The 51,269-nt window shown below is 52.3% G+C and overlaps 2 protein-coding genes and 2 long non-coding RNA genes across 12 annotated transcripts; 2 read left to right on the top strand and 2 right to left on the bottom strand.

The window, feature by feature from the left end:
- Nucleotides 1–2,481: 2,481 nt before the first annotated feature.
- Nucleotides 2,482–25,007, bottom strand: LOC126052254 (uncharacterized). 6 transcript variants are annotated; one of them, XR_007509989.1, is made up of 4 exons: nucleotides 24,649–25,007; nucleotides 9,586–9,837; nucleotides 4,316–4,558; nucleotides 2,482–3,417 (listed from the first exon to the last, which is right to left on the bottom strand). It is a non-coding gene; the product is annotated as an uncharacterized LOC126052254 (long non-coding RNA). The 6 variants fall into 6 exon arrangements; XR_007509987.1 differs by lacking the exon at nucleotides 24,649–25,007 and adding an exon at nucleotides 10,438–11,248; XR_007509988.1 differs by lacking the exon at nucleotides 24,649–25,007 and adding an exon at nucleotides 10,438–11,248 and having other exon boundaries at nucleotides 2,482–3,413.
- A 3,486-nt stretch (nucleotides 25,008–28,493) lies between these two features.
- Nucleotides 28,494–40,328, bottom strand: MTCH1 (mitochondrial carrier 1). Its single transcript, XM_049832662.1, has 12 exons — nucleotides 40,111–40,328; nucleotides 39,242–39,326; nucleotides 37,781–37,887; nucleotides 37,257–37,334; nucleotides 36,917–36,974; nucleotides 36,413–36,464; nucleotides 35,506–35,565; nucleotides 32,154–32,247; nucleotides 31,740–31,787; nucleotides 31,479–31,546; nucleotides 30,685–30,760; nucleotides 28,494–30,248 (listed from the first exon to the last, which is right to left on the bottom strand). The coding sequence occupies exons 1-12, from the start codon at nucleotides 40,324–40,326 to the stop codon at nucleotides 30,174–30,176; spliced, it is 1,017 nt and encodes a 338-aa protein (XP_049688619.1). The 5' UTR covers nucleotides 40,327–40,328; the 3' UTR covers nucleotides 28,494–30,173.
- On the top strand, nucleotides 35,198–38,074 carry LOC126052256 (uncharacterized). Its single transcript, XR_007509993.1, has 2 exons — nucleotides 35,198–35,253; nucleotides 36,300–38,074. It is a non-coding gene; the product is annotated as an uncharacterized LOC126052256 (long non-coding RNA).
- A 243-nt stretch (nucleotides 40,329–40,571) lies between the features above and the next one.
- Nucleotides 40,572–50,288, top strand: FGD2 (FYVE, RhoGEF and PH domain containing 2). Of its 4 annotated transcripts, none has more exons than XM_049832611.1 (17): nucleotides 40,573–40,838; nucleotides 41,019–41,290; nucleotides 43,387–43,663; nucleotides 44,328–44,408; nucleotides 44,916–45,064; nucleotides 45,475–45,631; nucleotides 45,761–45,899; nucleotides 46,464–46,522; nucleotides 46,917–47,063; nucleotides 47,473–47,514; nucleotides 47,871–47,950; nucleotides 48,029–48,059; nucleotides 48,170–48,262; nucleotides 48,495–48,620; nucleotides 48,822–48,968; nucleotides 49,385–49,528; nucleotides 49,613–50,288. In XM_049832611.1, the coding sequence occupies exons 1-17, from the start codon at nucleotides 40,737–40,739 to the stop codon at nucleotides 49,841–49,843; spliced, it is 2,277 nt and encodes a 758-aa protein (XP_049688568.1). In that variant the 5' UTR covers nucleotides 40,573–40,736; the 3' UTR covers nucleotides 49,844–50,288. The 4 variants fall into 4 exon arrangements, with proteins under 4 accessions (XP_049688569.1, XP_049688568.1, XP_049688570.1 ...); XM_049832610.1 differs by having other exon boundaries at nucleotides 40,574–40,838; nucleotides 47,473–47,565; XM_049832612.1 differs by lacking the exon at nucleotides 49,385–49,528 and having other exon boundaries at nucleotides 40,572–40,838; nucleotides 47,473–47,565.
- Nucleotides 50,289–51,269: the final 981 nt, after the last annotated feature.

Below are 51,269 nucleotides of genomic sequence, written 5' to 3'. Positions count from 1 at the left end.
CCCCCCAAACACACACTTTTTCATCTTTGCAGCAAAGAAGTTAAATACAAGACCGTGCACCCAGATCCCATGTTTTTGCAGCATTTTCACTGCAGAACATCACCCAGCTGCGAGCAGCATGTGGGGAAAGGGCCTCACAAGGCATAAACTCACAGCACAGGAGCAATGCTGGGATCAGACCTTTGCTTTTTCCTTTTCCTCATCCTTCTGCCCCTGCTTTGCTTGGCGAGGCTGCGAGGCTGCTCTGCGTTTCCCTTCTCCCTGAAATCCTGCAGCAAGAGCCCAGCAGGACCAGCTCTCTTACAGGAAACCAGCTGCCTGTGGGGTTTTTTTAGGTCACGATCCCCACTAGCCCTGCTAAATGGTGACCGGCAGATGGCAGTGGGAGAGACACCGCAGAGAACTGGGCAGCTCTGAACTCGCTACGCAGAACCCTACAGAGAGTTCAGTGCTTTATTTAATCACAAGCATCAGATGTAGTTAAGAATCAGATTAAAAATAACCTCCCGCCCAGGTGCTGCGGCTGCTGTACGCTCTCATTGCAGGCTGAGCTCCTGCTGCCGAGTTGTTTTCAGGGAAAAAAAGCCAGCCTTGGGTTAGGGACAGATGATTGAAATAGAGCCGGAGCGGCTGGTGTTCGGCTGTTGTAAGGGGTGAGTGTTCAGGCAGGGATGGAGCTGGGAAAGCATTTCAGGACCGCGACTGTTTTTGCATCTGGGTGAAGGAGAATGTAGCATTCATTCCCTATAAACAATAAAACGAGCGGAAAAGCATTTCTCCTCCCAGCAAAATCAGAGCATTTGGTTAACACCTGATTTTTTGCAATGCTGGATCCTTCACTCTGCTGAGAGCCATCATGGAGCTGGGAGAAACAGTGCTGCTGATTAACAGCATTAGCAGAAGCCCATCAAAATAATTCTAGGATTTAAATATTTTATTGTGGTTTGGGGGCTAGCGAACCCTGTAAAAACTGTTGACTTTTGTTTTCCTTAAGGTTTTGACTTCTGGAGACACGCAGTTGTCCAAGGACCTATTTATAGAGTTCCTTGTAACGAAAATTCAAAACCAGAAAGCAAATCCCCTTTCCTCTTGCCCCTGCTCCTAGGCCAGCGTGGCTGAGCCCTGCCATCATGGGCATTTGGGTTGGTTTGGTTTAATCCTAAATTAGGGGGATTAGGGAAGGAGAGAAGGTGACCACATGGCAAGGGCAGGCTATGGTGTGGTGCACAGGGGAGGACACAAAACAATCAAGGGAGATTTTTGCAACATTTCCATTCCATTTCTGGGGTTAGCATGAAGGATGCTCTGGCATTGAGTTGACACAGCAGGCAACTCCTAGGGGGCAAAGGAGCCAAGACCCTGGCAAAGATATTGCTGAGTCCTGGCAGCCCCATAGCTGTGTGTGGTGGGAGGAGGAGGAGGCATTTAACCATAAACTGTAGTCAGTTGGATTAAAATCATGGGGTTTTGTGGTGTTTATGAGGCTTGGCTGTTGCATCAACCCCACCTGCTTAGTTCCCTCTCACAACCCAGGGTCATCTTTCCTAGCAGGGAGAGGGATGTGCCTGCTGCAGGTTGAGTGAGGGGTCACTTAGCTTCATGTTCCTGAAGCTCCCCTGAACATGGTGAGTCAGAAGGGTTGGGGCAAGGATGTACACCATCCTGGGGGATTTGCAACTGGGGCTGTGATGCTGGCAGGTCCACCTCGCTGCCAAATATTCCCTCTGAGTAATTGGGCTGAAAGCATTCTCACCCGCAATGTCCCTGGGGGTGCCACTGGGGACCCACCTTTCTTCTTGTTTCTTGGCTGCTTTTTGCTAAAAGAAGGTGCCTGCCCCCCTTGCCATTGCAGCCAGTGATGGTATTGCTGCCATGGTGTGGCTGCCCTGCTAAGATGTGCCTGGGCATCCTGGCCAGCAAGTTAGCTGGGTGTCCCAAATAGCCATAGTTAAGACGCTCGGACAGCCTGCTAACTCTCCTCCTGGGCAGAGGCTGCCCTTTCCCATATACCAGGAGGTATTACGGAAAGTAAATATTGTCTTGGCAGGTTTCTGAGCCCTAGTTGTGATATATTGGAGACAAGATGATGGGTTAGTGGAGCCTGGAAGTCCTTGTGCTCTCCCATTGCTGGTATCAGAGTTATAAACATACTTATAGTGAGGACTATCCAAGGCAGAGAGAAGCCCAACCTGCAGCCCTTGAGCTGACTGAGGGTGAGGAAGTAGGTTAGGGCTTCACAATAGGATTCGGGTTGGCCCAGGAAAGCACCTACTGACAGCCAAAATGGATGGTCTCAGCTGCTCAGCCAACCAAATCTGCCCCACATCCTCATCATGTCCTGGCTGTGGCTTCCCTTTCATGCTCAGGATTCTGGTCAAATGGAGAATTTGGTCAGTGACACATAGTCAGGAATGCTGGCCACCCCTCTAGAGATCCCAATTCACCAGCCAAGCTCACTTCAAGGCAGTAAAAAATACACTCTTTTAAAAAAAGTCAAAACAAGTTTATTTTCACAAGAGAGTATCTCCAGTAATATTTTATTCATGGCTTCCAGCTCACACAATTTCACTGCTTGAGATTTTCTGCATTAACATCAATGCAATGGAGGGGGACTGAACTGATTTCATTTGGGACACGCAGGATTAGTTCTTTTCTAGGGGATACCTCTTAAATATGAAGTGGATGTGCCGCTCTGTTCCCATGCTCATGGTGCTATTTTGGTACCTTCCAAGCAATTTGCGGGTAGGAGCCCTGCCCCTCAGCAAGCAGCTAGAGGATAATAATGCATCTAAGAGGACCAAGCTGTAGTTTTGCACAGCAAGTCACCAGGACTGCTGAAGAGCCAGATTTATGGAGAGAGGATTGCATTCCTTCGCCACTAGACACTGCGGCATCCCCACCCACCAGCTGTTGCCCAGCCTGAGGAAGTCACGTCCCAGCCTTGCTGCAGCTACACCCCATGCCGAGAAGCAGAGGAGCCTTAAACAAGCTGCTTCATTTTGAGAAGTCCCATGGCCCAAGCAGTCAGGTCTGGGTCTCCCTGTGCATTTGCTCAGGGTGAAATTTGAGGGCTCCAATTTCTTTTTGCAGCTCTCTTTCTCCCAATTCATCTGAGAAGGTGTCCTCTGCTTGCCCTCGCTCCCCGATGTCTCGGATCTCACGCGTTTCCCTGACAGTGAGATGGCAGTGATAATGGCCTGAGATGTCCTTCAGTCTTGAAGACCTGATGCAGCCCTGATCGTGTTACAGCTCCACTCACGTTCTTGATCCTACTTACTTTGGAATATGGCAGAGATATAGTCCCATCTGCTCCTAAGAAAGAGAAGAAACAACGATTCCCTGTCCCTTGTCGAGTGCCAGAGCTCTGAAGCATGCTGTCTTCTCATATGTCTGTTGTCAGATGACAGTGCTACCTGCCTGGGAGAACCCAGAAAGATTAGGACTTGCTCACATCTCTTCCTTACCTGTCTCCCCTGTAGGACTGGCTGTTAGTCTAAATCATCGGCTGATTCTATGTATAAATACACAGGACCCCTAGTCTCCTCACCAGAGTTTGCATATAAGTGAGTTAGTTTGATATGGATTATCAAATCAGAAAGAACCACCCTCTAACTCTATACTGTGGGAGAGCTGGGAACTTGTCCAAAACAGAATGCAATTCCTGAGCAGGGGCCAACCAGCCAAATCTGATCAACTCCCAGGGCTTTGAGTCCACAGACTAAGCTTGCTCTTGGATCTAGTTCTTAACCCAAACTTCAGAACCCAAACCCAGAACTGGGCGCAACAAACTTAAATCGCAAGCTCAGATCTATCCTCTGTGTACCAAAGTATCTACTCCCTTCCAGACTTGAGGACAGAGCAGAAACGAACAGCACATTTAAAGCCTTTACAACTTGAGCCCATCACCTGCAAAAAAAGAATAGAATTGAACACCAAGAGCTGATGCACTAACTCATTTCATTGTTTCTCTTGCACCAATGTAAGAGAGGTAGATTTTCTGTAAGTAGGTGGCTCCATGCTCGTATGACTGAAGAACAGAGCAGTCCCTGGAAGAATGCAATCCTGAATGCTATAAGAAAAGACCCACTGAGTTGTTCAACAATGCCATTGCTGTGTTTTGGGATCCTCAACAGAAAGAAGTGATGCCTCAGGAGCTCTGTGGCTGAGCCAGTCCTCCAGTGGTTTTGCTACTCTTTAAGGAAGGCAATAGACTGTATAGTTATCACCTGAAATGGGATAAAATCCCTCCCACCAAACTATACAACCTACTACCTCACCTCCACAGAGCAGTACAGAGGTCTAGACTGATTCATACCCGTATTGCTGGCTTTGCATTACTTGCACCACCTGCCTCCATGCTTGCAGTAGAAGTAGATGAAGAGAACTGAAGACCTGACTGTCTCCTTAGGAAAGACAGTAGATTGTATAGTTAGCTCAAAGGGAGGATAGGACTCCACAACTATTCAATCTACTACCTCAGCCTCAAGGACAGCTTGCGACCATGGCAGTCTAAGGCGATGAGATGATCCTTATCCCGGCATCAGCTGCTCTGTGCCTCCTGTGAAGAGAAATGCATGAAAATTCATCAGACTTCATGATGTTAGGGAAAAGGAGTCTCATACCCAACCTTGTCCTGGAGCATCCTTTCCTTCTTTACACCTCCTTCAGTCCACTTGGACTATACTTAATCCTTGGTAATCATGCCATCTGCAAACTTTATGCACCCAAGGGCTTACAGAAGCAGCAGCCCTCCCCTTTGAACCCAGGGCCATACATGCAGATAGCATGGCTCTCATGAAACTGCAATAATGCCGAGTAACATGCAGCCAGGCTGACATCACCTCTTGAACACACAGCATATCTAGAACAAACCTGCCAGACCAGATAAGAGAATCCATCAATTTAGCTGCTATGCACTCCAGGGAATTGAGCAGATTAGAAATAACTGAGTACAAGGAAGCTTTTAGGCTGCAAATGTAATGGTATCGAGTACATCAAGGCAGATCTCATTTCCTAAACAAATGAGTGCAACATGCAGGCTTGGTGTCCCTTTAATGCTATAGCACAGCCAGGCAATATTAGCATGGATCTGAGACAGACTGGCTTCCCCCCAAGCCCTTGGCTCACCTTCTGAGAATTTTTCATTCTCTGTACACCCAAATACAGATGCAAGGTATTAAGTTGGTAGTTTAAAAGAAACGTGTGAGGTTCTTTTGCAATGAGAAAGAATTCCCCTTGAAGATTAAAGAAAGCCGTAACAAAAAGGGAGCCACCAGTAGCACATTAAGCGGGCTGCGTGTGCAGCACAGCAGAGACCCAAAGGAGGACTTCCCATGAGAGCTCAGCAGGAGGTGTCCCCAGCCTCCCCAGACATCTGCTGAGCATTATGGTGGGAGAAGCAGCGGCTAAGGCAGAAGTCCCCAAAGGGACAAAGGCTGCCTAATGTTTTATGCTTCCACAGCTAACAGGCAATAGCCTAAATAAGTGAGATTCCCAAAGGTCTGGTGAACTATTGTAGCTGGGATCCTTGAGGTGAGAGTTTAGGATGGCCTGGGGTACAAGGATATCTTTGCAACAAGGTTTAGAAAGTGTCCCTGTTCCTTTGCAGAGCTGTCCAGAAGTCCTTCTCACTGGCATTCAACACAGACCAGGCAATTCTCTTAATTTCCTTTGACAAACTCAGCCTTCACAAGGGATGACCTACTGTGCCAGACCATCTGGCCCAGGCCTCTCCTAGTGTGACAGGGTATAAACAATGTCAAAAAATCAATGTTGCAGGACTGATTTCTATAGCACTTAAGTACCCAGCCTATCCACAGTGCCAAGCACCTTGCATCCCAAACAGCCTTCTGATGGGAAATATTATTCTTCCTCTTTTATCGGCATAGAAAGTGATGCACAGAGGTTGCACATCCCTCCTTAGCACATGCAACACCAGCCAGAGCTTCACCGAGGTTACAATCAGGCGCAAAGGTCCATCCAGTCTGTCACAGGTCACTCTGCCTCCTCAGAGACAGAAGTATTATTTTAAACTAAAATGTTTCAGCTTCCCAAAAATTAAGATAGTGCCACAGGCATCAACCAGAAGGGATCACGGTGGCAAGAAAGCCAGCAGTCGCTGCAATGGTAAGGGACTGGGGAAGTGGGTGGCCCAGATGATCACATCAGGTGATACCTATAGCAGAGGACGCTCATCTTCTGTGAAGAGACTCCTGGCAACTGACCTAGAGGAACAATTTTTCCTGTTTCCCAGTCTTATGGCTTATATGATTTTAAGCATATAAGCAAGGTATATTTAAGAGGTATTTAAAAGGTCACTCTTGATACCATTGCAGAGAATAGGCATTTGGGCCAATATCAAACTGTGGGTGGGAAATTACATTAAATAACTCCTAGTTCAGAGAGATCTAATTATACAGGGAGAGAAAAAAAAAATCCCTTCTGACTTCTATAAGTAATCCTGAAAACAGGAGATTTAATTATAATAATTGTCTTAATGAGTATAGGTTTTGGGAATACCCAGCTGCTGACTCTGCAACCCCAATCTTGCCAGGATCCATGAAGAAAGGAGTCAAACAGAAGTATTTAGGAATACTGCGCCCGGTAAGGATCACTATGACCATCCTACCCTTAGTATCACTGTCACACTTGTTTGTGCTAGGCGCTATACAAATTGCAACCATAGCAAGCCCCTCTCCTGGATGGCTTGTGGTCTAAATATCAAGACAAAAGATGGGAAAAGAAAGAGAAGCAGAGAGGTAACCGGATTTGCCAAAGGCCACACAGCAAGTCCATGGTAAAGCTGACACTGGAACTAGCCTTGGGAAGTCCTGCTCCAGTCTCTGGTCGCATTGCCAGGGCAATGGTTTGCCTGGGCCAGACTAACCAGGTTAGGGCAGGTCAACATCCACCTCTTCCGACTATTTTTGACAGAGAGGGACAAAGTGATGTTCCGTTTTAATATCTGCAGGAGAATCATAGATCCTGGGAGAGAGAAGATCACACACATACTGGATAACAGCTCAGTGGTAAAACCCCGCTGGAGTTTCACAAAGACGCATTATGAATAAGTCATATACCCATGCAGCCATAAGATATATGCAAACTGCATATCTACCAAGATTTTCAGCAAAAATCCCATGGCAATTGCCAAAGTGAGCTGCGTTCCAGCTCTGCTCTGCTTTCCAGACACAAAGCCTTCCCTACTAGCATATCGCTGCTGAAGCATTACATTTACAAGTGCCTGAATGTGATGTAGCTATGCAAAATCCTAGATAAAATAGCCAACAGGGTCTGTAGGAGTCAGAAGTCTATACCCCAAAGCTTCTCACTGCCTTCTAAGCTATTTAAGCCCAGCTTTTGAAGATTTTTGGATACTTGACTGCTAAGAACTCGACCTCTTTCAAAAACACCACTTTCTGTGCAGATCTAAAAGGTAGTGGCACTGCAATTTTCCCTTCCCAGATTCATAGCAGTCCTTCAAAACTAGCCAAACTTGGTTTTTATGTAAAAGCTTGGTCAGCCTCTGTGAGAGACTGCAGGAAGGTCCCCATGCTCAGAGCATGCCACAGCAGAATCCTGCTGTCTAGAGGTACTTGGAGGGGTAAGAAATTGGCAGGTAAAAGATTAATGTGTTTCTTCACAGCAAGATCCTCCAAGCTGGCAAAAAAATGGCATTTCCAGTCCAGCTTTCAGACTCATTTTTGGGAGGGAGAGGTGACCTACAACTGTTCTTCAGTTAGCAGGGCTCGGGGCAGCTCGTGGTAACCAGCCGATCAGACCCCCAGCAGACAACCCAAGCGGGTGCCCCCCCCCCAAATTTCGAAGCATCTGCAGAGCAAAGATGCCCAAGCATGGCCAAGTCTCTGCCTTTAAAACAGGGAGGCACAGAGCCTGCCTTGGAGAGTAGCTGGAAAGGCTCCGAAGCTTTGAGGAGCTGATCTGGTTTATTAAGGAGCACTGAATGAAATGGAGGAGGGGGAGGAGGGAGGAGGAAACCATAAAACAACAAAGTCGCTCCTTTAAAAGGAGACACTGCTTTCAGCCTTTGTATAGCCGCAGTCCCGTGCGTCGGTGCCAAAATTTGCCAGGGACAGGCAGGACTTCTCAGTGGGAAATCAGGGCCCCGTGTCTCTGAGAGGCTTTTCAGCCTCCTGGAGCACGGGCTGGACTGGGGCAGAACCGGCCCCGACCAACATGAAGCCTGCATGCAGCCAGCTGGCTGTGTTGGCACAAAATGGCTGACCGTCGGCCATTTTGTTTCCTTAGCTTTGCCTGTAGGGAAGCCGGTAGTGACTTCATGTCCTCACCTTGCCACGTTGCTGGAGTGCAAAAATAAAAAGCAAACAGGACAAAAAAAAAATAAAACCAACCCAAAACCAAACCCCAAATAAGCGAAAACAAAAAGAGATGGGGAAGGTTTTCAATAGCTCCCCTATGTTGCCGGGGCGTGTGTCCACATACAGCACCATTCACAGCTACATGACTCTACTGGCCAGCAGCAAGGAACCCGCTCACAGAAAAAGCAGCAGACGGCCCAAAAAAACATCTTGAACGCACCCCGTGCCACTGGAAAGCAAAAAAATGACATTTGCCAAACTAGCCATGAGGACAAGTTGTTTTTAATGTCTCACAGGCCAGGCGAACCTCTCAGAAAAGCAAGGCCAACCGTCTTCCCAGACAGCCAATCCTGGAGTCGATAATAAAATATCACACTTCAAAAGAGTTAATCAAAGGTGCTGCAAATAGGGAAAGGGAAATGGAAGTAAAAATATTTAAAGTTCATTCCTACAACAGCCCCCCATGTCTCAGCAATGGTTTCCTCCACGCTGTTTTAATGATGTGGATAGTATTTCATATCAGTGTTGTTGTAGCATTTGTTTATTATTAAACAATTAGCAGGTATCTTAATAAATAGCTACTCATCTGTTAGGGGTTGTTTTGAGTCCTATCAGATGTTTATAAACATCTGGATCATCATTAATGAATCTGGTATTGTTATCTATAATATATGCATCTATAACCTGCTTGTTACACGACTTATCTTTTATAAATCCATTATTAAAGGTGGCCACAAAGGTAACGTTTTTTTCTAAATGTTCGTGTATTTTTCCTTGTAAATTAGCATATAATTTACACTCTCCTGAAGGAAAAAAAATCCTGGAATTTTTGTCATAAAAGTAAAAGAGGCGCTATTGATATTTCATAGAGTAATTTCTCCAAAATACTAAAAATCAAGAGATATAAGAGAAAAAATATATTTTTGGTTTATTTTTACCTGCTCCATACTCAATTCTATAGGTTAACTCAAAAAATCTAAAGAAAGAAGATCCTTTCCTGTAATACTCTATAAAACTCTTCCATAATACTGTTTTCCTTCTTGATGTTTAGTTCAAAAGCTGCTCACGAGAGGTGCAGAGGTAACGTCCACCCCTACCATAGATTTGGACCAAAACATTTAATTTGCAATGCGAACTGCCCGCCCAGCACCCACACATGCAGCCTCGGCTCCGGGACCACCATTGCCCGTGCAATTCTCTACATTGTCCGTTTGTAAGCAAGCCAAGCAGATATAGAGGCAAATACCTTTCTGTGCAAGAAAAGCGATTTCACCTCTTTCTGCTCTCCTTCCCAGCTCCTCTCTGAAAGTGTCTGCTTCTCTCCAGATGTCCGGGCAGTCCTTCAAGGAAAGGTAGGATGATCACCCCAACACCGATGCCTTATCAGATCCACCCCCCATGCAACTGGACAGAGATCTGCTCCTCCGAGCGTCCGTGAACGAAGAGACGTGACTACTAACTCCAAGACATCCAGGCTACTGAAGGAAACGCAGAATCACTTAAAAAAAAAAAAAAATCGCTTTTATTTGGCGCATGTTCTGGTATTTTTGCCATGCTTCTGTGCAAAATTGTATGGTAACGCCACCAAGTTCCCTTAAACTTTCAAGGCATGTTACTGTTGATGGCGTCTCTGTCGTGTATCACACCTTAACGTGTGCAGGATACACACACTGGTGCAGTAAACAGCTTGTTATCACAGTACAGCTCCATCCTCGTAAGAAAAGCAAGGGCTTAAAAAGCCAAGAACAGCTATTTCTTTTAATATTTAAATTAAGATTTTGTATTCCTGAGATGAAAACTTTCAAGGCAAGAAGGCAATAAACAAATCAAAAATCCCTAAAAAAAAATCCTCTGGATCACATCAGCTAAATCAAGGCACTGCCAGACCAGTGGAAAGGTCAGATCTCATATTCACCAAAAACAAGAGGACACACAACAGGTTAAAATGCTACCGTCCGGCAATGACCGGCTCTAATCATACCAAGCCGATGTGTAAAACCATCCGCCTGTCCAAAAACAAATTAGACAACAGTGCTCTCTGGTACTTTATAAATACAGAAGAAAAGGAGGGCTGTTTTATTGAATATAGCGAACAAACCTTTCCGTCCGGCTATACCGTGCAGCCCCGCGACTCTGCATGCACCGAGTAGCCTTACGCTGCTAATACAAAAGCTCAGTTTGGCAATTCCAGGCATTTTCAGTGCTCAACATACGCCAAAACTACCCACTCTCTGCCTCTGACTTTGGTCTCGTTCCAAAAGGTCCTTTTTTTTTTTTCTTTTTTTTTTTCTCTCTCTCTCTCTTGCTACAGCCGGTGCCACGTAGAGACGGGAGAGTTGGGCTCGAACATGGCCGCAGCCTCCAAAAAAGAGCCAAGTCCCAGCGTCCTGGCTTCCCCCTTCCAGACGGAAAACAAAATGGCCATGCAGCAGCCATTTTGTTTGCTGCGGGATGGGAGGGAGAAGGGAAGGGAGGAGAGACGCAGGCCAGGCGGGAGCACACGGGAAGGATGGGGGGGGAGAGGGAGGGAGAGGGGAGGGTGTCGATTCGGCAGGAACCCAAAAGCTCTGCAGCGATGCCCGGGCGCGTCCTCCCTTCCTCCCGCTGGGGCTGAGCTGCCCCGTCCAGCCCCGCAGCAGGACCGATGCGGAGGGATGGACATGGGGTTGGCTTTTCCAGCCCTCCCAGGCCGGTTGAGCTTGAGTTGTCCGGCCTGGCAGGGGTTACGCTTCCTTCCCTGGGCCTGGCTGGCACCTCCATCTGCCCGCTGGCACAGCCAGGCTCCTACCCGGCCACCGCTGGCACCGCAGGGCTCGGGCTCTGCGAGAGCTCCCGATGGGAGCCAAGCAGGAGAGCGGAAACCAACCCGGTAACGTCAAACTCCTGAACTTCCCTGGGCAGGAAACGGTGTAAATAACACCCGCAGGGAGGGGGAGAGGAACCCAGAGCAGGCGGGGAGGCCTTGGGGACGGCAGCTCGGCGGCAGCGTGGCCTCTACAATCCAGATCCTAATGGCACCTATGGCGAGGAGACCCAGGGAGGAGCGATCCAAGGTTTCCTCGCTCGCTTCTGTCCGGACAAGCCTGCCTCAGAAACGGTGCCACATGGCCAAGGCCTGTTGCAGGGTCTGGGCTGGCCGGCAACGACGCCCCTCTGCTCTCAAAGCACGCCAGGGGACAGTGAGGGCAGCTGCCTGGTACCTGCCCATAACGCGGGGTGCAGGTCTGTCCCTGTCCCCCCGAGCACGCCGGCAGGAGCGAAAGGCTGTGCGAGCAGCGGAGGATGGGGCTGAGCCGCGCTGCAGGCAGCGGGGCTTGCAGGCAGCCCTGCCTGCCCAGTGACCGGCTGGGTCTTACCAGCAGTACCTCACACCTGCAAAGCGCCTCGCGAGCTCCATGACTTTTATCTGTCTTTATGACCTTGCACAGACCAACACCACAACTGCCCATCCAGACGGCACGCCTACAGCCTGAGGGAGCAGAGAAGCATTTCACTCGACACTTTTCTCCCTAAAGCACAGGGCTGAGCTCCTAGTTGGCAGCCTTACTGAAGAAGCCAACAAGCTGCATAGATGAATCCCACCCTCCACCACAGAGGTTAAGTCCCTTCAAGTCCTGACCAAAACCAGACACGAGGTTTTTAGAGCAAGGCAAGCACCTCGTGACCTTGTGTGAGAGTACCCGCCGTGGGAAGACCCTTAGGAGCACACAAATCAAACACCTCCTGGGCTTTCTGTTTCTGTAGGTGAGACAAGAGGTGAAAATCAGGACTATTCCCAGGATTTAGGGCGGGTAAGAGTTCCCAGTTACAAGCCCTATCTCTTAAGGATGCAGGGAAGTGGAAATGCCAAAACCTAGTACAGTTTCGAAGCCGTTACAGATCTTGTAGGAAAATCCTATAAGGAAGGTTCTTAATTGGACAAGGCACTTTGTGGCATATTCATGTGGGATAAATTTAAGCACTGGAGGCTGGACCTGCTAAGCTTTATCTAGTCAGTGGGGAGGGCAATTTCTCTGCAGAGTAACTCAGAGCAGAAACATAATGCCAACATCTTGAATTATACTGCTAAGAAACCTAACATTTTAAGATATTTTTTTTTTAATAACCACTATTCCTCACTATCTGATCCTCACCAACTTTCTGCAGAGTAACCTAAAACATCCAGGTGAAAACTGTTATGGATTTATTGCTTAGCAATTGGCTGTGATTGATTAGTCTTACTAAAATGTCCCTGAAAATAAGCATCACCTGTAACAAACTCTATCAAGTGCCTGCTCATCCTAACTTCTCATATGGGCTTGGTGGGGAGCTATATGACTTCAGAGGTAGGTTTGTATGCTTCATATTAACCTTGTAGTTTGGGAATTTTGAAGGTATTTGAGAGATCCAAGTCAGGTTTATTTTCACAGGATTTGGGAAGGCAAGGCTCACTTGAAAAACCTAGCCTTTGCACTGAAAGAATATTGCATTTCTTGTGCAATACTCTTCCAGGAAAAACATCAAGGCAGCTTGCAGAATAAAGACCAAAGGGCTCTCGATGCCTATAGCTATAGATCAAAAAATGGCCACATGCAGGATGTCAGTTTGAAGCTAGGAATTGAGAAATAGTTTCAGATGCTCTGGCACCAATACTCTCTTCTAGAAAAACCCTGACTAACTGAGGAACTTTATTTTTATCCTTGTTCTAAGTGAAAACTTACTATGAACAAGGCAGGACAAGATACATTTGTAAGACAGGGTGTTTTGCCTTTCCCAATAACAGGGGGCCTAAATCAGCTAGGCAGCACCTTCCTGGTAGGTCCTGAGATGGAACAATAGGGGATTAGGGACATACATGAGGCTGGGATAGTGAAGATATTAACAGCCCACACAAAATTGCATATAGCCCCTCAGCACTAGTTGCTTATTCAATGCATCTTAGTCAAATGTGGGGGGTGGGGGGTGTATGGGGTGAAAGATGGGAATATGAACTTAAGAATAAACAAGGGGGGGGGGGTGCTTGGGAGGCTTATTAGCATGGAGGGGAAGGTATCTGACTGCATAAGCAAATGAAAGGGATCACAAATGCACAGGTTTTTGTGGACCTGGGCTACTGAGAGAGCTCAGATGGTTTGTGTTAGGAGAGGGAGATGTCCTTTGTAAAGCTCCAGCGTTTTAATTGTACTCACAAGGGAGAAGTTGCTGAGCAGGGGGATGTTTTTGCAGCCTGCAATGTGGGCTGCTGTGGGCTTAGTAAACTCTTGGTAGATTAAGAAGTGGTCATGAAAGGAGTCCCTTCTTTACAGGACAGGCCATTTGCTCTTGGTGCTTTCAGATGCTGCTGCTGTGGCCTCACCAGAGGTCTCATTCAGGGCACATCCTTGACATTACTGTTCAAGCTTCCAGTGTTGTGAAGGGCTTACTGCCTGGGCAAAAACCAGTTGAAACCCAGGAGCAAAGGATTGGTAAGGCACATGGGCCCATACTTAAGCCCCAGGAGACTCTCTTCCTTAGGGACAAATCATTGAATGCGGGAGTTGGTTCTCATTCTTCTACACACATATATTTGCTGCCAAGGATTGTCATTTGATAGTAGGTAGGGCAAAGCATGTTGTCTGACTTCAGATCAGAGCTGGGTGGGGAGAACAAGACTTCCATTTCTGATCTGTTTGTGATCAGGACTCGTGAGAAAGGGTCTGTGATGCTGTCATGGGTCTCGCAAGCCAAAGAACTCAATCCTTGTGCTTTAGCTCTGTTTTTTCCTACCACATTGTAAAGCTGTGGAAATCAGCTGCTCATGATCATGTGTTTGAGTTGGTGGACTTCCTCAGAATCAAAGCTTCCCCTCTGGCTGTTTGCTGGAGTCCCTTCAGGTCATCCTTCTGGTCTATTTGCATCCCAGTGAGCACATACAAACATAGTCCCACCATCATCTCTCACATGCTCTCTCCTCCCTGCACTAGCTTTTTTGCTTCTGGTTCATGAGATTTTGAATGGATGAAAATGTGAGTAAGAAGCAAAGGGATTTTATTCATTTGCTGATGAGAAATACTTTCCTTGTGAATGGGGAGAAATGGCATTAGCTTTTGCCCTTAGTTGTTGCAAGGATGTGGGTGAACTAAACTGTCTTCTCTGGGTATATTTGGATGGATTCTTTTCTTCTCCAGGTTTGTCCAACAGCACCTTTCCCCACCAGGCCTGAGCACTCTCTTGGGAGTCGTTAGGACACCTCCATTTCTGTCTCAGGGGAACATAAGGTGGCAGCAGCAGCAACAGCAAAATCATTTGGGAAGGAAAAAACAGACTTAAGGGCTGCATTGCTGAGCTCCTGCATCCAGTCTTAGTGAGTCACTTTGCCTCTGTTTCCTCCTTTGGGACACAGATACTCCCTACCTGGAATGCTGAGAAGGTTAATTAGTTAATGTACTAATTAACTGAATGTGCTTTGAATAATGAAATTGCTTGAGGCAGTAGATCTCATGAAGGTCTAAGTCTAATACTGGCTTTAACAAGGGTGGGCTCCCAGTTCTTATCAACTGGGAGACCTTGTCCTCAGCCAGAGAGAAAAGAATTTAACTTATCTGCATTATTTATACTGTTGCCACAGCACATCTGAAGCACAAATGGACAGTGTCCATCCAAGCTCTTCCCTGCCTGCTTCTCCCATCAAGGCTGAAGATGCAGCTGACTTTCTTCTTCTCACAAACACAGCTCTGGGGCTCCAGACCAAGGAAGTGGAGAAATCCAAGCTAGGGTTTGTGACATTGCTAGTCTTTTTGGTACATGCCCAGCGCTCTGTTTGTGACCCATATCCCACCTTGCTCTGGAGGACTGCATGTACCCAGGGCAGCTACTCCTCTCTCTTCCAGAAGATGGATGGTAGTAGAGAGCACTTTGCCTACTAAAGTGAGGGGTGGCTTCGGTTTCCACATCACTGGGACCCATCCCAAAGTGGATTTGGAGCGGCAGCTGTAATGAATCCCACAAGCCAAACCATTTCAGACTTTAGCCAGTCCTGAGGTCATCCCAAGGCCATTTCATGCAGTTTCAAGCACCTTCTGTGACTACAGAGGCAACTGAGCAGTGAAGTCACAGCCCACAGTGGAGGCTGTAACCTAGTTCTGAAAGGTTCCAACAAAGATGTAACCTCCAGAGCTGGTGGAGGTTGTTTGTCTTACTCGGGCATGAATACAGCAATCCATCTAGAGCCTGCGCTTCATCAGGGTGCCAAAAGTTACCCCTTAAGAGTGAGATTGTCCCTAGGCCATCCTGTGTGGGCTGGATGGAAGACGAATTGTGACGGTTGTGATTGCTCAGGGAACTGAGGTCAAGTTTGATTTCCAAGGGTGAGACTAAATTCTTCTTCCACTACAGTTCTGCAAGCTCTGAAACTTTGCAGGTTTAGCTGGGTTCCTCCCCAGCTGGAAAAGAAAATGCAAGGCAATGTCACAGCCATTTCTTCTGTGTCACATTTATACAATGCAAAGGCCTAATCTTAAGAAGCTGAAAATCATAATTAGGCAGGCAAGAACCTACAGTCTGAAAAATGCATCTTTCTTTCTAGTCTAGTCTGAAGCGTGTGTTGTATTAGACTCTTAAGGGCTGAGTTTTCAGAGCTGCATTTTCAGAACTGAACTGCCGCTGAAAGCAGGCCCCCTAAAATAAGCAAGATTACCAAATGTTCCCACCTCCACCCGTTCTGACGATGACACCAACAGACAGATTTTCCTCACCCTTTTGGCTGAGCCCTTCTGGAACTGTGGACACATTTTCTACAGGCAGAGTTCTTTACAAAACTCCCCTTTTCCAACACAGAAACTATACAGATTCCTAATTGCAGCCAAGTTTGACCACAGATACCATAACACAGATCCATCTCTCTTCCCTCTTTGTTGATGCAAAAATGCCTTGGAGAAATAATATCAATATGTCTTTGCTAATTGATGCTGTTGGGTTGGCTTTGACCAATCAGTTGATTGGCCATCCTCAACTGTCATTTCCTAAAACCAGTATTTTTCTGCTTGTTTATCTTCCCTGGCCTTGTTTGCACACAGCCACCACCCAAAAACCTCTCTCTGTCCAGGGAGTAGGATTTATCACCTCTGTTTCAGTAGCAGCAGAACACAGAACAATGTAGGGCCTATGCAAACAAGTACTGCTGTTTTCTTTTGCTTTTCATTTATTTCTTAGTGGTAAATCAGTGCATTCCAAAACAAACAAAAATCAGAAGATTTAGGACCCAAAGAGCAGTCCAGAGCAATATAATAGGGGCTGAAGACAGGTTGCATTTAGAAGTTAAGCAACAAGTACCCCCGAAAGCAAATGAAATGTTTAATCTGTGACACATACCTCAAATTGTTTCTGGCCAGTAATGACGTTTTGGCACTCTGCAAATGGCAGAAGCTCAGGTGCCTGGATCACTTAACACTACACACAGGAGAGATCTGGGCTGAGTATATAAACTGCTCTGGGTAGGGACCATCTTTATCTTCTGTACGGGGACAGCACTTAGTATGATGGATCCCTCAAGACACTCCAACGACCAAATGTGACACAAATAAGAGCCAACATAAGTGCAGGTTGACACAGTTTGATATACAGGACACCAGGACTGGGAATTATAACCCTTAGATTTTGTCCTGACTCTGTCACCAAGCTTGACCTTTCAGAAGACCCTAAAGGACCATGCAAGCTTGAGCCGCTGCATTACAAAAAAGCATTGATCCATACACCAGCTCCTCCTTTGACTTCATTTCAGCCCAAGCTGGCACATTGGCCTGGCATTTGCAAGCCAGTGCAGAGCTGCCACGTGTTTTTTGCATACTTGGACAAGAATGCCAAGGAAAAGAAGGTGGAACAAATCCTTGGGATCCTGCACCAGCACCTATCAAATTTAACCAGCATTCTTACAGAGCAGGACTGAAAGCCCAGTCCCTTCCGCAACCACGTGGGGACTGTATAACCCGTATTCGGGATCCCATGTGATGAACAAGACTTTACAAGCCTGGCAGCTGAACATAATCCACCTTTACCTGCTTGCAGTAAAGCTGAGCTCGGATGAGCAGGCAGTGTCTGGAAAGCTGAGCTTATCAGTGTGTTACAAAGATCACTTTGAACAAAAGTTCAAAGCCCTTTGGAGAAGATGCCCGCCCTCCCTCCAAAGCAGCAGCTTTTCCTGGGCTTGGTCCTGCTATTTGCAGCAATCCTAGCTGGTTTGTTGGCTGCAGCTCTCCTGGGGCTCCTTCTGGCCTGACCTACACTGCTGAGCCCAGCGGGGAGAGGGAACAGACGCCGTCACGGCATCCACGGCTCAGAGCAAGCCTTGTTCTCAGCCTGCCTGGAGTGGCCGTGGCAGACACAGATAAAAACAGTGCCCGGGGGGCATCTGCCTGCAACGGGGCGTGCGCTGTTGATGCGCAAGGATGAACAGATGGGTTGATTACACAGGGAGAAATGGACACTAATCGTATCCAGATACACCAGCTGCAGGATTTCCTCCTGAGCCCTAAAGGACAGGAAGCCCTTACCTGCTTCGTTATCCTGTCTCTGTTCATTAGCCCCTTCCCCCGCCCTGGGAACCACATCGCAGCTAATCCCCTGGGCAGGGGAGGGCCCAGACTGCAAAGCTGAGATCCAGATGGGAACTCCCACAGTGCTCAGGCATGGCTGGATCCAGCCCCAGGTCAGGGGCCTATCCTGGCTGTCAGCTCCAGCACAGCCAGGCTCCACCGGCTCAAGTTTCCCGACTTCGGGAGCTCATTGCCGGACTCTTCTTTTGCCGCTGCCTCTCTGAATGGCTGGGAAGATTTCAGGACTAACGAGAGCAAGTTGTGCAACAAAGATTGTGTTGGGGTTTGACATATCGTGAGCCTCCATGGCTCCGCTGAGATGCAGCTGCTTCTGGGGTGGAGTCCGGTGTGCGTTGAACAGCACACGGCTGATGGAGCCAGGGAGCGAGGAAGCTTTTGCAGATTTAAAACAGAAGAGGCGTTTCCCCAGCAGGCTGTAGGATGACTGGCCAGACTGAACTGGGAGGTGATGTCGGAGACCTTATCTGTATTCTTATTCCTGGGAGATGGAAACACGCCGAGTGGTTGGGTTTCATCGCCTGCACAGTGCCAGCTTGGAGAAATGAGCAAAACCCTCCTAGACCCTTTTATCCATGTCCCTTTGTATCCATCCCAGCTCTCTTCAACCGCAGTGAGGAGCTCCCAAGGCAGCGTGGCTGGAGGGATGGTCCCAGACGTTCTCCCTGTGTGGCTGCTCAGCTCCCAGAGTGTTGGCCCAACCTTTCTCCCACAACCAGGAGCCCTGGGAGCAGATGTGCAGAAATTCAAGCTGTTGATCACGTTGGTATCATCACTCGCCCTGACTTTTGGTGGAGTCTCCACGTGAGGAGTGCAGCCTGCTTGAAAAATGTTATAACCCAAGCTGTTGCTCCGAGTTAGGCTTTTTAGGACCCTTTTTCCTTGTGCGCCTCCATTCCTAGCCCTCAGGCTTGTGTTGTCAAGCTCAGTGGTAGCAAATTAGCCTGCTCCCATCCTGCTGCCTGCTCCTAAGCCATCCTGGCTCCACACGCCAGGATGCCACGTGCTGCCCCTGCAACCTCCATTCCCCTTGGCAGAGCCAGTGCCCAGCGCCGAGCAAGCCAAGACCAAAGGAGAGGAGAACTGCTCCCCGAATTCTTGGTGTTACTCCCAGAACCTCCCTGCCTAGTCAAAGCTGCTTCAGGTCCCCATGCCTGGCACTAAAACATCAGCATGTGCCATACCACAAGTTCAAACCAGACCCTGAAGGTCCTGACTGAATAGTCGACCAAGTCAAAGGTGGCCATGGCTGCCCTGCAGAGCCCTCAAGCTGGGAAGAGGAGGAAGAAGCACAACACTTGTCATGGTCTTGCAGGTGAGGAGAAACCTCCTGCATGGGCCGGGGCTGCCCTGGAATGCACAGCCGTCTCCCCTAGCCTCGTCCTCGGTCCCCAAGCCCAGCAGGACAGTGACACTGATGTGCTGGCAGCAGCCACAGGACAGAACAGCACCAGTGGGAATGAGCGGGAGAGGTGCTTGCAAAGCCACTGCCCCACAGCCTGGCTACGGACCTCCCAAAACCACAGGGTGTTACATACAGGGTGATAGTTGGTTGTCATCATCGCGATAATATAATACCTACCTTCGAGACTCCACAGACCTCGCTTCATGCAGCATATTGGTTGTGCCCTTTGCTGGGCTACTTCTTCTCTTACATTTTCTGTGGCCAGGACTATCTATCTCGTGAGTGACCCTAGCATGCCAGACCCAGTGTGCATTAGCCCTACGTATCTCATGGGCTTTCCAACTGCAAAGCCAGACAGCACAGCTCAGTGCCCATGAGCAACCCTACAATAACAAACCAGCCGCCTCGCTTTGTCCTCCCAGACCTCACCTTTCGCAGCAGCCAAGTAACATCAAAGATAAACAGTAGCTATGAGCAACTCCACAATAACAAACTGGTACTACAGAAAAAAGTGGAGGGAAATTAAGAAATGAAAGAGGTGGCAAGGAGAGAAAAAAATGTAGGAAGGAAAATAAATTATGTTGGTTCTTCTGAGGATCAGCCTCAGTGGGGTGGTACAGAGGATGAATCAGATCTGGGTACCTCTGGATATGCTATGTTCTCTTTGGTGCATGAAGCTGCTAGTATCAGCTCTCCCTTGGATGTGTTTCTACAAGGATCCCGTCAAACTTGTGCCCCTAAATCCATTGGAATAATTAGTGGAAAGGCTGAGGACAGAGCCTGCAAAGGCCACATTCAGTCTCCCTGCCTTTTACCCCCTCTTTCCCCACCAGAAGTGGTCACTGGAGTGGTGAAGCTGATTACATGAATAGTCCAGCACAGGGGAAGCTGGTCCCCTCAGGTCTGGCCTGTGGAGACACAGAGCACAGCCTTTCTGCAACTGTAAATCAGGCAATTTTCACTAATGCAAGTTTTCCTCTGAGTTTTGCTTTTTTTTTTGCTTTTTTTTTTAAAAGAAAAAGAAAAAAGGAAATCACAATCCAAACTCTGCCTTGGCCAAACCTGGCCCTTTTAAGGAAAGGAAATTTCCCAGAGCCACCCTCGACAAACCTGGAGGCCCGATCCTGCTCTCAGGAATGTCAGTGCAAATCCAGAGTGGCTCTGCTGACTGCCGGGGAGTTATAGCAGCTGAATGAGGCTCGAGCCTTGGAGAAAATCTCCTGGTCTTCTGCCTGGAGATGGAGCAGAGCTCACACTAGAGCAGCCTGAGAGCAAACTTGGGATTCAAAGGCAATAAACAGCAGAAAGATCCAACTCCCAGTTTCAAGAATTTGTCCTTTTTGCTGAGCCATGTTCTGGAAGCGCGAGCCCTATTTTGCTGCGAGCTGTGTGGAATAAAACAGCTGCGTCCCTTGGCTGGATGGCTCTTCCAGGGGTGCCAGATGTTTTGCTTAGGACACGTCAGAAGTGTCTTGCTTGAGTTCAGACTTTCTCTCCTCTCAGGCCGCCCACTGCAGAGCCCGCTGGAGCTTCAGCGGGTTTTTTATATCTGCCCTCCACTAGCTTTTCCCAGGGAAGCAATAGGGATTGGGAGCAAATTGGGAAAGGTCTGGTTTCACCCCAGCCCGTCTGTATAAATAATCTGCAAGGAGAAAGCTGGACTGATGAGCAAAACACTTGTGCTGTCTTCTCAGGGTCTGGATGTAAACCAGTGTGTAAACACACTCTGTTGAAGAGGGCATCCCAACATATTTTGGGGGTCAGACCCCCACGAATAGCTGACTGCCCCCAGCTCCCACAACACGGGAGTTTCAGCTTCCAAACCAACTGTGGGGTATTGTGAAACCTACCTACGGCTGTGCTGAACAGCACACCAGCGAGCAGCAAGGTTCAGAGCCAGACCCCAGCATCTTGGCTGCCAAACCGGGCTGCGCAAGGCCACGCAGCTCTCTGTTGGGCTGGGAAGATGCACAACACCAGGGACAGCATCTCTGGGAGGCAAGGGACAGCCAAGGGGTGTCCTGGAAGCACGGCCAAGACAGCCAGCGCAGACTGGTGGGTCACGGAGGCAAAGCGGGGCCAGGGTGTTAGGGTGCTTTGTGGCCAGTTTACTGTAGGGCCATGCGTCACTCACTGAGAGAGGGATTTTTTCAGAGAAGGGAGGAGGAGGGGGGAAGCCAGGCAGGGGGGAAAGGAGGAGAAAAAATTTGGTGAAGGAGGAGGGGTGGCTTTCATGACTCCCGAATGCCTGCGAAGTGTGCGGCAGCGGAGAAGGAGGACCCTGCCCTGCAAACAAGCTGCTTTTGTTGCGTCCCAAACGGGCCTAAATTAAGTTTGACAGAAAGAGGGCAGATTCACACGCGTTGGGGCCAAAGCCCCGGGCTCGGTTACAGCCAGGCAGACTTGGAGAGCTTTGGCACGGCGGTGCCAAATTTCGCTTGGGTGCGAGGGGAGAGGCGCGAACCTCCACGAGGCAGGAGGCACTGGGTGCCCGTAAGCGGCCCCATCAATCGTCCCGATGCCTTCGCAAAACAGCTTCCTCCCAGGAGCACCCAGCTCAGTCCTTCTCCAAAGCCTAAAGGCCGCCATCGCTCCGGGAACAGCAGCCGCCAGCCGCTGCTGGAGCGTTCCCTCAGCCAGCTTCGCCCACCGGGGCCGGCAGAGCCTTCCGCCCCGCTCCCGGGCATCTCCCCAGCCCTGCTGCCCGCCCTGGCACGCCGTGCCAGTGTGAAAAACAAGCCAGCTTCTAAACAGTTAACGCTGACAAAACCAGACCGCTTGAGTTCCCTCCTTCCCGAATCGCTCCTGGTGTAATTCACCCCCCCAAAATGAAATAAAATTATCCTCCTCCTCTGACCTCGCCTGGGCGTCCTCCCTCTCTCCCGTCCTCCCTCTCCCTCCTTCCACCCTTCCCGTGCCCCCACCCTGCGCTGGCACGGCCGGCCGGGAGCACGCGTGCCCGCCGGTCTGCTCGGCAGTAGGAGCTCCCACCACGTTAGCTGCGGCTGCCATGTTGAATTGCAAATCCGACATGATTCGACATATTTTTTTTCCCCCCTCGGCGGTGCCCAGTGGGGAACTAAAGAAGCACCCGCGCGACACGCACCCAGCCCCGGGTGGCTCTCGGGGACATCCCGGGTGGCGGGGTGAGGGCAGGGAGAGAAATCACCCTCCAGTCCTGCTCCAAACACTGCATGTAGGGACCTGTCTATCTGCTATACATCCCTCTCTATAGGAGACCGATTTTAAAGTCAGATGTTTTAACACCAAGGGCCAAAGGACTCGACGGGAAGGGGTTTCGGGGAGAAGGGAGGTTACAGCAACAACAAAGCGACTGAGCAACTGGAGGAACAAAACGTTATTTCAAATCAAAGGCAAAAAAACCCAACCGCACGAACGAAAAAAAAACCAACCCAAAATTAAGAGTGAGGTTCGATTTCGTACCAAGGCAGCAAGAGAGACGCACCGTGGAAGAGAGTGGTTTTGTTGTTGAGTGGTGGCTGGATTTAGCTCCGCTTATCCGGACAATCATCGGGGAAGGATCCTTTTCCGAGAAAGGCCAGTTTGAGTGAGACAGCTTTTTTTTTTCCCTTCTCTCGCTCGCTCTCTCCCCTTTCCTTCTCCTCGCAGCTCAACGCCAAGAAATGGGCGGTGCCTGGATGCCAGGCTCCATCCGAACGAGACACCCAAGGCCAACGGAGGCTGGCACAAAGGCGAGCTGGCAGGAATTCCTGCACTCGGAGCCGCACGCCTGCGGGACGAGCCCGCCACCTCCCAAAAAATCAACCTCTGACACCACCCGCTCCGGAAAGTTGTCCCGTTGGGCTCGAAAACGCCCCACCAGGCTCAATCACGGGGCGGGGGGGGGGAAAAGGACAAGGGGAGGGAAAAAAAAAAAGCCAAGACCTTCCTTTGCATCGACGCATGTTAAACAAAAGGCCTGGGGAGGTGGATTATTTTTTTTCTGCCTCCCTGGGCTCCTTCTCCCGCCTGCCCTTCGCCCTCCTGCCTCCTCACGCCCTCCGTCGCCGGCTCCCTCGCCCGCCACCCCAGCGTCCAGGCAGAAATGAGCCCTGGGCTCCCTCCTTCCTGGTTTTAGCACGACAGGAGGCGGCGGGTCCTTGAATAGGAACGCACACACCCAACGCGAGAGGGATCCGATGGGGGGGGAGGAAAAAAAAAAAGGACCAAAAAATATATATATACAAACAACAACCCACCCGCCATGGAGGAAGGTTGGGAGCAGTCGCCGCCAAGGGGGGGCGGACTGGGGGTGGTTTGGGTGCCAAGGGGTATTTTTGGCCTTTTTTTTTTTCAGCTGCCCTAGCACCTGGGTCGTGCCCATTGTAAAAGGGGAGTCGCGGCGGGTTGGGGAAGGGACCGGAGAGAAGGGGGGGGCGGCCGGCATTGGTAGCGCTGCTGGGGAGATGCCAAAAAAACAAAACAAAACACGTTTTCATTTTGTCTGCACCAGCCTGGGCGCAGGCGAGCGCGGGAGAGAGGGAGGGAGAGGGAGGCGCGCGCCGCCAGAAAGCCGCCGCGCTCAGACGCGGGCCTGCGGCCACGTCCCTCCGCAGCCGCCCCGGCAGCCGCTCCCGCTCCCTCGTCCCCCTCTCCCTGCCCACCCGGCTTCGCCTGCCAAGTCCGAGTTGGCACGGCTCCCCCGGCTGCGCCGAACAAAGCCGTCACCCATCCCCGAGCCGGCGCTGACAGTAAGCAAAGTGACAGGCGCATCTTCCGCATGTTAATCCAAACGGCGAGAAGGCGAACGAGCGGCGGAGGCCCCCCCCTTGCCATGCACGCGCCCCCCCCCCGCCGCCGGCCCGCGCGCCCCACCCTTGGCACCCGCCGGCCCCGCCGGCCTCGTGCGGGGATGGCGAGGCCCCCGCCGGCGGGAGCACCGAAGCCTCCCCGTCGGCGAGGTTTAAATCGAGCCAAAGCCCCGCTCGGCGGGCAAACGAGGCCACTCGGCATCTGCTGTACCTGTTCCCGCTGCCTTCATCTCGCCTTGGAACCGTGACAAGAGCGCACTCGCCTCTGGTGGGCTCTCAAAGCCGCGGGTCTGTAACCCTTTGCAGGAAGTTGGCACCGATCCCAGGTAGGACTTTACTCCCCGGCTCTCGCTCTCTCCCCCCACCTCCGCCTCCCGCTCCCTCCCCTCCGCTCCCCCACCCATCCTGTCCCTTGGGCCCCTCTCGCGTCCCCCAAAACACCACCCGGGCCCCCGCTCCCCCTCCGCCGCTCGCCCGCCTCGTCGGCCGGGAGGCAAATCGGGGGGCGGCCGATCGCCGCCGGGCGCCCGCCGAGCCCCACGCGCCCACCGCTCTTGCACACATACCCTTTAAGGATGACCTGGGCAAGACAGAGAACAACAACTTCCTGCTCCGGCTCCCTAAAACGCCTGTTTCCACGCAGGGGTTAGGCAGCGCGGCGAGACGGGGGGAGCTGGGAGGAGGTTTGGGGGTTTGTCGTCATTGAACCGTGCTTTTTTTTTTTTGCCTTTTTTTTTTGCCTTTTTTCTTTTTTTTTTTGCCTTTTTTCTTTTTTTTTTTGCCTTTTTTCTTTTTTTTTTAATGCTTTTTTTTGAAACATATATTTTTGCCCGGCAGCCCAAACCCAACGCGAAGGGAAAGGGGGGGAAGAGAAATCAAATGGGAAGAGAATAGCTCCAAGTCGGCAGGACAATGCACGGGAAACGGGGAGATTAGCGTAGCTCTCAAAATCCATCACGCCCGCCCCGTTTCTGAACCGTTCGCCCCCGCGCCTCGTCTTTTTTAATTCTCCCAGCTCCTGAATTATTCCAGTCCACGAGCGGGAGGGGAGCGCACAGTCCGGAGTCCCTCGGAGCTGCCAAGAGCATTGCAACAGGAAAGAAAGAAAGCGAGAGAGGGAGAGCCAGGCAGAGCCCTCACAATCGAGCAGCGAGAAGAGCAAGGAGAAATTAACATCCAATTAGTGCCGTGTTTAACGAGGGAGACAGAGGCGGCTGTTGTTTTATTGCCCTGTTCTTTTCAGGCGCATCTGACAGGCAGCGGGGAAGGCACCCCTGCTCCAAGTGACGTCATCATATTTTATTTTTTAATTATTTTTTCCCCCCCTTTTTTCCCCCCGTCTTTCCTCCTCCAAGTTTCGCAGAGACAGTCTCGGCAACTCGGCCAGCGAAATTTGGGACTTTCTCGCACTCAAGCCGCAGTCTCCCCCCTCCGCCTCCGGCCTCCTTCCCCCCCCCCATCCACCGACACCAACCCCGGAAAAACAAACGCGCCAACCCACCCCAAAGTCTTTGTTCTTCCAAAAAAAAAAAAAAAAAAAAAGGGAGAGAAAAAAAAAAAATAATAAACGTTGGGATCAGAGCCGGAGGGAGCCCGGAGGAGGTTTCTCCGTGTGCGCGTCCGAGTGCGTGTGTGCGTCTGTCCCCTCTCCCGTCCCTCTCCCCAGACGGCTCGCTCGCCTTGTAAAACTTTGCAGCATGTGACGCTGCTCCGGCCTCCTCTGGCAGCCTGACAAGAGCCGCGCCACCCGGCCGCAGAGCGCAGGCGGCTTTTAAGGGAGAAACTCCATTCCTAAAGATTAGAGAATTAACACGTTTTCAGCAAGGGACGGCGCCTCGGACAACGGCTGCTGCAGCAGCAATGCGGACCCTCGCCACGCCGGCCCGGCCATCGGGTCGCAGCAAGGGGAGAGAAGCCAAATCAAGAGCCGGGGAGACTTTTCCCCCCTTTCCCGGCTCGCCGGGCCTCCTGCTTCTCCCCCGGGACAGGGGGGGCCCGGTGCCGTGCGAGCGCCGAGGGAGGCGTGAGGGGGCCATGGCGGCCGCGGCGAAAGGCATCTCGGCCGGCCCCAGCCGGCCTGTGCCGCCACCTCTTTCCTCCAAGGCCTGGGGTCTCCTCGGGGTGGGATAAAATGTCGCCGGCTCCCCCCAGGAGCACTGCCATCCCAGGAGGGGACAGGGTGGCTCAGCTTGGGGGAATTTGAGGGAGTTCTCCCCAAAAAAGGGCCCGCATCAGGCAAGGGGAGGCACGGAAAGCAGCTCTTCCCCTCCCTTTACAAGCCGCGAGCGATGGACGGAGCCGCCACCGCCAGCGTGGCAGGTCAGGCCACCGCGCTGAGCTTTCCCGCCGTGCCCTTTGTGGCCTTTTCTCCTTGTTTCCAGCCGGGATTTCCCTTGTGCAAGGCGGGGTGAATCCAGCAGGACCCGACTCCTCCGTAACCTCCCACTTCGGGCGAAGGCCATCACGGGGGACGGGTCCACACAAAAGACAGGGGACGGGTCCAGAGCCACCGTGCCGCCAGCACCTGGGTCCAGTCCAAGTCCCCACCCAGAGCATTTCCTGGCACCAGCCAGTCCCACCTTCCCGGAGGCAGGATCTCCTTCATGCGGGTTATTATTTTACGTATACATTTTTTAAATAATTATTTGCCTACGTGGAGCTCGGCGCTGCAGGAGAACGGCGCAAACAGCCTTATCGAGGGCAGCCGTGCCGCAGGGGTACTTCCTCGTGTGGGGCCCCTCCATTGCTGCCGGGATGGGCGAGGGCTGGCTGGGGCAGGGGTCTGGCAGCCAGACACCAGGGTGACGGGCACCGTACAGTCATTGCGAGAGGTTTGCTGGGCTGCTTTCCTCCTGGCTCCACAGCGGGGAGAGCGGCACAGCCGGGCGGGGGTTTGGTTTTAACTGATGGGTCCTTAGCAGGACGGCTCTGCAGGGAGAAAGGGAAGGATGATGCAATTGGTCCAAGCCCAGCTGCACTTTCCCTGGGCACAAGGGCTTCACCAGCACCTCATTGTTCCCCAAATCCTGCCAGACCCAAGCATCCGGGCCCTGCAGAGAGTCAGGGCAGCCTTGACCTGAGTTTCCCTCTCCCGGCTGCAGCCGCTGCCTCCCTTCTCCCCCTGGCAGCTGGGAGCAGATGAGGCCAAAGTCCCGGCAATCTCTGTTTTCCACTGAGGGCTGATAAACCGCACGGGCACGGAACCACAGCCATCTCCACCCATCCCGGTTTTGTGCAGGAGAGAGTCAATATTTACACCTAAGTTTGTTTCCTGGGCAGATAGGGGAGCGCTGGGGCTGTGTGTGGGAGAAATCCCTGGCTCCATCCCAGGCGCCAGACCCAAACCTCCCCCTACATCCCTTTATTTGTTCTCCCGACTGCAGGTTTCACCCCAGATCCCCTCTCCTGCGGGTGCTGGATTCTGTCCCCATCAGCTGTGCTACAGGAGCACCCGCTAATGGAGCAGCAGTTTAAGGGAGGGGGGTGCCCAGCCAGGGTTTGGTTTGTCTCCGTGCCTGTTCCTGGTGTAGACATTGTCCCCTTGGTGGAACACCTCAAATACAGCATAGGATAAGAACCAGGGTCAGAAATAGGAGGAGGTAAGGAAATATTTAATCATCCTATGATTGGCAGCCCCTGCTTCAAGATTAGACAGTGCACTGAAAGCTTTGAAACCTGGTTTTCATTTAAATTGACCAAAAACTATATTCAAGTGTTGCGTTTCCAACAAAGTTTGTGGCTCCCAGTGAACTGGGCAGAAATTGCTGGCAGGATGCTTGCTCTGGTGCAAATTTAGGTAAATTCCTCAAAGGAAAGGAAACAGCACTTTTCATTGCAGTGTCTGCAGCCAGGCTGCACACAGGGTGTACGGTGTTTTACAGGCATGTGACCAGCAGAAGGTGGCCTTAATTTTGAGGGTAAAGGCCTATGTTCCTGCACAGGCATTGTGTGATCTGGGAGACATAATGCCCAGTGTTGGGGTAGGCAAGAAACCAGCTAATGTGATAAAAGGCCACTCAGTAAGGATCCTGCGAGCCATGCAGGGGAGGATGGAGTGGCTGAGTCCACCTGACAGCAGCAAAGGGTCTCCATCATCCCTTCCAGAAGAGCTCAGGGTCAATTTTAACTCCAAATACCTACTTTCATGTATATTGTTTCAAGAAGCGAAGCCCACTGCTGCCTCCACCCTCACTCCAGGTGCACCCAATGCAGTTTGCTCAGCTTAAACCTGCCGACCTTCCATGGAGGTGAGGAAGATCAGAGGGAATCTGAGTTTGCAACAGCTGGTGTAGCCCCTGCTTTGGGGAAGAAACCAAAGGAAGTGCCTGTCTTTAACTAAAACCTTCCCTGAGTGAGCAAGCCCATTATGCAGAAAAAATTAACACTTTTTAAAAAAAGAAACACCCAAGAGTTGTTGTTTTATAGCTGTATTTTGGAGCATAGTTAAATCCTCTTTGAAGTAATCTCTGGTGTTAGGGAACAGGGCCATGCATTATTTAACTCCTGCTAAGGTAACACTAACTGTATGGGAGGAAGGGAGGACAGACAGGACAGACTTCACAACACCGAAGGGAGCTGGGTGGGAACCGCCGGTCCCAGTGTGTACCAGCACTGTCCTGCAAGCCCTGGCTGGGAGGTGTGGATCAAACCTGTCTGATGGAGGAAAACCCCTGTGCAATGGCAGGTTGGGGTCCCCAGTCGACCAGGATGAGATGCGACCCCAGCTGCTGCTGCAGCAGCACATGGGAACCTGCTCAAGGACCCCAAAACCCCTTCCCAGGGAGTGCAACAACACCTCTGTGCAAACGACTGCTTCGTGGGGGAACCAAAATGGGGGAAATCTGCCTGGCTGCCACGACAGCACAGACTGGTGCAAAAAAAAACTCATCTTGGGAGACGAGGATAAACCCTGCCCTGCTGCCACCGGTAAGCCCTGCTACACAAGGGCCAGCCATGCTCCCGTGTGCACAAGGAGCCCTTGACCCTAATGCCTCGCGAGCCTTTGGCTAGCTCAAGGTTTATTCCTTTATTCCAGACAGCAATGGACTGAGTGCCCCTCCTACAAGGCGAACCCTCCTGTGTGTAGCTATTAGCAGGACGCTGCCACACAGCAGAGCAGCACTGCAGGCGCGGCTCCGCATCCATCAGTGAAGCAGCGATGCTCAGGTTTAGCAGGAGCCTGGCAGGGCTTGTGGTCCTGCTGGCTGGGAGACACTTGTGCGATGCAGTCGTCCCAGTTCAACCCAGGACCCATCTCCCCTGAGAAATGCGTACAGGCTGCCTGCCCAGGTTACACCAAGCAGCTCTGTTGGGTGTATCCTAAATACAGCCTGTCCCGCTGCAAAAAGCCTTCCCAAAGCGGTTACCATCTGCAGCACACATCCCTCCCCAAGTGCTCTCTCCATGTCCAAGTCCTAGCACTGCCCTGGAGCCGAGCCGTACCTGTCTCTTTGGGACTGTGCTGTTCTCTGTAGTGGGACTCGCGTTTCCCTTTTCTGTTTTGATACTATAATTTCCCTTTCATGCCCATGGGAAGTGGTGTGCTCCCTAGTGTTCAGGTACTCTCAAAACCTTAAATACGGGTCGCAGGATTGATCTCACCCAGGATGAGCCACCTGCCATGCAAACGTTTGCCCTCTCCAGAAGAGATGAAGCAGGAGGCTGGTGAGCCGGCATAGCCTTCCCAGCAAGGCGACCTTGGATCTCTTGTTGCTTCTCAGCTCAGGCAGAACGAAGCAGTCTTTTGTCCCTGCATCTCTGGGCTGGCTCGTTTAGTACCTGGACATTTTCTGGTTTCCCAGACTTCCCCAGTGACTCCAGAGCTACAGCCTGGACCAAAGAGACAAGACAACACCCTTCTGCGCTCTCTGCTACACGTCCCGGTTGAGACAGCCACGAGGATGGAGCTTTGGTCCAGCTGGAGCCTGAAGACAGATCTCCAGAAGCCAACCTGTTGGTGGCCTTGCTGGAGAGGAGGTGTCTTGTTCTGGCACCATGGACTTCGGATCAAAAAGAAAAAATATACACGTATCGAAACAAGCTTAGGGTTTCTTGAGGAGTCTTGAGTTCATCACCACTCCCTGCCGAGGAGTCAGTCGATGGGGAAGCAGGTGGCTGGCATGGGTGCTCTGCGGAAGAGCAGGCTGGAGCCGCGGAACAGCTGCCCCTGAGGAGCAGAGAGAGCACAGAGTCAGGGCAGCCCTGCTGAGACCTGGCTGGGGAATTGCAGCTGGTTTAGCAGGGACTGAGTCGTGCCCTCTGCAGGGCTGCCAGGCCTGAGCACCCCAGGTTGCTACAGAGAAGAAAGTAGGGCTTCAGCCCCATGGGCACTGGAGTCAGACATTTCCCCCAGGGATGAGTGATGGAGAGTGGCAGAGCCACCTTGCTTTGCTGTGTGCAATGCATTGGCTAAAAGTTTGCAGGCTGCAAGCTTGGGGCATGTAACGGGCAGACCAGTACTGCCATGCCTGGTATACCAGTGCCAGAACTGGAGGACTGGAAACAGGTTACAGAGCATGTCAAGGATGCAGCATAGGCAGCGCTGGAGACCTCGGGAAGGAGCAGAGTGAGCCTAAAGCCCTGTACGTGCCCCACTCCCTCACCTGAGCACTGAGATACCTCCAACAATGGATCCAGGATGTAAACGCGGGAGCGTAGGGAGGGAGGCCGGCACGCAACCTGCATGGCAACAAGAAATAGCTGAGATGGTCTGTACAGATGTCACATTATCCAGACAGGTAACACAAGAGCAGCAGTAAGTGTAAGCAAGGACACAGAAACAGTGTCTGCACCGGGCTGAAGGCCAAATGACCAGCTCATTATTTACAATGCAACAGATCATGTAATTTAATTACCCCTGGAGTGTACAAACAAAGAGCATTACCTGGATACATTAAGAGCCTGGGACTATATGCTGTATCTACACCTTCAAGAGCCAGCAGATATCAAGAAAACACTACACCAGCAGCTTGGATCCAGTCCCCTTCCCATAAGCATGAATGCAGAAGACTTCTTGCAGCAGTGGGATTGGGAAAGCAAGCTTGGTCCTGCTCCTGTCTGCACTCATCGCTGCATTTAAGAGCTTTGCTTTCCCTCGTGCCGCTCCCCGGAGCCAGGACGGTCCCTTTGATCCCTGCTGCCTCTGGTCTAGTTCAGTTTGGACCACACCACCATGACTCTCCCTATTTCTCTCCACTTGAGCTTTTATGCTGCTCTTGTCTGTGCCCTCTGGTCTAAAATTATAAGCAACCTGGGACAGGAAACGAGCCAACTCTGTGAGGTGCCATATAGTTTACGGTTCTATATGAAAGCTTTACGATCGTTAGCAGAGGATTCAGACAACAAGGGGCTGGAAGAAAGGAAGGGAAAGCCTTAGATCTCAGTGTGACGGACATACCCACAGTTGTTCACTGCCATGAGATCTCCCACGAGAAGGAACGGGTACGTCAGCATGCTCACAGCGATCTGAAAGCACAGAAAACCCATAGCCTCTCTAATGTTCATTATGACAAAAAAAGCTATTTCCAGCTTTTGCACGTTAGCAAAGTTATCCTCATTTTTGGATATAAAGTACAGACCAGCCTTTGTCCCCAGACCACAAGCTCTCACCCCACAGATGGCAGGAAGAGCAGAAATGACATGGCAGTTGCCTACGTACCCCCATCACAAATTTTGTGTAGCTCCGGATCACCGATGCCTGGCTGAACTGGAAAGAGAAACCAAAGGGGTTGTGGATGAGGCGGATGAGACCAGGCTGTCACTGTCACTACATGACATCCCTCTGAGCCTGAGATGATGGGTGTGGGGCAGGGGAATAGGGCAGAAAGCAATGGTAACCACACTGCATCCCAGCTGAGAATCACGGAAGACATTTGCTATCAAACCTGATCCCCTAAACTGCAGCTGAACCACAGCCCTGAGCAGACGCTGCATCTTTAGCACTTTTACAGTGTTTTATCCAAAGCCCAGTGTCTAATTGTATTAAATTAGCCATTAACCACCCATTAACTCCTCGCAACTGCAGATGCTTGGTATGGGCCCCCCAAACCCTCCATTGGGCACTTCCACTCACATTATCGTCCACCGCGTAGGTGTTGATGAAGTGAGCCAAGAGGTTGCAGCACCAGAGGAAGATAACATCCCCCAGGATACGAGGTACTAAACCACTGCAATGGCAAAAAGAGGGGCGTGAGGTACAGAGGGTCCCAGAGCTGCCTTCTGAGGTACCCTGCCCTCCCTCCACCAGCATAGAGGAACCCCACTCCCCCAAAATGCATCTTTACTTTGGAAGAAACTGAAGGGAAAAGGGGAGATTTTGGGAAGAGCTCTCCTGGCCTTCAAACATGGTCCTGCGTGTGCTGCCAGCTCCTCCAGTCGGGGGATGCTCTAGAGTAGGAAGTTTGGGATCTGACTCAGCCAAGTTCCCCTGTTCTACCCCAAATCCTTTCTTGGTCCAACTCCTGCTCTAAAACCCAGGCAAGACTGATGAAGTGGGCTTCTGTTAAGCTCGTTTTGCAGATGCTCTTCTGGATGCAGAATAAGAAGTTTATCTCTTTGTGGAATCTCCCTCCTTTTAGAAATTAAAATGAGGGGGGTTGTTCCTGCAAAACCTGCTCTACTGCAAAGTGGGATTAACTGGGGGCAGCACTCCAGTCCCTCTGATTTTCCCAGTCCCTGCTGCCACCTGGCAGAATGAGGACAGGGGGTGATGTGCTGCTTTGGCTTATGGCTCTAATCAACACGTGGGCTGGAGCTCCCAGCAGCATGACCACCTCTAGCTTCTGCAGTTAATGGCACTAAACCATTAACAAATCGTTTCAGAGGGGTTTTCCACTTTGTCAGTGCTCCAGCAGCATCTGTTGTACCAGCGCAGGCATCGAGTGCAGGGTCTCCTGCTTTGGCTGTGCAGTTGTTCCACTGCAAAATGATCCAGGTGTGATTCAAACCTGCCTGTTTCACCAGCAGCTATGTTCAGACAGTTCTTCTGAAAATGAGCCTGTTGAGAGCCACACCAAGTGTTTGCTGGGCTGAAAAGAGCCACCTCCAAGCACACTAGTCCAAGTCATTGGTTTCTTCCCAAACACAACACTGCCTCTTTGGAACAGGGAACCAGTTTACTTTCCTGCTGTGGTCGCTGCAGCAGCAGAGCAGCAATTTTGACTGCATGCTCTGATCCAGCCTGCTTTGCTTGCTTGGAGTTAGGGTTTATACTTTTTGGAGACAACCTGTGTATTGTCAAGGCCCTGGCAGCTCTGGAGATGTAGCCAAGGTCTCAGGGGCTAGGCACAGCAGAAGCCTTCAGTAGAAGATCCGCTGGCTTAAAAGATGTGATACGAGAGCAACAGATAGGACAAAGAAATCAAAGCTCTCGGGTCCCAAAGAGATGGTCTGCTTTGCATTTAGCATACAGCCTTTGTAAAAAAAATCTTTCTTTAACTTAAAGTCAAGTCTGAAGCAGACTCCTGAGCTGCTGCAGATACAACAGAGGCTTAATAAAGTCCAGAAATAGAGGGCTGGGCCATGCCAGCCATGTAAGTAAAACATCGTCTACTGATAGAGAATCAGTTCACTCGTTCCATTTGCAATAAGGACACCATACCTCTCTCTCGTCATCAAAGTAACGACAAATGCTGGACCTGAATTTATGGGATGACTGGAGACTAGGGGTTTGAGGGCACTGCAGAAGAGGACCAAAAAAATCCAAATTCATTTGTGCTACAGCTCTTACGCCTGGTGAGATGTCCAAGGAGATCTGGACTAGGAATGTTTTTAGAAGATGACAAAACATTAAAAGCTGAAACAGCAGCAGACAGATGGTGAAGCCCGTGATGTGACCCAACAGGAGAAACCCCAGTACGCAGCAGGGCTGGGACAAGCCATCATCAAGCTGACCACGTGCAGCAGTTTCGGAGCCCCAGAAACATCTTTCTGGAGGGCTGGCAGGCAGGAGACTGCTGCAGATATGAGGGGAAGTGAGATAAGTCCATCCCCTGAAAAGTCTTTATCTCCAGCCAGGCACACACCCAGATCAAGCATATGTTGCTGTTACTGCTGTGTAGAGGTTATAAGGCCATGAGAAATAAGTGCACCGCAATGATTTTAAGGGAGTGGATATGTTTAGGTTGCGTTAGGAGGGCTGAGAGCAGAAAAGCAGCAGTTTGGTCCTACAGATGCAGTTTGTGTTCCTCTCACAGCAGTGTGATTTCCTAGCAGGCTTGTAGAGCACGTATAAGTTCAGAGCCCTCCTGAGACATTTTGGGTTGTGTTAAAGCCTTTCCTGTGAACTATTAAGTTTAATTAGGCTACCAACAGTGTTTATTTTATGTGGAGGAAGGGAATGCGGTGGCTCCTTTCACGTTATTTCCTCGGGAGGTGGAGGAGAGGGAGGGCTGACTGGCAGCATGTTCTGGCTGTGCCCCATGCACAGGGAACATCCCAGAGGAACCTGTATTTAATGGAGGAGATTTGGGGCTGCACAGCTCAGCAGAGAAGCTGTGGGCTGCAAAAGGAAGATGCAGTGACACTCAACTGATTGGGTCTCTGCAGACCCCTAGCCCTTTCCCTCTGGTGAAGGACAGGGTGAGACCCCCTGTGATTACTTGCCTCTTCCTGATGCATTCATGTTTCATCTGGAGGCCCAAATTTTTGTGATTGCACAGCCAAAGGCATCAGGCCTGAAAATGCCTCCTGAAATTTTGGAGCTGCCTTTACTATTATTGACATAATAAAGTGAGTTATCTCCCCACCAGGAGCAGATGCAGCAGGTGGTTCTGCTTTTATATAGATGTGTAAAAAAGACAAGAAGTGTTAATTAAGGGTTCAAGCATAAAGGTGTCCGCTAGACTTCCACTTCAGCGACGCCATCAATTTGCCACGCTTCGTAAGTGGCTGGAAGCGCCTTTTCAGCTCCTTCTGGGTCCAGGCAGTGACGCCGCTGAGCTGGGCAGCATCACAGTCCTGCCATACAGGCAAACCTGCTGCCAGCACGAACCACCTGCTCATTACAAGCACCCACGGTGCTCTTCAGAGGAATGTTGCTTCTTACCCAGGCCCTGGCTTTTATTTCAACAAGGGGTCCCATTGTTGCACTTGATCTTGGTGCCTGTTGCACAAACAAATGCTTTAAATGGCCTTTCACTGAAACACAAAGAAGCATCAAGGGAAAAAGAAAGGTAAGAAAAAAATAAAGGGTTTTTTCTGGGCTCTGAAGATTTGATTGAAGATAAGATCTGGGGTAAACTTAATGGTCAAACTGGAGCATTGTCAAAGGCACAGATTTAATCTGATGTGAGAGTCCCAGGGTCAGACAAGGTTTCAGATGGGGGGAGCTCAGCATGACTCTAACTGAGGTTGGCAGAGCAGCCAGGAGAGCCATTGGTGCCTTTGGACTATGGGAGAAAGTATTTAAACAACAACTCACGTACACAAAGAATCCCAGGATCCCTTCTTCTTTAAATATCCTGCCAATGGCGCTGAACACACCACTGCCAAGAAAGGAAAAGAGCTCTAAGTGTGCAAGGGTTGCTCTGTCTCTGTCCAGCGCAGCTTTGCATGCAATCTGCAGCCACCAGCCATAGCAGTGTCCCCACCAAGCCACCATGCCAGCAATGTAGCAGGCAGCTCCACTCTGCTCCTTCTCCTCAACCCCTTAAGGAGGGTCATGTCTGCACTCTGTCAGTCTGCAACAATGCCTGGGACAACACTCAACTTGCTGACAACTGTTTAAATGCTGAAGCTAGAAAAGCTCCGCTTGGCTTTGTGTGAGTGGGTACACGTGCCGCAACCATGGCACATAATGTGCTTTGATTAGGCTGATTCTCAGCCCAAGAACGCTGTCCTGCCCCTAGGAGCTCGTGCTGGCAGTTGTGGGTTAGCTGCAGTTGTGTCTAGCATGCTTTCAGGTGGCTGCACGTGTCGTTTTGCCCTGCAGAGAGGCAGGTATTACTGGAAAAGGCTTGGAAAAATGTTGCAGACTAGCAGGGCTGCAGCAACGCTTCGTATTACCTACTCTGCCTCCCTGCTGACTTTCCTTTCTACTAACACCTAAAGCAAAAAGGCAGGAGACTCGCTGTGTGATCAGCAAGGTGCGTTACAGCCACCAAAATCCCCACAGGCACAAGGCAGAACAGAGGCTTGCCAGGGACAGAGCCCAGCCTCCCCACACCCCTTCACCCCCTACTCATCCACCCTCTAACCACAGCTCAGATTCATTTTTCAGTCTCCCAAACCTCCTGGGTTACCATACCCCGACTGCATGGGAGCATCTGGCACCGCTGACTCCTCGACTTGGGCTTCTGTGTGCCCAAACCCTTCAGACCAGCAGCCACTCACCTGTATTTGACTTCCCGGCCTACAAACTGGACCATACAGCGCATAGAGATCACTAGGAAGAAAGAAACACATGGCTGACAAAGAAACAAATCCAGTGTGGGTTGCAATGGATGTGAAGGAAAATGGAACCTAATCCTTCTGCCTTCCCTTCCCTCAACTCGCATCACCTCCAGCTCTTCTTGGTGGTCCTCATTACTGCAAGACTCATTAGAAACCAGTGCCCTCCCCTAGCCTGTAAGTGATGGGAAGGACTTCTGGCCCTAAGCCCAAAAGGATCTCTGGGACAAGCTCTTGGATGAAAGGGAAGAGAGCACCTTGCCCCTCAGCTGGGTTAGTCCCTGAAGGCCAATCCAAGTGTCAGCCTCCCTAAGCAACAACTCCAACCCACATCTGTTCTGCAGTTTCATACAAAGCCATTTATGATAGAGAAGCGCATCGAGTAAACAGGGGTTTGCGGTGATCCTTGGTCCAGAGAGGGCTGCCAGGCAGAGAAACAAGACTCACCGTGCAGTGGATGTGAGACAACCCGGGACACACACTGCATCATCATCTCATGAGATGTCTGGGAAGGGGAGAAAAAAAAACCACACCTGTATGAAAAGCTGTGCTGGTCCACCTGCACAGATCAGGCCCTTTCCCCTAATGTAGTGACACCCATTTTGGGTCTGTCTTTTGAAATCTGTTGTTTGTGGTAAACCTCTATTCCTACGAAATATTTCATAGCTGGACACAGAATGGCTGCTAAATACCACAGCCATTTCACCCAGAGCTTCTCTCTAAGTAATTTCACCCACATGCCACAGTTTAAGCTTCCTTTACTCTCCACGCAATATCCACTTCTCACCTCTTTCACCACTTTCCTAAGGGAGGTCTTCACATCATCCTTGTTAGAAACGTGCTCCATGTCTTCCAGTGGAAAGGCCTGAGTGGAGAAAGAACAAACATATGGTCAAAACTGATGGAGATGCTGACCCACAAACCCTTGATGTCTGAGGACAGGAGGAAACCACGAGCAGTTGTGTTCTAGATGGGAGGAGAAGAAAAATGGGCAAGAAGGAACATAAGGAAGGATGGAAAGTAAAACAGGGGAAGAGAGGGGTCATGAAACTTCTTACAAAAGATAAAAGGCAAGTGGTTGTTCAAATTAAATTAAAATCATTTAAAAAACAAGCTTTAGGGATATGGGCACTGATCTCCTTCTGTCCTGGAGGACTATTCCAAGCCCTTAGGAGATGGAGAGGGATGCGCGCTTTATTCTTCCATGCGCAGTCGTGGCTGGGTGCAGGCACATGCAGGCTCCCTGGCTCTGCTGCAGTAGCACCAGCCAACCCAGCAAGCTGATTTATGGAGAGAGAAGCTGACCTTTACCTTCTTCACGCTCCCCCTGGTGATGGTTGATAAAGTGCTTGAGATGAGGCGAGGAGTAAGACCGCGGAAGAGGCCTCTTTTCCCATCCACTTCCACAATGTGTCTGGCTGGGTAAGAAAACACCAGGCTGCCGTCAGTCGGGAACTGGCCAACTCATGGAAAGCACCCCAAACACCTCCGGTGTTCAGCTGAAACCACACTGGAGCTCAGCGCAGCACGGCAGCCGCTCTGCTGTCCCACCGTAAATGATTTATTATAACAGTCCTAAATAAACTTCATAGAGGATGCAAAGAATCCTTAAGTATTCTCTGTCATGTCTAATCTGGAAGGATAGCTCCAGTATTCTGGGCTACTCCTTGTCTTTTGATTGTTTTGCTCACCTGAAAGGGCTACAAGGCAGTTTGGACTGAATGAGGGTAGGGAGGGATCATCTCATGTGGTGTGTGGTGTCAACTCCTCCCTCCACCCTGGGGAGGGACTCAGGGTCAATATGGATCTCGCAAACCCAGGTTCCGTTCCTGCCCCACCACCTTCTCCCAGTCAAACTTCCTCAGGTCTTGAGGCAAAAAAAAAAGCCAACAGATCCAAGTTCTCCCTGATACAACATGGTGCAATACAACCCACTATGTGCTTGTGAGTACCGACTGCTCCTGACCGCCATCCTCTGCTGTCCCAAGTGAAGCCAGGAAGGCTCTGCACATCTCCATCACCCAACACTGCAAATATATTTGGAAAATGCATCTTCCAAAAGGCAGCACCAGAGCGTTTCCAGCCCTGCATGTCCCAGGATGGGTTTGCAGTACTTTCATACTGCTCCTGGGCTGGGTCCCCCCCAACCTTAGGGGTACTGCTGTCTGATTTTGGGATTGGCCCAATTTGGCTTTCAGGACTGTTCATGCCCCTTCCCCACAGCAAATCCCCTGTGAAAGCAACCCCCAAGGTCACAGAGTATTCAGCCGCCTCTCCCGTGCTGCTCCACCCACAGAGAGAGAAAAATAGTACTTTTTTTTTCTTTCTAAACATACTACCTTCCCTTTTCTTGGTATTTCTGTCCCTTTAGGGCTCCATCTAGAACACAAATGAGCAGGGCAAGGGGCCAAGTTATTGCAGGGCTGTTTTGTAGTGAAGAAAGGCGCTTTGCTATCTCTAACGGACACAAAACCCTCCACCAACAAACTTACGCTACCTAAACCCCAACCACCCCCTCCACTATGGTGCAAACCCAGAGCAGCGTACCACAGAAAGGGGACACAGCACCAACACTGGGGCCACCACCTCCTTGTCCCCAAGGTAAATCTGACAGCCTTGCAACTAGTTGTAGTGGTTTAGGTCTCAGTGCAGCCTCAGGATGATCCCAGGGGGATGTGGGAGTGCTGCTGGAGGTCGGCTTGGTCTACCCGGCAGCTCCCAGCCCCATTTTTTGGTAGGACCTTGCTCTGGCAGGGAGGGACATCTGCTTACCGTAGGTGAAGAAGCCGGGCAGGTACAGGACTTTCCTTCCCAGCACATTTCTTCCAACGGTTGGAGGTAGTGGCTCGTGCCCGACCTGCAGGAGAAACCCCATGAGCAGGTCCCTGCCCCTGTCCCGGCATTCCCAAAGACCCCAGGCCACATGGCCCCGATCTCGGTGTCCCGGGAGCTGCCAAAGGGCCATGTCCCCCCCTGTCACCCTCAGATACATGGGGGTGCCATGACATGGGCAGTCCCTTCCCCATCATACGGGGTCCCTAGGGTACAGGGAGTCCTCAACCCTCCCATTTTATGGGGGTCCCTCTTACAGAGGGGTTCTCGGGATACCCGTTCTATAGGGGTTTCCCATCCCTCCTTATAGAGGAGTCCCCATTGCAGAGGGTATCCTCATCCCTCCCATTTTATAGGTGCCTCCACTCTACAGGGTATCCCCATCCCTTGTCATAGGAGGGGGTCCCGATGCCCCTGCTATAAAGGACCCCCCACTGCAGAGGGGTCCTCATCCCTCCATTATACAGGGTTTCCTATTCCCTGCTATGCAGGGGTCCCCGTTTGATAGCTGCCCTCATCCTCCCAGTTTTATAGGGACCCCCGTTATACAGGGTGACCTCACCCCCTGTTATATAGAGGGGTTCCCATCGCATGGGGGTCCTCACTGCCTCCTTATATCGGGGTGCCCCCCCGTTATACAGGTGCCCCCACTGTGTCCCGTTATAAGGGAGGAGGGGCTGTATGTATAGCGGTCCCCAGCGCACAGGGGTCCCCCTCCCTTCATTATATCGGGGTCCCGATCCCCCGTTATACATGGGCTCCCCGTGTGTCGTCCCCCGCCCCCACGATCACCCCCGGTAGCCCCGGACCTGGACGAGCAGCTTGACGTAAAGCAGCGGGTGGCTGGCGGCGGCCAGCCCGGCTCCCAGCACCACGAACAGCCCCTCGGCGCCCTCGACCCGGGCCGCCTCCCCCGGGTCCGCCGCCGCCCCCGGAGCCACCGCCGCCGTCTCCACCGCCCTTCCCGCCACACCGCCAGGGGGCGCCCGCGCCGCCGGGGGCAGCGGCGCCGCCGCCGCAGCCATGGCCCCCCGCCGCCGCCACCGCTGCGCCTGCGCCGCCCCGCCCCCTCAAGGCGTCATGCGTCACCGCGCTGGGCGGGGTGAGCGGAACCATTGTGTGAAGGACTGGGGGGGGGGGGTGGAACCATTGAGTGAAGGGCGGGAGGGGGGATAGAGCCACGGTGTGAGGGAGGGGACGGGGCGGCCATGACAGGGCAGCCGCCGAGGGCCGTGAAAGGGAAGGGGGGGAGTCAGCGAGGCCGTGGGGCACAGGGGGAGATGTGGCGTGGTGGGGTTGTGCCTTGCGGTTTGTTTTTCCCCTGGGCTCTCCTCAGAGGGTTGGCTCCAGTTGGACATGCACGAGGGGGGCGTGCAGTGCTAGCAAGCCTCTCACCCGTTCCCATCCCTCACAGCAGGTCCCCTCCTGCCTATTCATGGACCCGAGTAGCAGCAGGATTGTTCAGGCTCACACACAGCCCGTGAGGGGCACCCCGGGCTCCAACGCGTGGTGGGACACAGCACACCCCATTGAGCAGGTCAGGCCTCCTGCCCAGCTTGTACCCTTGCACTGGCCCTGCAGCTGCTCTGGGCTTGGTTATGCCGCTAGTTTGGAGCACAGGGCAAGGTCCCCCCCAAACTGAACAAATTCCCAGTGTTTTCTCAGTGTTTCTCCTACTTGCAACCAGACTCGCTTCCTCTTTCCTTTTCCTTTTGAGGCCAACCCAGAGACAAGCTCTGCTACCACAGAAAGGACAGCAGATGGTCTTTGCACTGTGCAAATCCTCATCCCCAAACAACATCCTGGGTCCCAGAAACACTTCAAAGCAGAGAGGGGGAGAGAAGAAGGGAGCCGCAGCCATCAGCAGCTGCCCCCGCAGCTCCTTTACCCCCTGGACCTGCTCCCAGCTGGCGCAGCCAGTGCCATGGAGGGAGAGGCTGATAATCAACGGAGTGTGTTGAACCTGGTGGCTGTGTTCGAAGAGCAATGGTAAGGAGGGAGGCTCCTGGGCACTGCGGGTGCGTTGGGGCTCCACGTGGTGTGGGTTTTGAAGGGAGGAAACCCACCGTGGAGGTGGTTTGGAGGCTGTGGAGAAGCTGATTAGGTCATCTGCTATTCTTTAGCACTCGGATCTGCCCCAGTGTCTTCCTCCTGCTGCGAGTCATGGACAAAAGTCTGAAAACCTCAGTGGGATGTGACTGACTTTGCTGGAGGTTTCTGTCCCTGGCCCAGGGTTAGGTTGTGGCATGCTTGTTCCCTCCGCACTCAGCACCTTTGCAGTCAGCCTGGCTGATGAATGTTTTTTCCCCTGCTGCTGGGGAAAAAGGATTTTGGTTTGCAATTATGTAGGCAGTGGTCTTTGCTGGGAATTAACTGCTTGAGCTTCTGGAAGGATCTGAGCCTCAGACACCAGCCTCAGACTATCCAGTTATTTGCAGTGATGTGGCTCCTAGGAAAGAGAAGAGAAAGCATCATGTTAAGGGAGAGAGCAAGTTCTTTCTGGGCTGCATAGCAGCCCCATAAACCAGTACCTTCACTTGGAGTGTGAGCTGGCGCCCTCAGACAGCATGTGCCAGGGTCAGAGCAAGGGGATCTGCCTTGTCCCCTCTGTAGAAGTAATTCTGAGGTTTGGGGTGAGTCATCGTTATGTCCGTGCCTCAGTTTCCCCATCTGTTGAATCGGGATACTGAATCTTGCCATCCCTTGTATCACTGGGGTACTCTCAGTGAGCCTTAATGAGGCTGGGTGATTGGGCAGATGAGTTTTGCAGCACTTCTTAAAGATGGTCAGGCACAAGATTTCCTTCTGCTCTGGGAACTTCGCCTGCATCTCCACTGCGTGCTTTGCTCTGGGCTTTGTGCTCTGGATGGCTCCAGAGCAGTGTGGTTGTCCCCATGGTGCCACAGTCAAAATTTGGCCTGTGATGTTGTTGCATTGGAACCATTTGCAGCATTTGATCTGCCTCCATTTCGCTGTTGCAGTGTGTTTGTCATTTATTGTGAAGCGTGAGTTTGATTTAGAGGAAATAAAAGTAACTTATGACTTTTGGAGGAAGCTGGGGAACCTGGACATGAGTTTTCTGGAACAGAAAACAGTTTAGCCCAAGTCAGTGCAAATAGAAAGAGAGAAGTTCCCTGTTGGATCTCGGCAGTGGGTTTAGGCTGGCACAGGTCTGGGAGGCACCAGAAGGGACAGATAAAGCCTCTCTGTCACATGAAGGGTTATGCCAGCCCCCATGGATCAGGCAGATGCATGCATGGCTGCAAATGCACTCCCAAGCTCACAGGCACATGCTCATCAGCATGGGGATGGACCCATCATCCTCTTCAGATGAGTGTCTGCCCCTCAAGTCATCTTCTATCCTTAACTGTGCAGTTTTATGTTGAGTTTCATCCTGGTTTTCCCCTCCTCCTCATCCCACTCCTGTCTCCAGGCCACCAGTGGATGTCTTTCCAGTTTCTGCCCTGAGCAATTTACTACACAAACCAGCTGTTGTATGACAGACAACTCACTGTTGTCATCTTAAAGGCCTGTGCTCTGTGAGGTTTCTCCCCCGTGGCGGCTCTGGACCTGTTTTCCTTGTCTCTGCCAGAAAAGGGAAGAGAGAAAACCACCAGAAAACTAACCCTCTGCAAAACCACCTACACAAGCTCTCCTCTTGGCTGACACCTCTTGACTATTTGGCTTTTAAAGCCTTGTGCCCAAGGCTGCTGACTTCCCGCTTTGGCTCCCTGGTGGCCACAGGCAGAAAGCCAGAGCTGTGCCAGCACCACAAAGAGCAGAGCTATACTTCGGGAAATAAATGGCTGTGGGTGGGATAAACAGCAGTCCTGCTTTTCTAGAGCAGGACAGAGACTGACCACATCGGCAAGATGCACTGAGAGAAGAAGGGCTGGATCCTGGCCCCCTTGGAGGATGTATGGGCTTTCAGACCCTGGTTTGTACCAGCAGAGTTGTAGCGGAGCAAAGCAGCATCAGCGCTGGGGTGCTGCTCTGTCTTATCGCCTTCACTCGAGGATGGTGGCTTTAACCTGTGCTGTGCTGTGGGAATGAGTGAGCTGATCACTCTGACTCCTCCATGGCAGGGCCAGCAAATTTCAATGGAGGGACAAGCAGCCTCCATACGGCCAGACTACTCCTGCAGCCAGCCAGCCCCAACAGCTTCCAGTGTCCCCCACCAGCCAGGGCCAGAGCCTCTCCCAGATGGCTGCCAGGCACCAAGCAGAGGAAGAGGACGAGGAGAAGGAGGAGCAGCAGGGTCGGCAGGGGCTGAGCTTCAAATGCCTCCGTTCTTTCCGACACAAGATCAGGGAGGACAACTGGAGGAGGCAGCAGGACCCAGGCCTCGAGCTTGGCAGCAAGGTAAGCTCTGGAGGTGGCTCAGGCGAGGCCGGCATGTGCCCATGCTCAGGCAGGTAGTCGCGTGGGCTGGACCAGAGCTGAGGTCTCTGCTGGCCCTGAGCAAGTCACTGCCATGCAAGGGCTGGTGCATAGGTTGACAGCAAAGTGGCCCCTTCCCTGGTGCTTTGGGCACAAATTCCCCATAATCAGGTAGATCCAAGCAGAGTTTGTCTGTTCCAACTCTGATATAACTATGCCGTGGGCGTCAGATGCACAGGTGGGCCCAGCCATGTCCATCCCAGGGCATCCCCAGGGCTGTGCTGCCCTTTGCTGACTGCAGGCACATTTCTGCAGGACTGCATTCAATTCCTAGATGCAACTGTAGACCATGGGGTTAACCCACCCCACCCTGTGCCACTCCTCGGCATCACTAGCCCTGTATTGCTCCAGGAGGCACATAGAAAGGTGTGACCCAGGAAGACATGAGCCAGGCTTCCCGACAGCTTTGTTTTCACCCTTGTTTTCACCGCATGCTTTGTAGAGGTCCTTCCCTTGCCCTCAGATGACTGAGGTCCAATTTGATGCTGGGCTGTGGTCTGTGAACACTGGGGAATAGAGCTGAATCCCCTCAGGCCAGTGGGGGTCGCATCTCTGCCCATGAGATTGAGCCCTTCTCCCTGTGCAGGAACCAGAGGAGAAGAAAATCGCTCTGGAGCTGCTGGAGACAGAGCAGGCTTATGTCAACCGCCTCCACCTTCTTGACCAGGTGAGCTGGAGAGCAGAGAGGCCCACACAACTCTGGGAAGCAATAGCCCTGCTGCCATCTGCCCCCACCAGCATAGCTTGGCCACTTCACGCTGACAAAGCAGGCAGGACCTTGGTGCAGCCCCACACTCACCAATTTTCATGTGCTCCTCGGCAGGGCTTGGACCCTATAGCAGTGCCCAGGCTCAGTTCAGGGTATGCACAGGCCAGGGACTGTTTACTGGAGATTTTGGAGAGAATGAAGCTGTATAGATGAAAGCCACACCAGGTTGCTGGTCTTAATGGCCAGGGAGTGGGTCTGGCCTTTGCCTTTCCTACACCCCACACCTCCAGGGAGCACCTTTATCCCATCAAAGCCTACCATCTCCCCTGCTTCTCTCTTGGGGCCTGGGATTTCCCTTCTCCACAGAGTCAGGCATTTTCACTGCACAATGTGCCAGTCTTAGAGAAGGAGTGGGATCCTCAAGCCTCTTCCTGACCCTTTTTATTCACCCCTTCTTTCTTCCAGGTATTCTATACAGAGCTGATGAAGGAAGCCAAAAATGGGAAGACAGTCCCAGAGGAGGTGGTGAAAATGATCTTCTCCAACATCTCCTCCATCTACCAGTTCCACGCCAAGTTCTTCCTGCCAGAGCTGCAGAAGCGCATGGAGGATTGGTGAGCTGCCAGAAGGGTGGGCTAGACACCTGGGTTGCTTTGCCACAATGGGGGAGCAGTGATGAATTTGGTCTTCCACCAGCACCAGAGCTCAGCCTATTTTGCTTCAAATGTCTTTGTGCTGGAAAGCACTTCCTTAAAACACTCCAACCCAGACCAGGGTACTTTGGAAAAGGGGGGTTACATCTCAGGTCGTTTAGGGGTGTGCCCAGGCATGAATAGCCCAGGATGGCTGCAGGCTGGGGACATTCCCATTCTGGAGAGCAAGAAGTTGTATGGGGACATAGCAGGTCGCAGGAGTAAAAACCTCTATCCTCCACCATGCACAAGCCGCCCCTTCGCTTCATCCCTCACTCGCTGCCTGCCCCGCTGGACTGAGGAAGCTGCTGGTCTGTGGTTCCTTCCTGCAGGAGCTGCAACCCGCGGATCGGGGATGTGATCCAGAAGCTTGCACCATTCCTCAAGATGTATGGTGAATACGTGAAGAACTTCGACAAGGCTGTGGAGCTTATCACTGTCTGGTCGGAGAAATCACCACCCTTCCAGGATCTCATTGCTGACATCCAAGTAATGGGCCATGGCACAGTGGAGGACCACAGCAGTGCTCCCCAAAGTCTCTCTGCAAGGGGGAAGCAGCAGAGGGCAGGAGCTGCCTTGGTCACTGTTTCTCTCTCCATGTGTGATGTCTCTCCCCAGAAGAGGAAAGCCTGTGCTAATCTAACGCTGCAGCACCACATGCTGGAACCTGTGCAGAGGATCCCGCGCTACGAACTCCTCCTGAAAGATTATGTCCGAAAACTACCGCCTGAGTCCCCAGACCGGGATGATGCAGAGAGTAAGGGCTTCCATCTGGCTTTCCCCGCTGTGGGGAGTGACAGGGTGGGTTTGTAGGGGAAATAACAACCCCCAATGTTGTACACGGGTATCACCATACCCAGATTCTCTCACCAGATGCCCTATGCCCTTAGATAAACTTCTCAGTCTAACCCTTTTCTAGCAGGGAGAGGGATTAATCTGCCCTTTAGGGTCTATGGAGGTCAGCAGGGAAGGTGGGTGGTGTTTCAGGATAAAGATGATCCCTCCCGAGCATCCCCCAGGGAGACCTGCAGTGGTTGGGGGAGCTATCAGACCCCTACGGATGACAGCAGTTCCCAGTCCTGCTGGGATGGAGTGATAAACGAGGCAGCTATCTGTCCCCCCAGGACCTGAGCATGCTACCCCGCACAGTCTGGCCGGACCCAGACACTGGTGCAGCGTTTCAGGGCCATTCAGGTTGTGTCCAGGGGAGGGCAGCAGCTGCCACACGCGTGTCTCCCGCCCGTGAGGGAGAGACCCAGGAGTTTTCTCTCACAGCTCCCTAGCAAGTGTTTATCCTCCTCCCTTTCTCTTCTCGTTGCAGAGGCCCTGGAGATGATTTTTATGGTGGCTAAGCACTCAAACGCAGCTATTGCCGAGATGGTGAGTGCCTGTCCCAGCTGGCAGTGCTTTGCGGCTCACAGCACCGTGATTTGCCATATTTCCTCATGGCCTTATTGCTGTGCAACTCAGTGGAGCACAACCCTGCCCTGAACGGGACAGGAGTGCTGCGGGTTCAGTAGAGGAGGTTAGACCCTGCTGTTGATGCCTAACCCTGTCACCCTGAGTCTGGGGAAGTCATGTCTAAAACAGCTGTGATGTGACCGGCTGTTCAAGGCTGCGAGCTGCTCTCGGAGATCAGTCTGGGGTGAGAGAACTGTGCCACCTCACCAGTACTCAGCAGCTGGTCTGGGAGCTGGGGAAGAAGGGGACCCAGGGGTGACAAGGTTGTGGCTGCTCAGCTCCCCACAGAAACAGGTCCCTCTGCCTCCTCTAGGAACGGCTGCAGAACCTCTGGGTGGTCTATCAGCGGCTGGGCCTTGAGGATGACATTGTGGACCCCTCCAATGAGCTGATCAAGGAGGGGCCGATCCAAAAAATCTCCACCCGCAACAACAGCACATCGGAGAAGTACCTGTTCCTGGTGGGAGCTGGGATACCTAGGGGAAGGGCCAGGGAGCAGATAAGATGGGAATGGGGAGAGGGGCAGTACAGCCTGGCTGGGGTGTTAATGGTTCATCTCTACACAGAGGTGATGAATTCAGAGCTGGGGGGTTTGACCTGCCCGGTGTAGGGCACCCTGTATAGGATGTGGTTGGGAACCTGCTGATCCCCTGGGCACGGAATCCCTTGGGAAATACCGTGTTCCTAGAGCACTTTGCCTTTTGTAGGGTGGGAGAGGGCTGGGGCAGAAGCAGTCACTTTTTAGGCTGGATTCTTCCCAAGGACCAGCTCGGCCCCAGGGGGGTGAAGGACCCTTGATCCCAGGGAAGCCCCCAGCTCTGAGCACGCAGGTGCTGGGCACCAACCAGCCATCTTCCCCCCCTGCACAGTTCAACAACATGCTGCTGTACTGCGTGCCCAAGGTCATCCAGGTGGGTGCTGAGTTCCAGGTCCACCTCCGCATCAACGTGGACAGCATGAAGGTCAGACAGGCACCTTGTCTTTGTGCTTCTCCCAGACCCTGGTTCCTCCAAAGTGCACCCTGCTTTGGGGTGTAGTATGGCTGCTTCTTCCTCAGAAAGGAGGGAGAGCTGGAGCCAGGGGTGGGGAGGACTGGTTGATATGCTCTGATCCTGTGAAATAGCAGTGTCATATTGTGCACATAGGATTTGAGGGGCTGAAGGGCTTGTGCCTGAGGGAAGTCCCTGTCCCCCACATCATGGAGGAAGGTCCCTGTGTGCTGCAGGTGGGTTCAGCTGCTCCACATCCTTTCTTCGGTCTCTCTCAGGTGCGGGAGCTGAACGACGCGCAGTTCCCTCACACCTTCCTGGTCTCGGGAAAGCAGCGGACGCTGGAACTGCAAGCCAGGTAAGGGGAAGGGTGACAGTCCTGCAGACCCTCGGGGAGGAGGAACAGTGGCTTATCCATCTCCCTTTTTGTACCCAGGTCTGGGGAGGAAATGAATGCCTGGATCAAGGTACCACAGTGCTGGGAGAGGTGGCACATCTCACTCCCCCCCAGCTGGATGCCCTGTGTCAGGGGCAGCCCCCCCCCCGACTGCCCCTCCAGCCCTGCCTTCCCCTCTAGGCCTTCCAAGATGCCATTGACAGGAAGGAGAAGAGGAGTGAGACCTTCAAGACAGCAGTACATGGGCTGGAGACAGGCACCCCTGCATTGAAGGTAACCCTCCTGCCCTCTCCATGCCTTGCCTGCCTTCAGCACCCCCCTGTGCAGCAGCTCAGGAGAGCCCACCTTGCTGTGCTTCAGTTTCCCTAGCTAAACAGAGCTAGGGAGCTGGGAGGAGGCTGTGGATGGGCAGAAGGGCTGAGGAGGGGAAGGTGTGAGAGCAGAGGGGCTGAGACCACCCTGACCATGGCCAGCCAGCCCCAGCAATGCAGTCTCACACCCCCAGACAGAGGAGCTGGGCCGCCGAGCTCCACAGTGGGTACGGGACAACCTGGTGACCATGTGCATGCGCTGCAAGGAGCCCTTCAACGCTATCATGCGCCGGAGACACCATTGTCGAGCTTGTGGATACGTGAGTTGCCCTGTCCCCCCTCTCTTCCCTCCCTCCTGGCCTGCTCAGGTGGCCGCTGGGGCAGGAGCGCACCTCTCCTACACCTTCTACCCCTTTCCCTGGGGTCAGGGCTGCTCCTGCCCCTCAGCTCCTCTTGCAGTTGCCACTGGGATCCCCCAGCCCTGCTCCAGTCTCACCAGTGTCCCTGTCTGGTGGTTGTAGGTGGTGTGTGCTCGCTGCTCTGACTACAAGGCTGAGCTACAGTATGACGGGAACCGCCTGAACCGCGTGTGCCAGGAATGTTACGTCTTCCTGACAGGCCACTTGGTGCTTGAGGAGCGGGAGGGGAAGCACAAAGGCATCCTGGAGGTGAGCTCTGCCCCTCTCTGTCCGTCCTCCCTGTGCCTTTCTCCTCTGTCCCTCTTCCTCTGAGCTCTGCCAGTCACCCTGGTCCCCAGACTGACTGTCACAGCCCAGCCATGTGCCTGCAGCAGAAGGGATGGGAGTTGCACCTGCAGCAGTCAGAGGGTCCCTGCTAATTGCGAGGCTGGTGGATGTGCTAAGGTCGCTCCCTCGTGCTCTGAGCCTTGGGACCAGGCATCCGGGTTTCTTTCCACCGTGGGATCTCAGCAGGACCCTCACATCCAGGACTGCCCCTTGCCTGCCCTGATTTGGGGGGGTTTGTGGAGCAGGCAGGGAATTCCACAGAAAATGACCTTCGCTCAGTGCCCTTTCTGCCTCCCACCTTGAGCGTTTAGGGATTTGCTCGGGGTCTTTTTTGGCAGAAAGGAGCTGCAGAGGTATCAGGCAAGAGTTTGCTGTGCAGTTCCCTGCAGCTGCTGGACAAGAACGGCAAGGGGGGCACACGGGGCTGGTTTGTGATCCCGCAGGATGATCCCCTTGTGCTGTACATCTACGCGGCCCCCCAGGTAAGGCCGGGCTCGGCTCCATCTGCAAGGGACATCCCAGTGCACCCATCCCCTGCCTCCCACCGCTCTCTCCACTCTTGGCAGGATGTCCGAGCCCACACCTCCATCCCACTGCTGGGCTACCAGGTGAGGGACCTGCCGCAGGGCGACTCCCGCCACCTCTTCCAGCTGGTGCAGTCCCGGCAGGTCTACACCTTTGTGGCTGACACCGAGGAGCTGAAGCAGCGCTGGATGAGGACCATGGCACGCTCCGCTGCAGGGATCACACACCCAGAGGAGGGCGAGGATATGGACTCCTGCGATGAAGCAGAATGAGGCCATCCCCACCTCCTGCGCTGCCTGGCGGGTCAAACCTCCCCCTGCCCATCCTGCTTGTGGCTGGCTTCAGGCAGAACCCTGACCTCTCTGCGTTTTGGTTTTTTTGTCACGAAAAGGGCAAGGCGGGGGCACGTTTGCCATCATACGGACAAGCCGGATCCCCCTTCCCCTCCCTCCTTGCTCTCTGCACTGGACAGAGATGATGGGAGTACCTGAGCCGTGAGGTGGAGGGAGAGCCAGAAGGTTTTGGGGAGCCTGCGCCCCTGCAGCCAGCCTGGCTCCGGCCCGCTGTGTCGTCCCGCCGGTTGCCGCCCGAGGGCAGCAATGCCTCAGCCTTCCTCCGAGCCTGGCCCCGGCAGTGGATGGTGCAGGGGGGATGCCCAGTTTTGTGAAAGCATCTGTGGAATTGGTACTGCTGTTATAAATCCTACCTGCAACCCTCCGTGTGCAGTCCAAGGGGCTTTTTTGCCCGGTGTATTTTCGAGAGCGCCCTGTGGAATTGTCGCCGGGGCCCCACATCACCTTATCTGTAATGGGCCTGGATCTGACACCCTGCAGAGACGCAGCTTTGTAGCTCACCCTCACCCGGCTCAGGGACCCTAGTGCTGGATTTAGGGTGTCCCTCTTCCACCTTGTCACCACGCCTGGCCTCACACTGCTGCAATCCCATGGTGTGGGGGAACCCCTTAACCACAGACACCCCCAGCCTGTGTCCCCATGCCAGCCTGCACTCCTGCCCATGCCAGATTTTCCCTGCACCCCATTCTGCCCACAAGCACCTTCCACCTTTGTACCTCTCTCAGTCATTCGTTTCCTGGTGTGTAAAGACCCTGGGACAAGGCTGGGTCCACACAGGTGGTGCTGCCACGCTGGTGGAGGGCAGTGATGCTGGGGAGATGCGGGGGAATTCCCCTCTCCATCATCAGCATAACGAGCACCCCTGGTTGTTTCACACAGCGCTGTAGGCTGCAGCCCCACGTTTTTCTCTCCCCACCCTATTTACCTCCCCAGAAATGTTGCCCAGGCAGGAATTGCCACTTCTGAGCCTGCAAGGGGCTGAAATGGGACGTGGGAGCTGGGGGAGCCCACTATCCCTAGCAGGCAGGGAAGGCTGTCCCTAACAGGCAGAGATTGCTGCCTGCACCTGGATCAGGCAGGACCTCCAGCCCACCAGCCAAAAGCACAGCAGCCTTGGGCAGAACCCAAGGGCATCACAGGCTAAACAGATCCATGGAGAGCGGAAAGGGAAGCGAGTTGGAGCCAGATAATGCAAATGGGGACAATGCTCGGGGAAAGGATGGGGAGCAAAGATGAACCACAGCCATCACTACTCTGGGGGACTTTGGGGAGCCAGGAAAAAGCTGTGAGCATCGTCCTCCTTCCTCAATCTACCCAGCTCAGCTCATCCCAGGAAAGGGCAAAC

The sequence above is a fragment of the Accipiter gentilis genome, chromosome 29 (assembly GCF_929443795.1).
Source record: "Accipiter gentilis chromosome 29, bAccGen1.1, whole genome shotgun sequence".
In the NCBI taxonomy this organism is placed as follows: domain Eukaryota; kingdom Metazoa; phylum Chordata; class Aves; order Accipitriformes; family Accipitridae; genus Astur; species Astur gentilis.
Note: the sequence above shows the minus strand (reverse complement) of the source record. Positions and strands in the feature narration are given on the sequence as shown.

What these genes read in the sequence shown, in the direction of transcription:
- FGD2 (XM_049832610.1), top strand. Translation starts at nt 40,737, where the DNA reads ATGGACCCGAGTAGCAGCAGGATTGTTCAGGCTCACACACAGCCCGTG. An exon ending in GCCTCCACCTTCTTGACCAG is followed by an intron (nt 44,409 to 44,915) that starts GTGAGCTGGAGA and finishes TCTTTCTTCCAG; the next exon opens with GTATTCTATACAGAGCTGAT. An exon ending in ATTGTCGAGCTTGTGGATAC is followed by an intron (nt 48,621 to 48,821) that starts GTGAGTTGCCCT and finishes TGGTGGTTGTAG; the next exon opens with GTGGTGTGTGCTCGCTGCTC.
- MTCH1 (XM_049832662.1), bottom strand. Translation starts at nt 40,326, where the DNA reads ATGGCTGCGGCGGCGGCGCCGCTGCCCCCGGCGGCGCGGGCGCCCCCT. An exon ending in TGTCTCACATCCACTGCACG is followed by an intron (nt 36,465 to 36,916) that starts GTGAGTCTTGTT and finishes CTTTCTTCCTAG; the next exon opens with TGATCTCTATGCGCTGTATG. An exon ending in GGGATCCTGGGATTCTTTGT is followed by an intron (nt 32,248 to 35,505) that starts GTACGTGAGTTG and finishes TTGCCATTGCAG; the next exon opens with TGGTTTAGTACCTCGTATCC.